This window comes from Castor canadensis, chromosome 16 (assembly GCF_047511655.1).
Source record: "Castor canadensis chromosome 16, mCasCan1.hap1v2, whole genome shotgun sequence".
Classification (NCBI taxonomy): Eukaryota; Metazoa; Chordata; class Mammalia; order Rodentia; family Castoridae; genus Castor; species Castor canadensis.
The window spans coordinates 22745966-22818054 of NC_133401.1; the positions used below are offsets into that span (position 1 = coordinate 22745966).

The window sequence follows — 72089 nt, forward strand, 5'->3', positions numbered from 1 at the left end:
GACAACTACAGACAGAATATTAAGGACCAGACACTGGGGGAGGGCATCAATTTTCCTGGTAGAGCCCAACGGACATACACACTTCTCCCCAACATGGAACAAATACTGGCTTTTAAAAAATATCTCTTTTAAATATTACCATTTTTCTCCTTACTTTTGGTTCTCAGTTTCCTGTCTCTTATTTATAAAATATTCTACTGGTGGTTCATTCTAGCTCTTTCTTATGTTATCCTTAACCTTTTTTTTCCCTTGGTACATTCTAACAACAGCCCCCTTAGCAGCAATAATCAAATTATATTCTCACACACTAGTATTTTATTAACCTGAAGCTCTCACATTTCACTTCCCTTCTCCCCATATTCTTCCTTTCTTGCTTCTTCCCTCAACTCTCTTACTTTTACTTGCCTAAGTTTTAATTCCTATGCAAATGCATTTTATTTTTCAACCCCTCCAATATACCGTGTAAGGATGCCTGTTCCCTCATATGCAGGTGATGAGTTGTGTAGATAATGTTGCCAATGGTATATTACTTCCTATAAATACCTCATTTGTCATTGACAAGGGAATTGGTTGTTTTTGAGTTATACCTCCAAGTCAGTGGTGAGAAATGGCACAGCAACCTGTCAGAACATGCAGAATAATTCAACAAACTGACGACAGATGAGCAAATCTTAATGTGGAAGCACAAAAAATATGAAAAAGTGAGGGAATATGACACCTGAACAAGGCCAACAATAGTAGAACAAAGGATCTGAATGGTAGTGAAGGGGATGAAATCTCAAATTATGAGCATAAAAGAATGATGTTAAGAATGATTGAGACTGAAGACATGTATAAACACCTTAATGATATCAAAGAGAACATGAACAAACAGGTCAATGAATATAAAAAGAGGTAAAACATTAAGTACAGAGAACATGTATAGAAGTGCCAAGAAACCTATTTATAGGCAAACCCATCAAAATAACAGCAGATTTCTCAATAGAAAATTTAAAAGTAAGGAGGCTATGGAATGATGCATTTCAAGTGCTGAAAGACAATAACTGAACACAGATTACTCTATCTAACAAAGCTATCATTCATAACTGAAGGAGAAATAACAACCTTCCATGATAAAAAAATCTAAAGAAATTTATGAACACTAAATGAGTGCTGGAAAAGATATTCAAAGAATCCTACATACAGAAAAGGAAAATAAATGTTGCCAAGAAAATGTGGGAACAAAAAAATCTCACCAGATGAATAGATAAGCAAATAAAGTGTGAAAGAATCAAACATCAAAAGAGCAACAAAACAGCATAAATTACTAGATACCATTGAATATTAACACTGAATATTAATGGTCTCAATTCTCTAATCAAAAGACAAAAAAATGACAAGTTGGATTGAAAAGCAACACCCAACCTTATGTTGCCTACATGAAATACATCTCACTGACAAACACAAATATTGGCTTAAGGATGAAGGGGTGGAAAAAGATTTTCCAAATAAATGGACCCAGAAATAAACCAGGAGTATCTATACTTCTATCTGATAAGGTAGACCACCAAAGTTACACACAAGAGACAACATTAATAAGGGGAAAAATCCACTGAGAGGAAATCATAATTGTTTACATGTATGTGTCCAATGTTGATGCACCCAATGTCATTAAAGGTACACTACTAGTCTTAAAACCAGAGATATACACCAACATAATAATAGTTGGTGACTTTAGTATCCCACTGTCACTAATAAATAAGACATCCAGACAGAAATAAAAAAAATAACACTACAGAACAGATGGACAGCATATAAATAAAATCAAGGACAAAAAACCCATATAATCATCTCAATTGATACAGGAAAAGCCTTTGACAAAAGTCAAGATTCTTTTATAATAAAAAACTTAAAGAAACTAGGATTAGAGGGAAATCACCTCAATGTAATAAAGGGTAAATATTTCAACTTTGTGGCCAACATCATAATAATGGGGAAAATCTGAAGTCCTTTCTTCTAAACTGAGGAATGAGACAATGATATGCACTTTCCTCATCTTATTCAATAGAGTACTTGAATTACCAGCCAGAGCAGTAATGCAAGAGAAAGAAATGAGGGGTCCAAATATTGAAGGAAAATGTCAAATTATCCCTATGTGCAGATGATATGATTCTAATGCCTCTATGAAAAACTCATAGAACTGATAAACATTTTCAACACAATGGCAGGATATAAAACCAACATACAAAAATCAGTAGCATTTCTATATACCAACAATAAAAAGACTGAGAAAGAAAATTTTTAAAAAAGCAATTCTCAATAGCCTCAAAAAATAATATACCTACATATAAACAATCCAGGTAAAAGAACTCCACAATGAAAACTACAAAACCTTGAAGAAAGAAATTGAAGACAGCAGAAGATGGAAATACCTTGATGTTCATGGATTAGCAGATTACTATTATGAGTATGGGTATACAACCAAAGACAATCTACATTTTCAATGAAATGCTCATCAAAATTCCAATGTCATTCTTCACAGAAATGTAAAAGTCATTCCTAAAAATTTATATGGAGCATAAAATACCCAAAATAGCAAAAATAATTCTGAGTAAAAAGAACAAATCTAGAAGCATCACAATATCAGACCTCTGTAGTATACAGAGCTATAGTAATCAAAATAGTATGTTAGTGGCACAAAAGCAGAAAATGAAGACAAATGGAAGAGAATAGAAGACCAAGAAATAAAACCACACAGCTACATTCACCAACCAGCTGATTTTTGACAAAGGAGCCAAACATTTACTGAAGAAAAGGAAGCCTCTTCAACAAATAGTGAAGAAACTGGTTTTATACATGTAGAAATCTGAAACTAGAACCCTATCTCTCACCATGTACAAAAGTCAAATCCAAGTGGATCAAACATCTTAATGTAAGACCTGAAGTGTTGAAATGACTACAGAAAAAAACAGGGAAAACACTGGAAGATACAGGGATACTTATTTTTCTAAATAGGACTCCAATTTCCCCAAAATAAGAGCATGAATTGACTAATGGAATGGCATCAAATAATAAAGTTTATGCACATCCAAAAAAACAATTAACAGAATCAGGAGATAATACACAGAATGGTAAGGGAAAAAAACCCTTCACCAGTTACTCAACATAAGAAGGATTAATATTCTGAATATACAAAGATCTAGAAAAGGAACAAATAATCCTATTAATAAACAGGTAAACTGAACAGACAGTTCTCATAAAAAGAAGTACAAATGACTAATAAATATGTGAAGCAATGCTTTCCATTCTTAACCATAAAGGAAATGCAAACCAAAACTACACTGAGATTCCATCTCATGGTAGTCAGATTGGCAGTCATCAAACTAACAGCAACAAATGCTGACAAGGATGAGGGGGGCCCTCATGCAATATTGGTGGGAGTGTAATCTGCATGCAGTCGCTATAGAAATCAGTATAGACATTTCTCAAGAAAGGTTTACCAGACCTACCTTATGATCCAGCTAACAAGATTGGGCATATAGACAAAGGAGTGTAAATCAATATGCAAGAGAAATGCCTGCACACCCATTTATAGTCCAGATCTCTTCAAAATAGCCATACTGTGGAATCAGCCAAGATATCTAACATCTGGTGAATGGGTAAAGAAAATATTATATATACACATACCTACATGTATGCATGTATCTCTATATATCCATATATGCATACATATACATTTATGCTATGGAATATTACTCAGCCATAAAGAAAAATTAAATTATGTTATTTTCAGGAAAATAGGTTGAACTGGAGATCATGTTGTATAAATTAGCTGAGCTCAAAAAGCCAAATACCACATGTTCTTATTCACTTGTGGAAACTAGATCTAAAATGATGGATGACTATGATAATGATAATAATAATGGAACATGAATGTGAAAGGGGAGTACTCTTGGGGGGATCAATAGGTGGGAGAGGAGGAAAGGAAAGGTTACTGAAGGGTGAATAACATTGACATATACACTACAGACAGGTATATATATGTATATATATGTATGTGTTTGTATGAATATATAAATGCATATATGTATATATAAGTGAAAGATAATTATATATATGCACACAGAGATGATAGATGATAGATAGATAGATAGATAGACAGATAGATAGATAGATAGATAGATAGACAGATAGATAGATAATGCATGCACAAAGGCAGCACAATGAAACTCGCCAGACACTGCTTGAAAAAGGTGGGAAGGAAGCCAGTTGCTGGTGGCTCTCACCTATAACCCTGGCTATGTAGAAATCTGAGATAGAGAGAGTCACAGTCCCAGGCCAGCCCCATGAAAATTGCAGCAAGACTCCACCTCAACCAATAGTTGGACATGGTGGTATGTGCCTGACATGACACATTATGTGGGAGGCTGAGATCAGAAGGTTCATGCTTCCAGGCCAGCCCAGGCAAAAAGTTTATGGGACTCGACTTCAATGGAAAACAGCTCAGCTGGGTGGCACATACCCATCCTTCCAGCTATAGTGGGAAGTGAAAAAGAGCAGGCTTTTTTCACTCCCCACTGGGTCCATGCTGGCCTAGGTCAAAAATGAGATCCTATTTCCCCAGTCACCAGAACCATGGTGAGAATAAGGCTGAGATTAATTGATAGTGAGAAATTGGTGCTAGTTTTGGTCCAGTTAGAGTCACTTTAGAAATAAGTGAAATATTTCTGGTTCTTAGATGTAAACTGGGACTAGGCCTAATTTAATAACTAGTACTAATGATGTCATGGATGATGTCAGTAGGTTTTGTTTATATGTAAGTGACCATTGTCCTGAATCAAGTGCATTAAGTATAATAATTATAGATAATATTATAGATGCAATTGCATATTGTATAAGGAAATATTTAGTAACAGCTTCTGTGGATAGTGGGCATCTTTTATTGAAAAGGTAAGTAGTAATATCTGACACACTCATTGCTGACCCTACTGACATGAGTGGTCAGCAAGAGCTAAGTATGCCATTTATGGTGCCTGATAAATTTGTTAAGATAATTTTAAAGGTAAGGGGGTTAATAAGTGTGGGAAGAGTAAAAGCCAACATTTTTAGGATATGGGCCTGCTAGCTTATTTGGCTGACCTTATTATAGAATTTGGTGGGTAAAGATAGCATGGAGATTTTTTTATTCTTTTTTTTTCTGGCCAAGAGATTCTTTATTGCTGGGTGGGAGAGGGAGAGAGCCAAGAGAGCCAAGAGAGAGTGAGAGAGAGAGAGGGGCAGGGGCTTAAATACCCCTCAGTGAGACTCAGCATTATCTGATTGGTTAGGATGAGATTTTTTTATTCTTAAGATTAGTTTCAAGTCCTATAATTCTAGAAATAAGAAGATTGAAATCTCTATTCTATACTATCAATGTAACTACCTTATCATCATATTTCTGTTTATATGGAAATTTCTGAAATGATAATAGGCAGAGAGATAATATACATAAAGTCAAAGATAAGAAGTGCTTTTTGATAGTGCATGTGTAAATTAATCATAGAAAAATACAGCAGTTAGTCAAAGAGCTCTGATAGTGAGTTGGATGTGTATTATTCCAGTGCTTGAGAATTATGGAATTCCTATTCCTAGGAATATGGTAGTAGTTAGCGTTTTTATTATAATGTTTATGTACTCTGCTGTAAAATTAGTGCAAATGCACTGGCAACAAATTCAATGCTAAATTCTAATGAGTTCAGATACAGCTTCCCTATGGTGAAATGTGGCTTGGTTAGTTTTTGCTAGTGTTGAGATAAATTACTTGAGAGCTGGAGGTTGTGATGGTGTATTAAGTCACAAGGACTCTTGAGTAAAGGTAAGTGTGGAGAGGGTCAGGATCCATTTAGTAATAGAATGACTAGAAGAACACCAGCTAGGATTCCTTCATAAGAAATCCTTCATAAGTTTGTGCTGCAGTTCAACATGCCTCAACTGAAGCATATTTGGAATTGCATGCTCATCCTGATCAAAGGATAGAGTAAATGCATAGGCTGGATGAATGCCTATATTTACATTGATAAGGGTTTGAAGTATGGGCAAGGGAACTCATATACTTAATGCTAGAGTTAAGTTTCAGGGAGATGCAATAGTAAACAGAAGGAGGTTCTTCAATGAATAATTTTTATGCCAACAATAAGATGAAGTAGTCTATAAGGAAAAATAATGTTTGGGACTTCTTGAAGCTGTATATATACCAATAAATTTCAGTCAATTAGAATTAAGTATGCTACAGCAAGGAGAATTGAGATTATTAGTGTAAGATATTAACTGCAAATATAGTTGTTAAGAAGATGAATTGAATCTCTGAAAATAAAGTTTTAAGCCTTATGCAAATTTCCAGGCAGTTCTTAGGAATCACATATGAAATTAATATTATATATTATAAATTGTTATTAGATTGTAGGTACTTTATGAAGTTGGCCTCATTTTTCTTGTTCTTTCGTGGTGGGAGAAATTATAAAGAGACAGATACTGACATTGGTTTCTGTGGTCTGAGCTCAGATCACATAGTACTTTAATAATAGAACTAAATATGAATAGCAGTTATACGGTTAGGTTCTTGTGTTCCAACATTGAGACAGTTAACCACACTGTTAATGTGGACTCTAAAACAGGAGCATGCTCATATATACCCAGGGTAATTTGGTCAGTGATTCAAGTCTTTGTGTCAATTAATGATCCTATTACTTCAACCAGATAATGAGAACCTGCTTCTTGTATAAATATCATTAAATATTTATTAGTATGGATTAGGAATATTTTCACCATTTTTTTGCATTCCTACCTCCTCACAGATGGAATGAAAGTAAGAGACAGATAAACCCTCTTTGAGTCTTTCACCCAAATATCTATTTTTTAAGGAACAAATGATCATGCAACTTTTGCCCAGTCAGAATAACATGTTCATTGAACATGTCACTGGTAAGTAGTGCCTTTAGTGCTGGAAATGGTAGATATGATGGTTTTATTTGCTGAGTACCTTTTACTTTTTCAAATCTTTTTGGTTTGTATTCTTGTGTTCTATATGCTTAGTTTAAAATTTACTTGATTGAATGTTTGGTCTGATATGAACTTCAAGGAGAAAATAGTTCTTGTTACTAATATTAACATTATCACTTATATAGAATTAGTAGATTCATCCAGTTTTATGAAACTCATATTGTTGAGTGTGATCACTTTCTTTCACTATTCTTGTGCCAACCATGGGTATAAATGAATTTACTCTATTTAAATTTGTATTCTAATCCAAAGAACTGTTCCTCTTTAAATAGACAAATTTGAAATATGAGTTATGTTTCTTAAGGAAAATTTAAGGTAGCACTAAAGTTCCAGTTTGGATGACCAGTTATCATGAGATATGGTTGGCTAAATGCCACCTCACTCTTTTGCTACATAGATGGGTTCATTTTAAAATTATGTTCAGGTACCTTGTCTCATTTTGGGATATTTAACAAAGTACTCTTTGTTAAGTTTATTTTAGATAATTCATTATGTAAAGGGTAAAAAGTTAAATCTTTGTTTTATTGTATGTTTCAGTTCTTCTTTCATCTTTCCACTGCAGTACTACCTCTGTTGCAGGAAAATGAAGTGTGGGTGGCAACAGCTGCATCCATTACCAGGCTGGATGGCAAAGAATCAATGGAACTGTTTAAGAAAGGATGAACCATGAAGCAAACTGTAAATCAAGACCAATAACAATTCCTTATTCCTCAATTATGATTTACAAGTGTTTAGAACATTTATGAACATTGTATGACTAAGGGAATTTGAGGTTTATCTACCATTTTATCGTATGTTTTATATTTACTGTGACTTTTCTCTATTTTTTCTTTAGTGTAATAAGGTCTTTATTGCTCTTTTTAACTTCAAAGGTTTTGACATTTTCAATCTATTGACATTATTTTACAGGTTAATTTAAATTTTTTAAAAAATTAATTTTTGACATGCATAATTGATTAAAACTATATCAAGAACAATGACAATCTTATTCTGAATAATTCAGGGATTTTGGAACTTTTAATTTTGATTTTTCTTTTCCTGTATCCATGTTTCATTTTAATAGCACTGTAGTTCTAACAGCATTAAATCTTCTAGATAAACTGCTTCTGTCATTGTTAATATTATGTTCTCATCAAATTCCTGTACAACTTTACCCCATAAATTTGTCATTTTCCCTACTTACCCTTGCTCTTAGCATCCCATTCCTGCCCTAAGTGCTCAGTTTTCTTGCTCCTGCAATATTTCCTCTAGTAGATGCTCCTGTTACACATGTGAGTCTTCACTTCCTCAGCCTTTATTTGAATCATGGATTAGCCTAATACAGTATTCTGGGATGATGACTCCTATTCATTTATTCTTTAAAATTGATCTATTGTGTTAGGGCTTCTTGCCACTAGTGAGAAATCAGATTTACTGTATTTGTAGATAATCTATTTTCCTGAGGTCCCTTTCATGGTGTTTCTTTTGACTTTAATGTTCTATAGTTTCATTATACGTGACTAGGAGCAAAATTTTTAAATCACATCATTTCAGAACTCATTATTCTGGTCTTTTATTAATCCTGGAGAGTCTACTATCATTTGGAATATTATTTTCTTTGCTTTCTTCAAAGTATAGATATCATTATATGTATTTATCCTGCTGGGAATTGAACTCAGGGCCTTGTCCTTGCTAGGCAAGTGCTCACTCACCTGAACCTTGTTTCCAGACTATTTGACTTTTTAAATCTTTCTTTTGTTAACTTCATCTGCCTTCTCCAATTGACTAAACCTTCATTTGTATTTAATTTTTGTGTTATGCAGTTGAAATTTCAATAGTAATGACTAATCAAATTATTAAATTCATTGCTGCTTCTTTTTCATGGCTCTCTGTTCTTTCCTTATAATGTTATTCTTCTTTTATCTCTTTAACCATTTTAAAGATAATCACATCAAAGCCTTTTCTGACAGGTTCTCACTATGTAGCCTATGCTGGCCTTGAACTCTCTATGTAGCCCAAATTAGCTTCAAACTTCAAACCCTGCTTTCTCAGCCTACCTGGGATGAGAGGTAACACAAATAAAGCATCAGTAGACTAACTGGATAAATTATAGAACATATTGTTTGTTTAAAATGTGAAAAAATCATAGTCTTCTCTGAATAAAGTGAAATAAAATGGTAATAGAAATACTACCATATTAAATATTGTGTAATTGTGAATAGAAAGGAAAAGCGTCATTTGTGAATCAGTTTCGGAAAATTGTGCTGAGCCTGGAGTATGGCAGTATGCCTTATATGAAATAGAAGTATGAAATAGATGATTGGTGCTTGTGTTCCTCCAGTCTGCCTTTCAGCAGCATTTTTATGTAAGCATTCTCTTTTCCAGAGACCCAAATGCTTCTTCTGTAATTGACAACCTTTCAGGAATTACAGGGCAATGATGAGACAGACACTACTGAAAGAAGAAATATGAGGGGAGCTGGGAGGTAGCTCAGTGGTACAGCGCTTGCCTAGCACGCGCGAGGCCCTGGGTTCAATCCCAGCACCAAAAAAGAGAAGACAAAAAAAAGAAGAAATATGAGGGAAGCCTATAATACCCAGTAGGTTTTAATAGCAGGCAAACTTGGGTGTATAATTACCTCTGTGAAACTGAATTTCCTCATACACAAAATGTGAAAAGGGTGTACCTTGAATAAGATAATGGGTACAAAGCATCCAAAATATATTAGTTGTTTCAATTATTAGTGGCAGAGACAAGGACAGTGTACATGAAATAGGGCAGAGTCAGGAAGACGCTGTCATGATGTGCTGAGCTCTGCTTTAGACTCTTAATTCCACAGAATGAAGAAATGGAGTTTGGGCAGCCTGAACAAGGTGAGTTTTCAGTTCAGCATAGCAATCGGGTGGCAGAAAGTATCAAGGGGCTGCTTATGGAAAGACTCTCATGAGAGAACATGTGGAGTCCGAAATAAGTTCATGAGTGGACACAAGGGAGATTAAAATGATTTGCATGAAAGATATGGTGACTAGTGCTGGGATCACATCCCAGAGGTCACAAAATTGAGATACAGGAATGGAACATATGTGAGTCTACTCATCAAACAGGTTTAATCTCCCGATGACCTTCAAAAATCATGCATTCCAAGTTACTTTTGTTTTGTGCAATGTACTTGTCTTTCTGAATCTATTTCAGTTTCCTTTTCTCTTTTTCCAAGATCACACTGCCATCTTCACCTTTATTGCACACTCCTTACTTCAAATTGCAATAAAAGGATTGGGTTAAAAAGCAAATGGAACTCATCTTGCAAACTCTTCTACAAACTGTGGTTTCATTGTAACTCAGATTTGTAACAACCTGGAAAGGAAAGGAAAATGAAGTGTGGGTGGTGACAGCTGCATCCATTACCAAGCTGGTTGGTGGAGAGAACCAATGAAACTGCTTGAGAAAGGATGAACCATGAAACAAACAGTAAATCAAGACTTATTCCTTATTCCTCAATCATGATCTGCAAATGTTTAGAATACTCCCATGTAGTAATTTATGTAATTATTAGGAGCAGCCTATGAGGTTTTTCAGTAGAATGTAGCACTTACTTTACATATGAGAGAGCAGAAATGAAAAGAAGGGCCTACCCAGAGTTACACAGCAAGAAAATGGGAGAGATTAGTGGAAACCCAGGCCATTATTTCACCAGTCAAACATCTCTCTGTGTTAACTTTGCCAACTCCCCAGTCCCCTTGCCTTGCTCCATTGATAGATTAGAGCAATCTGGATTAGGAATTCAATACAGGAGAACTACCCTGGAGACTATTTTCATAAACCAGACCTCAGACATAGAGGGACTCACAGCCCCATGTCTTCAATCTCTCCCATGACTATTATGACATTGTTTCTCACACTTCCTTAGGGTCCCTTTTCTTTCAGCCATTCCTCAAGCAATGGCTTTTCCTGCTATTTGGCCATTGTCTCTGTTCTTGTCTTTCTCCTCATGGCTTGTATAGGTGATACCATTCTCCTCTAAAACTTTTATCTTCAATTCTGAATTCACATCTCTACCCTCATCAGTCTCTCAATAGCAAGATTGCTTTCAGGTTCATCTCTTGACTCACTAGATCCCACTTCCCTTGTCTCAGGGGAGAGATAAAGGATTGACCTTAGGTCTTCACTGTCCTAAATTTAAATTTTGCATCTTCAGTGAATTCTTTGCCTCAGTATTTAAAATGCTCAAATTTCTCCCATGAAAAAATTAAAACTGACATGCTCCTCGCCAAATTTTCTTTAAGCACTTGATCCTCTGCAACTGCAGCCTGTTTCTCTTTCTTCCATCTCATGTAAGACTTTTGTTTTGTGGACTTTGTTTCCATGTGCCACCTCCTATCCACTCTTATCTACCCATTCCAATCTGGCCTCTGTCTGCATCAACATGCCATATTGGCTTTAGCTCTTACTAGGTGCCTCAGTGACCTTGTTATCTCTAAATCCAGTGACATATTCTGCACTCAGCTTATGAGACTTTTTAATACTGCATAATGCCCTCTTTTGGGTCATCAAAGACCAGGCCATGGCAGATGACCACCCGAATTTCCAAGGGACCTCTCTTTCCATTTACTAACATTCACCATTGAAAGTAAGTATTGAGCTGTCCTGAAGGTGCAGGATGAGTAGATGAGCAAAGGGACAGAGAAATAAACCACTTCAACAGAGGAGAAGAAATCTTTTGGAGCTCTCTGCCTCCTCCCTAGGCACATGCATACAGTACACATGCACACATGTTCTTAAATCTGTGCACTTTTTCATATTCCAAGGGGCTAGTGATCTTAAAAGAGCAGGATGCTGCATTGACTTTGCTGGAAATGCTATGGCTCCTTCCCCATGTGGGACTAATTTTGAGTGGATGGGAAGAAACAATGTCAGATGCCCGGGGAGTAAATGCAAGGCTGGTATCCTTGTCCAATTGGCCTTCCACAATTTTTCTTTCCTCCCCAAGTGGTGGAAAATGAAATCAGTCCTGACCCCTGAAGAGCTCTCTGCTTAGGAGGGCAACTGGGCCAGACAGCATCTAAGGTCCTTTCCAGATTATAGATCCTTTGGATTCACTACTAGTCCTCTTGGCACAACCTCTGCTCACTTTGTACCCATTTCTAAGCACACATTTGTCTGACTGGATAAAGTCACACATCCACAGATGGAAGAACAGATGGAGAGATGAATGACAGGGCTGCAGTCACTTCATGTGCCTCCTTTCATTTCAAGTCATGTTTGTTGAGTTGTCTCTCCAGTCTCTCCAAGACATGACAATGTGGGGGCTGAGGATGGTTGGCACTTTGTTTTTTCTGGGTGAGACTGGGCTTCAGCATGTGTCTTCCAGTGGTGACTGCAAAAGGAATGAAGATTAATGGCTACAGAGACAGCTGAACTGTTGATGAAGTAATACAGTCCAGTGACAGAATCATCTGCAATGGCATCAGATTCAGCAGAATGGCTCTCTTCCCTGGCCTCCTATGGATTCTCAAGAATAGTGGGGATGGAGCCCTGGAGAGAGCTCAAGGTAGAATCTCCTATATGCATTCTGCATTTCACATTGATCCTGATGAATGATGACACAGAGGGCAGAGAAGTCTTCTCTAATCATCACTTGAGGCTCTGGCAATGAAATAGATCATGAAAATGGATATGGCACACTTGAATCAGGAGTCAATGGAAAACAACAAATCCTGCTTCCAAAATAGATGTATCTCTCTCCTTTTCTGCTGTTTAAGGATCAGATCAGAAGGTGAGGATGATCTCCATGGTAGAATGTAACTGCCATTCTTTTTCTTACCTGGCTTTCTACAGGCAGAAGACAAGTTGGGCAAGAAGGTCTAAATGGACACTTGGAAGGGGTCCAAGGAAGGGGACAGAGGCCATGGATGCCAACCCAACAGATAGGAGGCAGCCTGCAGGAACACCTCCCAACCCTTTACATGTTCCTAGCTCCAGCCACTTGGAGGATATGAGGCTTTTTTTCTCACACTTGGAAACACAGACAACTGACAGCTCCTTTGGAGCTGGGAAGGGAAAGCCAGGTAATGTCTTCCCAGTGAAGATAATACTGATGCATGACTGTTTCCTTGAGCCAAGTTGTGGATCTACATGAGGACTCTCCAAGTGGAAGATGAAGTAGCAGCATAGGATTGTCTTCTGTCTAGAGTTCCTCATCTATATTTAAGTCCTGATGCTGACACCTGGGGTCAGGGGCAGCTGGTCAGAAAGCTTTTCTCTGACATCTGGTCAAGTCCCAGGCTGTGAGCCTGGCCACTCCTGGACTGAGGGTCAGTGGCTTGATCCAATTGCACTGGCACAGGAACTGAAAGATCCAGGAAGGAAAGAGAGTCAGAAGAGGCAGAGATAGGGAAGAGAGAGACAGGCCGCTTAAGGGAAGTTGCTAATACCCGTCATGTGGTAACAATGACAATCTACACTGAAGCACAGAGTGGTGTGTTCCTCTCTAGAGGGAAGCCCCAGAAGGATGGTTTTCAGATGTCTAAGCCCATGAGCGATATGAGTTTTTCTAGTTTGCAGAACAGCTTCTGTTCTACACACTGACCATTATGGTCCAGGGATCCAAGGCTCTCCTTACTGTACTTGCCCACATAGGACATTTCCAATAGCTTGCTCACAGTGTTGAACTCATTCATGTGCATCTGAGATTGCTCAGCCAGGTAGGCACTCATGTCCTGGTCACAGATTGCCAACATCTCTCCAATATCTGTGTAATATCAATCCAGTTCTTACACATGGGAATGTCCATGGTATAGAGAAGCTTATTAGAGGGTGAGTCTTTTCCCAGACACTGCTTTGACATGGAGAAGGAGTCCATAAAGGTCTGAACCCTCACGGGAAAGCAGGTGTCCATAATTCTGTTCTTATGGATGTCAACCACAAAGTGTCATTTCTTGACTGTGTTCATCCAAAACTGTGGAGGCGTTGTTGCTCTTCCAGGTGTGCCGACCATGCGCAGCATGAATACCATACTTATCAGCCTGCACATCCAGTAAGTCAAACACTTGATATTAGCAGGTTAGAGCCTGAGAGAGCTGTGCTGAAGACAGTCATAAGGAGGTTATCCACAAATGTTTGCGGTGTGCCCTTTCTGGACAGTAATCTTTTCAGATAGAGCTCACACAGTATTTTTGTTCCCCTAGTTGGTCTGCTCCTGGTTCCTATATCATGATTGTTCACTAGATACTATGGTTTGACTGTCAAGGCAGTGGGTGATCGTGGGTGTTTAGGAGTGAAAGTTGTTGAGGCTACCTATGTACAGAATTAGGTTTCATATTTACTTTCTGAGGACCTACAGTATAGTTGCTCACTGTGATATAGGCCATTATCTGCTTGTTACAAAAGCTGCCCCACTGCCATGTGGCACCTGGAAGGGGCCAAGGTGTTCAGTCTCTTCCAATCATTCTCATTCTCTGTGGTGATGTCTTCAATCTTATAGGATCAACTGTGCCCTACTTCCTAGTCATCATTTCAGGTGCATGGCTTTGTCCTTGGGCTGGTGGGAGGCAGGGCACATTCTATTTCTTTCTTTCTTTCTTTTTTTAGGTCATAGGTTTTTATTCAAAGAACAGAGAGTATTTTCTGATCAATAAGTCAAGGGTTTATTTGCTGAAAGAATTATAATTGCATGAGACCTAGTGATATCATAGTATCTAGCTGTTATGTTCCCTATTGGTTTGTTGCTCTAGCTTTATAAATTTTTTTCCCTGTAGATTTGCCCCAGTTAACTCTAAAGGATATGACACATGACTCTTCTTTTATAGAAGAATGTGCTAAGCATGACAGAGTTATACCGTAGTAACTAACCCTCTTACTATATTTCAGTTAATCCCATTTCCCTCTTAGCAGACAATTTGTCTTCCATTCACTAAGCTCCCATACCTTCTATTTCTATTTTCTACTATCCCATACAGCCAGGGCACATTCTAAAAGATGGCATCTAGGATCTTCTCTTTTAACTGAAGGAGAAGTCACAGATCTTCACTGGGATCTCAGAGATGTTGGCATTGTCTTGTGGTGACACAGCTCAGGGTCAGGTCTTGTACTCTATCTGCTGTCAGGTGAACTTATCCTTGCTCAGGGATTAGATGGTGTTGATCTGCTGTTTCATGACACAACAGGGAGAAAAGGTACTTCTTGGCACCATCCTTGAGGAAATTGTAGAGGAAAAAAGTGAACCAATGGGTCAGCATCTTCTCAGCCACTGACTGGCCTGTGCAGCAGCTGGAGGTGGTTCTTGTTGATGAGGTTGGCCAGGAACTGCTTGAGCACATCAGTATTATACTCCAGCTTGCACCTTAGCACTGTTGTGATGAGTGAAGCCATATGGCCATAGTTGCATATGGAGAAGTTTGAAGCTCTGCTGGTATGTGAGCATGTGGGAGAAGGACAGCAGTAACACATTGGTGTTGATGACCTTCAGGCCTTTCTTCACACATGCCTGTGAGTATCTTAGGACTTTGAACACTCAGACACAGAGTGGTCTCCAGTTCTGGGGAATGGCACCTCTGTGTTGCAGACTTTATAGTCCAGGAAGGGAATCTCAGCTCCAACCAGCTCACCTGTCAATTCATGGATTTCCTTCTGCAACTTGGTGAATGCTTCCTTGCCTTCCAGGGACATGCAGAACTCCAGGTTGTCCATGTGCACCTGCAGCTGCTTCAGCATGAGGTCGTTTTAGTGGGACTTGCATTTGTAGGCCATGAGCACAGCCACAATGAAGATGTTGATGGAGCTACCAGCAGTATGATGTTGATGATGGTAGACAGACTGAGTGAGCTGTCTGGGGCAGTGCATCTTATACCTCGGGAGTACACTAGGCCACCGATATGAGCCATCACTTTGTGCCTGCCAGTGAGGTTGGGGGTGTCTCACAGAACAGTTGCACATTTGACACAGTCATGGTGCATGGCTTCTCCCAAAGAAGCACAGTGTAGTTCAGCTTCACATTATCCCCAGTCACAGGTGGTATCAGGTGACTGTTGGGATAATGGAGGTGGCTGATCTTCACAACAGGATTCCTGGGACCGAAGGCCTCAAACACAGGGCTGAGATAGTAGGTAAAGTTGGTCTTGTTGAAGATTAGCAGGAATTGGACATTGTCCAGGATGAAGCCAAACTTCTCAGGCCTCTTGGTGAGGTTTAACTGATGGGTGGTTACCAGAGCAAGGGCTGGAACTTAGCAGGTCATGACAGTAATATTCAAACCCTCACAGATGTTAATGTTTTCCTTCTTTCCATGCAGGGCACAATCTGAGGGTTCTGCATGAGGTCCAGGTGAACACCCAGATGGAGAAGAGCATTTTCCCACTGACAATACTCCACTCTGCCTCAATGGCACTGTGCTGGAGTCTTCCACACACTCGAAGACCAGGCCCTGACAGATCCTGTGCCTGTCCACCTGCACTATCACCTTCATCTGTAGTACCTCATCTGAGGATGTGGTGTTGCAGAGGGAGTAGGATGGAGATCACCTGTGGAAGAGACAGGGATGCATCCCAAACATCACCACAAGACTAATGCTTGGTTGGGTCCTGGGATGATCAGTTGGGTGTCCTCAAATATGGACCCCAGCTGGATTCAGGCATGAAAATGTAAGAGTCTACATAGGAAAGGATGATGCTTAAGACTCATGGAAGTGGGTGGGTCTGGGCAGGTTCACAAGGCCCAAAAGCTCATTCTAGAATCTTTAGTCATAGTGGTCTCCCAGAAGTCACTTTTCTTATTCTTGTGCAAATAGACACATGGTGCATGTCGAAGGCTGCATGGAATGTGACAGACCAATGACAGCACATAATAGTGGCCACATCCTCCTGTCAACAACCCCAGGGTCACAGCTAGGGCATGACAGGGTCATTGGTCCTGTGACTCCCAGCTGCCCAGTGTGACCCTTTCTGGTCTTGGTGGGCACCCAAGGCTTGGTGGGAAATGGCCCAATAAGCTCAGAGTGTGGAGGGCAGAGGAAGATGTGAAGGTGGTGGTGATGGTCTAGGCATGGGACAGGGAACTGCCAGTGTGGACCCAGGCCCAGGGTTGAAGTGCATGTGTGCACATGTGTCCATCACCTCTGAAGGACCCTCCAGCCACAGTTTGGCCAATTATCTGACTTGCTGTTTCTGGGCCTGCTCTCTGTGACAGGCTCAGGAAAACCATGGCAACAAAGAAATTAAACATGAGCACAGATGGAGGAACACAGGCACCTGGTGTCCCGAAGGCCACATGGAGGCCAGTCCTCTGGGATTTTTCTTCCTGGCTATATGAGGCTGTCTTGGGAGAGAGTCATCAGGAAGATTCAAGTGGGCCTCTGGACCTCCAGACCCAGCATGCCAAGCCAGCACATGGTTTTCTGAACTGACTTGATGGCAGCTTTGTGGTAGTTGGCTCCCCAGTCCTAGGCTGTTGAAATTAATGCGTGGTTCCCAGGACGCTGTCCATTGCTTCCTCCTGGTTCTTAGGTGAGTCTATGATCCAAACTGTGGAGACTGCCTAGATGCTACTTATCACAGATGCCAGGAAATGGAGACACAGAGAAGTTAAGGGAGATGCTCAGATCACACAGCAGGAGTGGCAGAGTCAGAGCTGGAATTTGGAGGTCCTTGCTGCCTGCATGCTCTCTTCCAGGGTCAGGCCCATGGTGGGTGGGCCAGAATGATCTGGGCAGGAAGGCTATTGTGTGTGTGACCATCTGGCTGGGGACTTTCTGCCAGCACAGCAGGATCATCCTGCCCTTTGCTTAGACAGGTGCTGGCCTCTCCTAACTTCTCCACTCTTGGCTTTTAAAGGGAGACTGTGGAGAGTGGATTATGAGAAGCCTTTGAGAACTGGATATAAGCAAGGCGAGATGCAGCTCAACAGTTATTCCTAAAATGTTTTTCTGTAGGCTAAGATTGGCACAGTCCCAGTCATGGAAGAGGGAGATGCAGAACAGCTGCTTCTCCTAAGTTGTTTACATTCAGAGAAGCAGGAAGGCAGGTTTCTCCTGTTACAATGTCTTGCTTCTCCTGGAGAACTGCTGCTCCACCCTGTTTACCACTGGGTATAAAAGACTCACTGGAGGAGGATGCGAGACATTTTGCTTTTGGGGCTTTCTGCTTGGGGGCTTTTGCTTTTGAGGCTTTTGGGTTTTGGGCTTTTGGCTTTTGGATGAAGGGAGGCTTTTTGATGTGGGAGGCTTTGGAAGGGAAAAGGATTGTTGAAGGAGAATTGCTAAAGGGGAATTGTTAAACAGGGTTTGATAGAAAGTCAGCACCAAGAACTTTAACATTGGCTTTAGAAAAGCTAATGTTAAAGAAAAGCTAAAGAGAACATGAGACAGTGCAAGTCTGAGCACAGAGGCTTTAAGAAAGCTAAAGAGAGAGCATGGGACAGTGCAAGGCTAAGGAAAGAGACTTTAAAGAACAGAAAAGAGTTTAAAAGCAAGGTTTTAAGAAAAGACTTTAGAAGCAAAGTTTAAAGGAAAGACTTTAGAAGCAAGGTTTTAAAGAACTTCAAAGGAGTAAGGCCTTAAAAAATAAAGATAGAGAAAAGAAGAATAAAATGAAGAGAATAATAGAGAAAAGAAGCAATGAGGGTTGTGCATCTCCACCTAAGTGCCCAACACACCTGATCCTACTTTCTGTCTGACTATCCTGTGTCTTTTCTGAATCTCCAGTCACCCCCAGTTAGCCCCAGTTAGGCTTGGTAGTAACCAGGCCTGAGAGAAAGCTTGCTCCAACAAAGGAGTGAGAAAAAAGCTTGCACCAGGGGACACCTGGGGGAAATTAGGATGGGCCCAAATCTGCCTTGTTGGAGCCTGGCGCCCACAGAGCACAGCATGTTGGGAAGTTTGGCAATGGAGTGGGTTGCAGGCCTCTGGGGGCTGGGTTGCCAGGAGCAGCTTACCAAGTGTCCCTCTGGCTCCTTCAGATCCTCTATCCCAGACATGCCCCTCTTGGGGAGAAGTTTTTTTGTTTTTTTTTTTTTTTGGTGCTGGGATCGAACCCAGGGCCTCACGCATGCTAGGCAAGCACTGTACCACCGAGCTACATCCCAGTCCCCAGACATGCCCCTCTTTCTGGAGGCCTTCTGCCACACCAGGAACAGCTGTGTGAGAACATTCTGGCAGGTTCTGAGGCACAGCAGTGAGTGACAGGGGCCTCTGTCCTGGAGTCCCTCATAAACATCTACCAAGGAGAGGGGACCAATATGTGATGGCAATGCCCACTAGTGCACAGGCCTGAGCCAGGCCTCTGCACACCCATGCTTCACTTGCTGTCACTTCTGTGATAGGAACTTAAATATTTACAGAGGAAGAAATGAGGTATAGGAAGTGTAGGTGACTTGCCCAAGATCACGCAGCTTTTCAGTGGCAGAACCGGGATTTGAACCTGGTCCATGTGACTCCAAAGCCCACTTTCCCACCAAATCTCAGTGACTTCTGCATAGGAAGCAAGTAAGTAGTGAGCTTGGCCCTCAAAGAACACCTAGTTTGGTGAATGTATCAGTGATCACCACTATGCTAATGCTATGTAACAAGCATCCCCCCAGATCTCAGTTGCTTAAAATGACAAGCACTTGATCTTCTTGCCTACAGGCAGTTGGGTCACTGGTTGCAGGTTAGTGGGTTTCACCCAAAGATTTATTTTGGCTTTCACCAGTCCCTGTAACTGGTACCAGTGACTGGTTTTTTTTGTGTGTGTGTCATTCCTGTACCAGTGGCCTGTTCTCCTGGGTGGGCAGAAATGTGGTATTTCTGAAGGGTTCATCTTGGAACTGGTGCACTGTCCTGCTGCACATATCCCAAAGCAAAGCTACATGGCCATGCCGTACATCTCAGGGTGGGGAAATTCACATCATAGGCTCTGAAAAGCCCCATGGCAAGATCAGGGTGTTACACTCTCTCACAGGGAGGCAGGAAGAGCCAGGACAATAACCCAGGGGTCATAGACCTATGAGAATAACACTGTTCTGCACTTCGTCAGGTCCAAGAATCCAGGGGATTGAATATTCTCCAGGGAATAACACAGCCAGGATTTTGGAATGGGAAATAAAAAGTCAACCTGAGGAAAGGCCCCCAAGAAACTAGAAACTAGACTCATCTTCTTCTATTCCTCTTGATAGTCCTCACAGTCTCATGTTACTATGTTGCACAGAAAGATCCTAGGACAAAAGATAAAAAGAGACAAAAAAATGATTAAATATTGTTCTCTCATTTGGACACAGGAGTCAATCATAAGACTGTCTGTTTTCTGGCCAAAATTTGGTTCTGATGAAGACTGGGTTTGGCAGGTACTCACAGAATATGTAACTGATAAAAGCCCAGTAAGCCGGGAAGAAATAGATTATGCCCTTTGCTGGCAGAGGGAACATAAAACTTTGTTCCTGCTTAAAGTGCCTAAGACCAAAAACCCTAAATCAGAGGAGAAAAAAAGCAAATGGGAGCCCCTTGATTGCCTTCCTTCCCCTTATGGACCCAAGGGCCCTGACCCTGAACCTTCTCCTACCAGGAGGCCAGGGAGCCCACAGGAAAATTCACTGAGGGAGGGAAAAGAGATAGAAAATGAGGGCTCTCCGTTACCAGGCACTTCCTTTTCCAGAGAAGGGAATTGGAGCAATGTAAACAGGATATCCAAAATCTTTCCTTCCCCCACAGTGAAAATCAATCCCAGACCCTGTACCCTCTCTGAGAGGTTCCCTTAGGGGGTGGGGGAATTGGGTTTATTAAAACCTCTCTCACTAACTTGGAGGTGTGAAATTTAAAAAGAGAATTGTGTTGGCAATAATGGCACCGATAGGTTTCAGTTCTTACTGCACCCTTAAGCTCCTGTTTTCCAGGGTCACGGTCCTGCCTCCCAGGGTCACAGTCCAGCCTCAAGTCTAGCTTGAACCCTCCTTCTGCCCCGACCTCCAATCAGCATGAACCATAAGATCCTAACCAATCAGAGCATGCTGAGTCCCACTGAGGGGTATTTAAGCCCCTGCCCCTCTCTCCCTCTTTCTCTTGGCTCTCTGCTCTCTCCTTCTCCCATCTGGCAATAAAGAATCTCTTGGCCAGATCACTCCTCTCCACGTGGTCACATTTTGGGGCCCATATTTCCTTATATTTGGTGCCATGACTCGGGGCGGGTTTCCCCACTAATCCTGGTGGGACCCCAATTCTGACTCACCCCACGACCACCCTGAGGATGTGACTGGCCAGGACTCATCCTTCCAATCGCCCTCACTTGCATCCAACACTGGACATTCTTTGGTGAGTCCACCTACCCTTCTTGGGCTCCCTTTACGGTCTCTCCCTTTGGTGTCTCTGGGTTTTAGAACACTTCCCATGCTTTGGGCTATCTCTGGGCGGCTCAGACGGTAGACGGGTCCCCTTCTCCGCAGGGTTTGGATTTTACAGGGTCTGGGACCCTACAAAACCTAGGCCTAGGTAATCCAAGCCGCCGGCCTCTGGCCTGCAGACCACCTGAACTCAGCGATGGCCGAGTCACGTGCGCTTTGTGTTTTTTTTCTCGGATATTTGTACTGTGCAAGGACGCTTCACAGTACATAATATCCTCCTCTCCCATTCCGGGACCGGGTCCCTCATAATGGGTGCCTCTACGTCTTCTCTGCCATCTGACTCCCCACTGAGATGCCTCCTCAAAATTTAGACACCTTGGGTTTGACCCCAGATATAAAACCAAAAATTTGATCTGCTTTTGCACTCAAATCTGGCCCACTTATCCTTTAGACAACCAAAGTCACTGGCCCCTTTTCGGGTCTTTAAATCCCAACCTTTTATGGGACATATAACTACTGTGAGCAATCGGGATGATGGGGAGAGATTCCATTATGTCCAAGCCTTTTCATACCTCTGTCTAAATCCAGCTCTCTGACTTCATATCCTCTCTCTGTACTTTCTGTTCCCCTGCGCAGATTCTATCAGCCTGTAAACCAGTTTCTAAATCAGCCAATTCCTCTCCAAACCTCCTCCTTCCCCATGTAAGCAGACTTCTTGCACTGCTTACCATAGCTATCTCCTCCTATCTTCCTGAAAAACTTTCCCCATCATGGAGTTAAGCAAGCCACTCCTTGCCAATTCTGACCTCGAGGTGATTCCAGCTCTGAGAGAGCTCATGCTTTATTCAGTGACTGGAGAGTGGAGGTTTCATTTTGTTGAAAGCCGGCCAGTACCAATCAATGGGAGCAACCTAGAGACACAGGTGATGGCTAATCCCTTAAGCGTGTATCATGCCTCCAGGCTCTGCCTTCCCCTCCCTTCCCTAAGATGTCAGCTCACCTTTCTGCCTCCTCCATGGTTTCACCACATGTCCTCTGTCTCTGTCTGCCTTCCCCTCCCTGGGCTTACTGGGACCCTGCCGCCCATGAAAAACTTGTAGCATGGAAGCTTAGGACTTAAGTTATTCCAACTAGTTTGCCAGGCCTCTTGGTCTAAATTAACTTTAAATCAGCCACTTTACAAAAGCACTTGCAAAAACCTGCAGCTGCCACGCTCATGCTGTAACTCCGCCCCCACAAGAGGAGGAGGAAAGCAAACAGGTGCACCTGTGCACAGGATGCCGGCTCCTGGACACAGCAAAAATGCCTGCCATAGCTAGGAAAATCCATAGAGAGGATCCAGCAAATCCTGGACCGCCAGCCACACGTGGTGATGCCTGCAGCCTGCCACCACTTCCCCTAGAATAAATGCACACAGAGTACACAGGAAGGGGGGAGGGGCGACAGGCCGCAGGATCAGGCCTAGGCAGTCAGGGTCATTTGTCCCAGGTGTGTGTGGAGGGAGTGGCACCTTACACAAGTCCTGCTCCTAGCCCCACCTCACACCTCAGGGCATCAGACCCAGCCCTTGTAAGCCAATTGTTAGCTCAAGGTTATAGTTCCAGAAATAACTAAATAGACATTACTGTGGTCTCTAAACTTCTCATTTAGAATTTTCTATACCTTTGGCCTCAGCATAAATTTTTCCCTCCAAGTATTAACACTAGTTGTCCCGTATGGTACTGTTATTGGCCTGAAATGCCCCTGAATGCCCTTCTCTAACTTTACAAATGATTTATTTCTTTGTTAAAAAGATAGCCTTTATTAAAGAGGCTGCCTGCTGTTAGCTAAAAGACAGGATCCTAGCGTTTTGTTCTTTCTAGATGGGACCTGCACCTTCCAGTCTTTGGCTGGTAGATGTTGGAAGCTTTGTACTGAGGCCTGGCCTCAGTATGCCTTGGGTGACCAAGAGAAGTGGCCTTCACAGGATTCCTTAAATTATAATACCATACTCCAGTTAGACCTTTTCTATAAAAGTAAAAAAGTAAACTGAGGTCCCCTATACAAATTTCTACCTTCTAAGCCACCCCAGTACTCAGAACCTCTTAATGGGTGCTTCCCTCTCCAACATGCAGTGGTAGGAAGAGGGCAAGTCTTAAGTCCCCTTCCAGTTATCAGATCTAGGGGAAATTTAAAAAACATCTAAACAGCTGTACTCATGCCCAGACAAATACATTCAAGCCTTTAACTCTGTGAGCCAAACCTTTCAACTGACATGAAAGGATATTTTGCTTCTACTAGACCAGACTCTTATCTCATTAGAAAAGCAATGAGTTCTGGCCCAGGCCACTCAGGTTGGAAATGATTTTATGGCTCAAGCAGTACAGTGCAGCTTTACAAGCATAAAGTCCTGAGTTCAAGCCCAGTACAGCCAAAGTAAAAAATAATAATAATAGTATTTGCAGCTGTGGAAGTAGCTCAATGGGAGAATGTCTGCCCAGCATGTGCAAAGCCCTGGGTTCAATTCCCCAGCATTACTTAAAAAAAAATGGTAAAGAAGATAAGTGGCATTAGTGTCACTTCAGCCATCTCATAGTAGAAAAACGTAGTTTAACCTAGACCAGATCCCTCATTCTTCAAGTGAGGAAACTGAGGCCCAGAACAGTTCAGAGACTTGCTCTCCAGAGTGTCAGGTGTCAATGTAAAATAACAACTTTACTTTACAGCAACAACCTATCAGAAAGCATACCATGGTGGACTCAGAGTCACAGGTGAGAGAGGTTCTCCTCAAAGATAAATTTCTAACAGTCAGCCCCAGATATTCGTAAAAACTCAGACTGTGGCTGAAGGGAAAATGTCATTGGACCAAGTAACACAGCAGCCATGTCTGTATTTATAGCTATGTCTGTATGTCCGGGACCTTACTAACAGGAGAGAAAAAGATAAGAGACACCATGGCCTCATTGCTGCTCTCAGAGGGCCCCACCTGACTGGGGCCTGTATCCTGAACTTGCTACCGTGGTGGACAGGAGGGGCACTTCTGCAGAGAATGCTTAAGGGGAGACAGCCCCACCCCCAACCGGGACCCTGCCCTCTGCAAGGGTAACCACTGGAGGTCTAAGTGCCCCCATCACCTGATGGAAGGCGAGATGCCACCTTCTATGGATTGATGGGTCCAAGCCTCCTGTCCACATTCCACTTCTTGGAATCAGTGTTGAGGAGCCATAATGGCAGAAAAACAAAAGGCCATTTTCCTCCTAGACGTGGAGTCTGTTTCTGTTTTACCTTTTTCTCCTGGTCCCCGGTCCAATGACAAAAGTTATCGGGGCAAATCTGGATAGCCCCTAGAGCTCTAGTTTACCTGGCCTCTGGCCTGCTCTTGGGGAGATCTGCTCTTCTGTCACTCTTTCCTCATAGTACCTGAAACTCCAGTGTCCCTGCTGGGACAGGATTTACTATCTCAATTAAAAGCTCAAATTCTCCTCCCCCCAGGCAGCTATTTCTGCTACCCTCTCCTTCAGGAACAAAGAAGATTCCACAGTGTGGACTGATGAGATGAGTGTAGGGCGAGCCAGAACAGCCCTTCCTATTCAAATAAAACTCAAAAATCCCTCACAGTTTCCACACCTAAAACAATATCCCCTCAAGCCTGAGGGACGATGAGGCCTTACGCCTATCATAAATTCCTTAAAACAACAAGGGCTACTAATTAGTTGCTCCAGCCCCTATAATAAATTTAAAATTCTTATAAAAGTTAATTTTAAAATACAAGTTACAAAGTAAACAACTGGAAAGGATATAGATAGGTAACAAATGCATTTTTTGAAAAGTTAAAGGAAAAATAAGTGTCTTTGGATAAGAAAGGATTTTGTAAAAAAAAGGGTTTATCCTAAAGATTGTTTCCAATAGGAGGGATAAGGACAAACCATCAAAGGGTTTAGTATGCTGTAAGTTTAAAAGTGTATAATAAAAACTTCAATGTGTGATAAAGTTAAAGTTAAATATAATCTAAGAGTTGCCTAAAAGATTTTTAGGGTCATGTCAAATTAAATCAAATCCTCTGTCTATGAAATAACAAGGTTATCTTAATATTGTTCTGCTCTGAGTAACATCTACAAAAAAACATTACAGAGAAGGATTTTATCAAAGAAATTATTTGTGTTTTCTGCTGATCTTGTCAAGCTTTAAGTACTACTAAATCAGAGTTCAATTACATATTTGCTTATGTGTCTTAAATGACCACCTTGTAACAGTGTTATGTTATACTTTATCTAAATATGGTACAAACATTTAAAAGGTTAAAAGTCTCAATTTATATAAAATAATGAGCTAAAGCTCTCTTTTATCTAAGAGTGTTACATTTAAATCCTGACAGCCTCTGCCTCCCACAGGTCACCTACCTAGGTGTGGCCTTAAAGGGACAGACTCATTCCTTGAGTCTTAAATCCATCAACCCAATCTTTCATTTCCCAACCCCCATACCATAAGACAGCTTACAGCTTTCCTGGCAGTTATAGGATTTTGCAGAATTTAGATCCCTAGGTATGCAGTCACTGAACAGACACCTTTTATGCTCCTCCTAATATTCCTATTTGGGTCTTAAATAATGTATGGTCACCCCTTTCTCTTAGAAAAACTTGCCTCCAACAGACTTTGCTCCTCTGGCTGGCTACCTGCCTTCTCAGGAAACTTCTCAGAGAGCATGCAAACCAGATCCTGCCCCACCCTATAACAATTTCTGTTAAACCAGAGCATCTTGTTCTCCAAAAAGGATATTCTACCCTCTCCATTGGGACTTCGATGGACCAGCCCTCATCTGGTCATTCTCATGACACCCACTGCTGTCAAGCTCAGTGGGTCCCCCAATGGCGGCACCTCTCAAGAAACAATTAGAGAAATGGAGAAGGGAACTGGAGGACTCTTGAAATTGTCTAGGGAAGAACATTTCACAGTGTTTCTCCTGGACAATGCCCATCCTAATGCCTGTGTTCTTGCTCTCCTGTTCTTAAGCTTCCTCCCTGTATCATACTACATGTCTGCTATTGCTAATCAAAAATTTAACCAGTTGTACCTTCAGGGATACCAACCTCTCCAAAATGCCAGGATAGTTGGCTGATACCCACCATGCAGAGGTCGGAGGATTGGCCCAAGACTCTTTATGACCTGTGGCTACAAGGGACCTTCATCAACTTCAGGGAAGAGGAAATCTTCATTTTTGGAGCCTGGGTATATGCCATCATGAGGCTCAGCACCCCAACATTGTTTGCCAACTAACACTCCCTTCCCCTACGCTGCCCCTTGCCAGCTTGAAGAAGCCAGTGCGAACACAACGCCCCCCCTTCCTTAACAAACAAAAAAGGGAGGAATGTTGGCAATAATGGCACCGATAGGTTTCAGTTCTTACTACACCCTTAAGCTCCTGTTTTCCAGGGTCACGGTCCTGCCTCCCAGGGTCACAGTCCAGCCTCAAGTCTAGCTTGAACCCTCCTTCTGCCCCAACCTCCAATCAGCATGAACCATAAGATCCTAACCAATCAGAACATGCTGAGTCCCACTGAGGGGTATTTAAGCCCCTGCCCCTCTCTCCCTCTTTCTCTTGGCTCTCTGCTCTCCCCCTCTCCCATCTGGCAATAAAGAATCTCTTGGCCAGATCACTCCTCTCCACGTGGTCACATTTTGGGGCCCATATTTCCTTACAAATTGAGGTCTCTGCTAGAAGATCCACATGGGTGGCAGATCAACTTGACCAATTCCTTGGCCCACAGATTTACATGGACTGAACTATTGTCCATTTTAAGCATCTTGTTCTCTGGGGAGAAAGGAATGATAAGAAGGGCAGCCATGATGGCTTGGGAATGCAGCTTCCTCTGGGTCCTGATATCCTCATAGATGTAAAGTTTCCCAGTCAGAAGCCCCAATGGCATAACAATGATGCTGTTCATCAGAGTTACATGAGAGTTCTCAGAGATTTAACTACAAAGGGAATCCAGGAAGCAGTTTCCTGATCTCATAACACAGACAGGGCCTTTGATGTTCAACAAGGCAAAGAGGAAGGCTCCACTGAATTCTCAAATAGATTAAAAGAGCAGGTGCGAAAATACTCAGGACTAGATGTGGGGGACTGCCTAGGTCAGGGCACGTTTAAACTTCATTTTGTAACAAATAACAGGCCTGACATAACAAAAGAAAGTTGCAAAAATTTAAAAAATTGGAAAGATAAAAATATGAAAGAACTATTAAGGGAAGCCCAAAGGTTTATGTAAGGAGAAATGAAGAAAAACAAAAGCAAAAGGCCAAGATGATGCTGTCCACCATAGAGCAAATGAGTCAAAATGCAGTGGCCCATGGGCCCAGGGATGATGAGCTCCCTAAGGAGGACACCAGAAAGGGCCAAGAAAGGGCAATACCCCGAGGGACAACCAATGGAGAAATAAATGTTACAAAGTGGTAAGGAGCGGCATTTCAAGAGAGAACGCCTAAGTTAGAAAAAGGAGGCGTCGTTTGATGAAGACTAAGTGTGTCGTGGACTATTTTACTTTAAGGAGTCCTACCAAGAACCCTTGACAAATCTACAGGTAGGATCTGAGCTAAATGAAATAAACTTTTTAATTGATTCTGAAGTGTCTCTCTCATCTTTAGCATTCCATCCCCCTTGCATGCAGTTGTCATCTGATAGCTTATTAGTTTCTGGATTGAAAGGAGAGGGCTCCCATGTCCCTCTATTCAGAAAAGCCCCTGTAAGGAATAAAGATAGACAGACAAAAGTAGTCTTTCTTTCTCTTTGTCCCTCAAGCAGGAACCAATCTCTTGGGCTGAGACTTAATGTCAGAATTGGAGATAGGATTAAACACACATCAAAAACAGATTCAGATATCTCTCAACCTATTGTCTCTAAGGAAGAACAACAAACTCTTCCAGAGGTCTGGACTAGGGACAGAAACTGAGGAGGACTAAAAGTTCCTCCAATTCACATTGAACTAAAAAGTAAAGGAGAAGCTGTCAGGAGGAGACAGTATCCACTCCCCAAGAGGAAAGGCTGGGATTGCAAGCTATCATTGAGGGTCTACTCAGGGAAGGCCTTCTTGAGTCCTGCACATCCCCTTACAACACCCCAATCTTCCCAGTTAAGAAGCCTGATGGCTTTTATAGATTAGTCCATTATCTAAGAGCCATCAACCGAATTGTGCAAAGTGGACACACCTGGTGGTCCCAAATCCTTATACCCTCCTCAGCAAGATGCCACATGATCATAAATGGTTTAGTGTAGTAGAATTAAATGATGCCTTTTGGTCCTGTCCCTTAGCTGAGGAGAGTAGAGATTCCTTTGCCTTTGAAAGGGTGGAACCCTAAATGGCAAGAAAACGACAACACCGATGGACAGTTCTGTCTCACTGATTCTCAGAACCCCCTAACCTGTTTGGACGAAGCCTTGAAGAAGTGTTGAAGAATTTTAACCACCCCCCCCACACGGATTAAGTTACTTCAATATGTAGATTATTTGTCAATCTCAGGGGACAAAAAGAAAGAATTAACAGAGACAACTACTGCCTTGCTTAATTTTCTGGGTCAACAGGGACTGAGAGTGTCAAAGTCCAAACTACAGTTTGTAGAGAAAGAAGTTAAATACTTGGGACATCTTACTAGTGAAGGAAAATGGAGACTAAGCTGATAGTGGATTTCTGGAATAATTAGTAACCTTCTTCCAACTATCAAAAGGGAGCTAAGAAAATCTTGGGTCCTATTGGGTACTGTAGATTATGGATAGATCATATGCCCTTAAAACAAAGGGCCACCTGACCCTTTTCTTTGGAAATCAGAGAAATTATAGTCCCTAGACTCCCTAAAGCAGGCCCTTATCACTGCTCCAATGCTAGCTCTACCCTCTTTAGAAAAGCCATTTCACCTATTTGTAACTGTGGATAAGGGAATAGCCTAGGACCATGGAGGACAAAGACAGCCAGTTGCCTACCTCTCCAAGATCTTAGATCCAGTCTCAAGGGAGTGGCCAGAATGTATTCAATCAGTTGTAGCCTCTGCTGTGAGCAGAAAATTGACCTGTAGGGGAACCCCGATTGTAAGCATACCTCATCAAGTGAGAATGACCCTTAACCAGAAGGTAGGGAGATGGTTAACTGACTCAAAGATTTTAAAATATGAGGCCACTCTGCTGGAAGGGATGATCTGATACTCACCTCAGATGATTGCATAAACCCAGCTAACTTCCTAGTGGGAGAATACTCCTCAAGTCCTATTGAACAAGCTGTCTAGAACCGATAGAATACCAGGCCAAGGTGAGACAAGACTTATGAGAAGACTCCCTTTAAGACCAGTGATAAGTTCTTTGTGGCTGGTTCTTCCCAGGTAATTGAAGGAAAGAGACACAATGGATACTCAGTGATAGATGGAACTCACTTAACTGTAATTGAATCAGTCCAACTACCTAGTAACTGGTCAGCTTAAACTTGTGAATTATTTGTACTTAATCAGGCCCTAAAACTTTTAAAGAAAAGGGAAGGAACTATCTACTCAGAATCCAAATATGCATTTGGAGTAGTACACGTTTGGAAAAATTTGGACTGAATGAGGTTTTTTTTTTTTCAAAATTTTTCTTTTTTTTTAAATTTTATTATTCATATGTGCACACAAGGCTTGGGTCATTTCTCCCCCCTGCCTCCACCCCCTCCCTTACCACCCACTCCGCCCCCTCCCTCTCACCCCTACCCCCTCAATACCCAGCAGAAACTCTTTTGCCCTTATTTCTAATTTTGTTGTAGAGAGAGTATAAGCAATAATAGGAAGGAACAAGGGTTTTTGCTGGTTGAGATAAGGATAGCTATACAGGGAGTTGACTCACATTAATTTCCTGTGCGTGGGTGTTACCTTCTAGGTTAATTCTTTTTGATCTCACCTTTTCTCTAGTTCCTGGTCCCCTTTTCCTATTGGCCTCAGTTACTTTTAAGGTATCTGCTTTAGTTTCTCTGCGTTAAGGGCAACAAATGCTAGCTAATTTTTTAGGTGTCTTACCTATCCTCACCCCTCCCTTGTGTGCTCTCGCTTTTATTATGTGCTCAAAGTCCAATCCCATTGTTGTATTTGCCCTTGATCTAATGTCCACATATGAGGGAGAACATAAAATTTTTGGTCTTTTGGGCCAGGCTACTGAATGAGGTTTAATTAACAGTAAAGGAAAAGATATTGCTCACAAGGAACTTTTCACTCAAATACTAGAAAACTTAATGAAACCTGAAGAAATAGCAGTAGTTCATATATCAGGGCATCCAAAAGGGCATAATATAGAGTCCCAAGGAAATAGAATGGCAGATGAGACTGCCCTGCAGTCCGAGGCACCCATTTTCCATCTTCCCCTGGTCATATACCCCCTTGCATTACCCCAAAGTTTTGTCTTCAAGAGGAGAAGTGATTATCAGAACTAGGAGCCTCCAAAACTCCTGAGGGAAAATGGATTTTTACCTGATGGTAGAGAAATGCTCACCAAACCAATAATGAGAGAAATAATGTCTCATCTACATAAAGGAAGTCATTGGGGACCTCAGGCTATGTGTGATGTAATCTTAAGAAAATATGGCTGTATAGTAATATACACCATAGCTAAACAAATAACTAAGAGTTGCCTGACCTGTAGAAAAGACAATAAGCAAGCTTCAAGAAAACAGCTCCTAAGAGGAAGGAGTCCAGGATTAAGAACATTTCAATGTGTTCAGGTTGATTATACTGAAATGCCCAAGGTAGGGCAACTTAAATATCTCCTGGTTACAGTAGATCCTTTGACTAATTGGGTGGAGGCTATTCCATTGCCCAGTGCCACTGCCCATAATGTAGCCAAGGGATTATTAGAATCCATAATTCCAAGATTTGGATTAATAGAAAATTTAGACTCAGACAATGGGAGCCATTTCACAGCCACCATCACTAAAGATCTTACTCAAGCCTAATTATGTCTAGGGAGTATCACACTTCTTGGCAACCTCAATCCTCTGAAAGGGTAGAAAGAATGAACCAAATCCTAAAGAGACAAATAACCAAACTAATACTAGAGACCAAACTTCCTATTTGGCATGGACAAAATGCTTTCCTATAGCACTCCTCGAATTAGAATGGCCCGTAGGAAAGACATTGGCCTGTTTCCATATAAGATGTTATATGGGTTACCCTATTTAGGAATGTCCTCAGATCTCCTCACTATGGAGACAAAGGGCTAGTTTCTTAAAAACTATGTACTGGGTATCTCCTCATCTTTAATTTCTCTTAGGCTACAAGGCCTTTTGGCCCTACTCCTATTCCCAGCTCACTCTTACAGACCTGAAGAATACATCCTGATAAAAACGTGGAAGGAGAGCAAACTCAAGCCCATGTGGGAAGGACACTGTAAGGTTTGACTTACAACTGAGACACCTCTCTTAACAGCAGAATGAGGCTGGACCCATTCTACGAGAGCCAAGAATTCTCCTGATCCCTCACCATGGAGAGTGATGGATAGCCACTCCAAACATGTACCCTATGAGACTGATTATAAAAAGGCTATGAGAGCCTGCCTGGTAATCTTAGGTGCTATCTCCTATGCACCTCCTGGGATCCTTAAGGATTTTTCTAAAATACCTGCGATAAGGATTGAGAATTTAGCTCAGTGGTAGAATGCTTGCCTGTCCCTTGTGAAGCCCTGGATTCAGTCCCCAGCACCTCCAAAAAAATATTCCTAAGACAAAGAATTCTGTAATTGTGGCTACTTCTAATGAGTATATCCTTTTGCTTCACTTCTGACTGATGACATGAATTGACTCCCACCATTCCAACACTTCCTGAACTAAATGAAATATAATCTGATATATATGATATGTGATAGTTGTAACTATTTTTAACCTCAGTGCTATGGCAACTAGTATTTTAATGTAAACACTTACACCTTACGATGACCTAAGAAACATATCTAGGTGCACTCCATCCAAAAAACTCCTCTTTAAAACAGACATCAATACAGTACTGTAGAAGCAACTGGACTATCTCTCTTGAGTTCCATCTTACAGAATAGATCAGGGTCTTTCTAAAACAACAGAGATAATGTCACCTTTGAGTACTTTCATAAAGTCATTTCTACAGATAATTGGATATATTTCCAATTTAGTATCTTGCCTGTTAGTGTAGAATGTGCCATTTAGTAACCGATAAAAATGTATTGGGAACACAATGTTTGCCTTTGTAAATTATCTCCAAACCTAAAAGTAGACATTAAACAGGGATTCTTTTGGTCCACTGTGGTATCACATACAAGAATTTCAAATTTGATGTCCTTGGATGAACAATAACTATGATGAAGTTATTTATCTGAAGTAGGGAAAGGTTTACATAAAGAAGTCTCCATTTATTTCCTATTCCAATATAGTAAATTGTCACTTGTAGTCACTAAAGTTTGAGTAAGTAGAAGCTGTTTGCCTGATTAAAATAGTAACTGTAATGTGAAAATTATATTAATGATAATGGTAATATTAGTCAATGTAGTTTCAGTTAGTGATTCTGATAACTATATGCTAGGCACTAAACTAAAGGCTGTGTAAATAATTGCACAAACACCCTTCAAGAGTGTTAATTCTCTTTTCCACACCAGGGAACATATTCAGTGATAAGTCATGTTGTCAAGTTCACACACCTAGCAAATGGAAAGGATAGGAATTGAAAACAATTTTGTGTGACTCTAAGGCCTTCTCCTTACTACCCACATAGGACTTATCTTCATTAAAGTTTAACCAATTAAATATATTTTCATTTCCTTTGCCATGTCAAATAAAAAGTACAACATTAACATAAATTCAGTAGGAGAAAGGAACAAAACACGACAGCATCCATTAACAGCAAGTAATAGTCACTGAGGGATAACCTAACCTCAATATTCTTCAACAAAAGCAATGTAAAGCAGAATCATCCAAGAGACTCCTTTATTCCTATTTATGCTTATCAAATCATTCTCAGTAAAAATATATAAGAAGCAGAAGTAAAAATACTATAAAATTACAAATTTTACAGTGAACCAAAAATTAAACTAATTTATAAATATCAAACATAAGTCAACATCTTAAGGGAATATGCACTCTATTACATACCTTACTTTGTGCTGCTTACAACAAATAATTTCTTTTCTAAATAACTGATGGTTTATGTTGATATTTTCACTGTGTCCCAATGAGTTAATCTTCTTCTCACCAATTAAAAACTTCTGACTTGACAGATTGTTACCTGTAGAATGGGACTTAGGTGTTTTATTTAAGTGAAAGGACAATACCTTTTATGAGCATCATGTGCCTGTATACTTGCACACTTGGATATGAGGAATAGTGACATACAGTATTTGTTTTCCTTTACAGCAAGTAAAAGTGGCATGAGGTGATCCTGTAAAACAAAAAATCTCCATTTATACTTCACATAAATATTTCTCAACTGAATGAAAAACTTATGAAAGACCCTATGAACATAAGACACACAGAGTCAGTGATCAGCAGTCTCTTCCATCTCACCCACTGTATTTCATGTACTGATCCTTCTTTTTGAAATGACCTTCTCCTGCCTAGAGTTGTCATAATAACCCCATTTCTCTACAAAACTCACTTCATTCACTGCTTCCACCAGTCTTTGCTTCTATCAATGCAAAGATGCAAAAAATTGTATCTGTGATTGTTCCCATCTAAACCAAGAGCTTTTGATGGCCAGCACTGTCTTTATCTAAGCAGCCCCAAGTCCAAATAGTAAATATTTCTAGTATGTTATTGAATAAATGAGCTAAATTACCATGTCTAGATCAGGGTCTGTATTCTAAAGAATATTTACTTTTCTACATGTACTGTGCCCCAACAGAATGATTCAATGATCATTTGTTTGAGAAATATGACAAAGCTATGCACTATATTAAAGAAATTTTGTTTAATTTCTATTTTGCAATGTTTTGTGACAAACAGTAGCGTTTGAATTAGAGTTTCAAGAATACTGCCTTGAGAGCTTTCTGAAGACACAGTTATTTCCTATAAGTCATGGCGAAAGCTTGATTTCTTTACTGTCTTCTATGTATGATGTCAGGATTCTAGCTAACAATACCAGACTGCTGCTCCAACAGGGTGTCTAAAGAAATAGACTCTAAAGTAAATGAGATGGGCTTCAATGAGATGACTATGGCTTATTACTACATAATCTACAGGGATTTTCCTACTATAAGATAAAAGATTCTTACCTTCACTGTTATAAAACTCAATATAAAATTTTATTCTCAATTATGATGATAATCCTGTGACCCTCATGCACATCTACTGTTTATTTGTTGAAACCATGATTCACTATGTAGACCAAGCTGGCCTGGAATTCACAAAAATCTTGTTTCAGACTCCCAGGTGCTGGAGTACAGACATTTGCAACCATGACAAACTTATCTTACTATATTCCCTCAACTACCTAATTTCCAAATTGGTCTGCATTTATCTAATTAATATCTCATTCCATTCTCCTTCTTTAGCATTACTGCAAATGCTGACAACAGCATCCACATTTCCATTTATCATAAAATGTTTCTGGGGTGAATTCAAGTATGATATATTTGATATATTGTAAGAAGTTTTGTAAATGTTGTAATGTACTCCCACCCAGCACAATAAAAAATTTAAAAAAGAAAATCAACCATGTTTTGCCAAAAAAAAGTTTGTTTTATTTTTTAAAAGGTTATTTCCATGTACCTCCACCCAGCACAATAAAAAGATAGTTATTACAAAAAAAATTCATTTCCAAGGCAATTTTCATTTTCTGTGTGGTTTCACACAAGCTAGAAAAAATCTTTTGTGAAAAAATACTTGAAAAAAGGAATTACCCTTAACAAATTCAGTATTTTCATGTATATTTGTCATGAATGCATAGACGAAAACCTAACTCTCTCATACTTATTCAATGTATCAGTACTTACAGTGACATGTTCAACAATTAAGTTATTTAAAAATATTTTTATTCAGGAAATGCTTGAGCTCCTAAGCATTAAAAATTAAACCAAAACTTGATACAGTTAAAACGTGTATTTTAAATGCTTTGAAATTAACGTTGGATAATCCATACCTGGGTTTGTTCTTCAATATCTGCACCATATGCAAGCAGTCTGTTATCCATTGATGTGTTCCCATTACAGATAGCGTAATGGAGAGCTGTATAGCCAATGGTGTCCTTAATGTTCGGATCAGCACCATGTTTTAGAAGAAATGTTGCACATTCCTCTTGCTCTCACTGCACAGCCTGAGGTTATTGTACCAAGAAATCCACTGTCATTTCATTGAACTCACATTAAACTTTCCACAGGTTTCATCAGCAACTTATATTCAATGAGATAAAGTCATTGTTTTTTCTTAGTATTTAAATCAAATCCAATTCTTCTGAAATTGATAATTACAATCTACCTTAAGCAAAGATGTGCAGTTTTCTCTGTCATAGGTGTCAATCTCACACTTATTCCCCACAAGGATAGTTGCCACTTCTAGATGCCCATGGGCACAGGCAAAATGCAGAGCAGTTCTGTACACATGAGGGAGATTTCATGAAATTGTAAATAACCATTCCACAATATACAATTTTTCATGCAATTGTAACCATTAAATGACATTTAATTCCTCAACCTTCTAAAGAGTATACATATATATATATGTTTGTATATATGTATATATATATATATTTCTGAAGGAATGTCAATACTTATTAACAGTTGTTACAATATTAAAGGAAAACTAGGCTATTTTATCAAATTTTGTTCATGCATATGGTGCTGTGGATAGAAAAAATGACCTCTTGTATTCTAGGCAAGTGTTCTAACATTGAGCTACATAGCAAGCCCAAAGAAGCCTTTTAAATAGAAGAGCATAATCTTTGGATTTAATTCACCTAGGGTTTGGTTCCTACTCTGATCTCTCTTAACTTCTTGCTATCTCTTAGTCCGTCTATGCCTCAATTTCCTCATCCATAAGATGTGGATCAAAATAATAATCTCACAGAGATTGCCTAGCAAGCATGAGGCTCTGAGTTCAAACCCAAGTAGCAAAACTTAAAAGAATAGTAATCACACAGGACACAGCTTTGATACTTCAGTAAGAAACTGCAAAGAATTTAAAGCAATTCCTTGTACATAACAGCTCAATACACATTAGATAGAATTACTATAACTACTACTTTAAAAACACAATATTTCAAGTAAGTGAAATATTAAATATTAATTTAATATTAATAAATAAGGATATTAATTATCCTTATTTTCTAGCTGTTTTAAGTATTAGGAATTTCAAAGAATAAATTATGATTTTTTATTGAAAAATTGTGTCCTCTTTACCTAGGCTACCTTCAAACTCAGGATCCTCCCCGCTCATCTTCCAAGTAGCTGAGATTACAGGCATGCAGCACTGAGCCTAGCTTATGATACTCTTTTTCTCCTATTTTACATCTTTGATATTGGAATGCCACTTGTAATTCATGATGTATTACAACTATAGTTAGCAGCACTTCAAACTTTTTTTATTTTTCTATTCTTTTTTATTTGACAGTGCTGGGTTTGAATTCAGGGTCTCATGCTTGCTAGGCAAGTGCTCTACCACCTGAGCCACTCCACTCTGTCAGCCCCTAACTTTTTTCCCTTAATACATAAAATAAAGGGTCATTACATAATCCATGGTGGCTCCCATTAATTGAACTATAACAAATACATCAGGTCTTTTGTATTCTTTGTCATGTCATTGACATTTAAATAAATTTTAGGACTTAAGAGTTGTCTTCCGTATTATGCTTATGTCTGCACTTCAACAAAATTATAGATATGGGCAGAACAGGTTCTACGTGGAAGTGGGGTGGGGAGAGGGTGGGAGAGGGGGCAGGGGGGAGAAATGACCCAAATAATGTGAATAAAATGAATAAAAATTAAAAAAAATACCTTGAACATAAAAAAAGTACTATGAGTAAAGAGGATTGTATAGCAGCAACAAGAAAAGTATAAACAGAGCAATACTGGCTTGGTTTTCAAGAAAATTAAGCCAAAGGAAATTCAGGATTCAAATAAGTATGGATATTTTACAAAATATTCAGATTTACAGAATGTTTGAAAGCCAAATATTCCTAGTAGATAATATCAGTCTTTGCTTCTGTTATAAATATTAAAGGAACACTTAAAGCTTATCTTTATAATTTCCTAACTTCGTAAATGCTTTGGTTTGAAGGGGGTGGAAAAGTTTCCATTAAATTAAGTCTTATTCTTTCAATTTAAGATCTCTAACCTTGTTCTAATAGACAAAGAAATATGAGTTTTTTAAAGGATGGAAAGGTCCTGAGAGATAATAGAATATATGTGCTTCACACTCAGTGTCCACATTACATTTGCTGAAAAAATGTATTGAGAAAAAATGGGTAGATGTTTTAGGGGAGTTCCACACATTTAAAGAAATGTTTTATAAAATAAAGCAATATTTTCACAGTTGTAGACATGTGTATTTGCTTTTTTCCTAAGGATGCAGCTAAGATAAAATGGTTATTTTATAATTATTTGTATAAACATAACAAAGCAATATACAGTAAAGACATGGGTGCAATAAAATTTATACATAATAAAGTCTACATGCATAGGTAAAAAGATTATCTGTACTTCTGAAGAAGATAAAAATTGGCAGAATACACAGATACACACACAAAATTATTAGAAAGTGAGAAGTTTTTATCTGTGCAAAAGACATAATCTTGCTTTTCCTAAGGATTTTTAAATTAAAAATAAAAATTTACTGGAACTTCTGCACATGTATATTGTAGAAAGTACAGGTAAGAAAAATAAAGAGAAGTGCATGGAGAACTATTCCCAAACATAGGCATATGCTAAGTTAAAAAACAAGAATCAAAAATGTAAAAATCCTGAATTAATACTGAGTATGTGTTCTGGTATCAATGAAACGAAGTTAGAAACAAATAAAAAAGCAATGATAAGCCCAAAATATTGGAAATAAATAAGACTAAAATGATAAAAACAGGAAAAGAAAATTTGTAATTCAAATGCCTGAACATAACATATTTTATCACAGTTTGTGCATATTTTTGGACAAATCAGACTACTTGTATGTTTATACAATTATGTTCACATTTTGTCATTTGATGTAACAAAGTACATCTTTCCAAGGTGGTGGTAGGGGGAGGAAGAGGAGGAGGAGGAGGAGGGGGAGGAATTGCTGGTAAAAGGAAGAGGAGGAGGTGGTTATAAGAGGTGGAGAAGGTGGTAGGAGGAGAAAGAGGTGGTGATGGTGGGAGCAGGAGGTGGTAGTAGTAAGAGGAGGAAGAGGAGGAGTTGGTAGAAGGAGGTGGTGGTGGTAGGAGGAAGAAGAGGTGAGGAGTTGGTAGGAGGAGGAAGTGATAGAAGAAGTAGGGGAAGGATGAAGACGAGAAGTTTCTTTGCAGCTTTCTTCAATAAACAGCACATATACATAGGTATATACTGAAGGAAAAAGGATACTGAACTTTATTCAAAGTTTAGGTGTGAAGTGGATACATCGGAGAACTATTTCTCTCACTCACTTTTCAATGTATGTAACAATGGCTTTCTTGAGCGTGTGCTTAATTTTGCTAATTAAATCTCTTATGAATTGTCAAAGGGGATTTACCAAGAGATGGGGAAAGAGTTGAAGCTGCTCATAAAGATGGCCTGGGCTCTGGACCCCACACAGATGTGCAGGTGACAGGTACTGAGGAGCCAACGTTCTCCCTACCCACCCAGAGGAAGGGTCACTTGTCAGACCATGGCCCAGTCCCTCTCCCTCTCCCCTGGGTGACAGGTACTGAGGAGCCCAGTACCCTCTCCTCTGTTGCCCCCATACCCTCAGGAAGGGTCACTTCTCAGGCGTTTCTCTCCCCATCCCCTCACTGGTAACCCCCTGTTACCTGTACTGCTTGTCCCTGGCATCCACGGCCCATCTTCCACTGCTGAGGAGAGCCTTCACTTCCTCCACATCGCCTCTGCTCGCAGCCCTGTGGATCTTGGCGTCAGACTTGGGCTTGGAGTCGAAGCTGCGCTGATCAGCGCCTCTACTGCCAGGTCCCTTGGAGGCCAGAACCCTACTGTCACAGAAACCCGGGGGCATCTTTTCCTGGGCCTCTAAGCCAAAGATATTTTTCATGACGCTTGCCAGAGGCCTTGGGCCCGTTCCCTGCCCCTGGGCCTTTCCTTTCTTTGAAAGCAATTGCTAGCGCAGCTGCGTAACCACGTCCCAACAGGAAAGCTCCGAGATCGAGCTTGCCTGTCAACTGCAGATACAGTTGGCAGAATTGTCATTAGCTGTGACATTTGCTTGCGCATGCATATGGGTGGTGCAAGCTCCTCAGGGTCAAGACCCTGGATTCAATGGTGTTTAGTATGCATGCACAAAAGTGGTGCTTGCTCCACCATTGGGTAGCCAACAGGGGATATGCTTGTACTGATTGGCTGCCATGCTGATGGCTCAGTGTTTGGCGGGCAAGTAGGGGGCTGGAGGAAGCAGCTGCTGTCTGGCTCAGCGAACCCTCTAGTGAATGGCTGGTATAGTCCCCTCCTCCATGCAGCGGACGAGGTGGGTGGGAGACTGTGCCTGGAAGGGGTCTATTGCCTGTTGCGAAGGCTGCAACAGACTGCAGCACTGCTGTGGCCAGGACTCACGGTGTTGAAGGCTCTTGCAATCATAAATTCTCAGTGAGGGGCAGGTGGGGGTTGATGCAGCCTAAATTCCCAGGAAGGGAAAACTGCTGCGGACGGCTGGAGGAGGTTGCAATATGGAGGATTTCCAGGATCAGCAAGTACCTTGCAATTGTAAACTCCCAGCAAAGGTGGGGTTGGGGGTGGGAGCGGAAGACAGGGTTAGAATGAGCTGGAAACCTTCAGTCATAAATTCACAGTGAGGCTCAATGGAGGGATGGTTTGGGGCGGGTAGAAGGGAAGGAGACCAGGATCTGCAGTGAACTGTCCTCCATGATTTCCTAGTGAGGGGCAGTGGGTGCAAGAAGGAAGGTCCACCTTTGAGGTTTACTTAGGACTGTCCTGAAGAGCAGGGCTCCTGACTTCTGTTTTCTTAAATTTATTTTTAATTTTCATTTATCTATTGTTAGGACCCCCGAGAGACAGAGAGCCACACGTGAATGCAATCAACAAAGCAGAGTTTATTGGGCTGGCTAGCCAGGGTCGAGCTCCCACACGGACACGCAGGACCGGTTAGGAAAACACGACCCTGAGCCTCTTTAGGGGAGATCTTATATAGACCACTACCTGCCGTTACAGCAAAAGCCCGCGCGGCACATAGCCAATGATTTTGTAACACCACATACATTTTCAGCCTATCCATTTAAGGGTACGTGTACTTCTTAGCCTATAGAGTAAAAGGTCAGCAGTTGTGTGCATATTTTCGTTATCAACATTGAGCAAGCAGGCAGAGCACATCTTGCACGTACATCCCGTCATCTTTCATAATCTGCTCACATTCCTCACATTCTATATGCCCTAGCCGAGCCCTGCTGCACTGCTTATCTTATCTACACGGGGCATTTGGTACTGGTTTCTCCAACAAGGGGGTTGGGGCCCGCTGAACAAAGGGGTTGGGGCCTGCTGAGACATCCTATTCCTTTCACTATATGTGTTTTTTCTTAACTTGGTCAATAGTTGTCTCATCGACACAGATGAATGACTGAAAAGAATGCTTGTGACAGAGCTTGCTTACTTTAAAAAAAATTTGTATCTTTTTCTTTTTTCTTTTCTACCTTGTTTTTGACCATACTGCAGTTTGAGTTCAGGGCTTCGTGTTTGCAAATCACACACTTGACCCCTTGAGCCACACCTCTAGTCCATTTTACTCAGGTTATTTTGAACAGTATTTGCCTGAGCTGGCATCGAACCTTGATACTCCCAAGTGGCTTCGACTACAGGATTTTCTCTTGGTGCCTGCTTCCTGCTGATTTTTGTCTCACATGCATTCCTTCCATGACCACTGTCTAGGGATTTAGAAGAAACCTGGGGAATGAAGCCGCCATGTGGAATTCATAACTCAGTAGTTGCACAAGACGAACACAACATGGCGCTTGGTGACAGTAACATTGGCATTAGGAAGAAATTCAGGGGAGAAAGACCTGGTAGCAGATGATCTGCAAAACTCAGAGGCTTGTTAACTGCACTAGAGAGCACAGGTCTAGTAGCGTGCAGGCATAGCTTCCTCCACCACCATATGACTCTGGCCTTGGCCTCATCCCACCCCACACCTGCCTTTGCTGGAATCAGCAGACACCCTGGGCAGGAAAGCCGCCAGCCATGCCGTCACTGCCCAGCGTGCCCCAGTGGACACATCATGCCTAGCAGGAGTGAGAAGGAAGAGGATGCCTTCAGGGAAGCAGCAGAGATGAAGGAGTTCAACATCCTTCTTGTTGGGAACCAAGAGTCACAGTCTGACAAGGTCGCTGTGGCTTAGCAGCATTCCAACAAGGTCGGAATCTGCAGGTGCACCATGCCTCTATCATGGTGGGAAGGAACACCAAATGGTTTCCCTTGACTAAAAATAAGTTTGTACTTGATCACGGACACTGGCAGTAAGAATGCAAGGTGGAAGTACAGGTAGAAAGGTTGTAACTAAGGCAGAGTGTTTTGATATTTAAGTCTCTTCCTCTTTTGTATTAAAGCTGGCTGAGAAAAATAAAATTTTGCCGGTTGGTCATCAGCCTGCTGGCCCTCTGGATATGTGTCGTCTTGTTCATTCCTTCCCTGAGCACTTTTGGGTTAAGGACCTCTGTGATCCTGGCACCTTCTTCTGAAGCAGTCAGGGAATCTGGGCTGCTTTGGTGAGACTGACCAGCTGGTGTCCCAGATCAGGGGCGACACACCACAGCTAGACCTTCAGGTGATCTGACCTGCTGAAAAGGCCCAGCTCCCTGCAGTGCTGCCTCTCCTGCAGTCCCCTTGAAAGAAGGATGTGCCTCAGGCACCTCAAGGGTCTCTGTGATACCTCTTTGTATGCAAGTAAGGCTGCACCCTAGTGTGTGGAGAAGCTCCCTCAGGCCCAGCAAGCTGCCAGGACCATTCAGGCTGGGGTGACTCTGGGTCCAAGTTCACTGCAGTAAGTGCTCAAAGGGACCAGCAAGGAAGTCCCTACACCAACTTCAGCAGTAGCTGGTCCTCCCCACGATGGAGTTGTCACCCACAACTTAGACAAGTAAAACATAGTGATAGAGAAAAAGGCTTCCTATTCACCAGAGAGTCCTGTAGTGTCTTCAAAGTCTCTTCCTGTACTCTCCATCATCAACATGCAAAGCTCTGAACCCCTCCAAGGACCCTTTCTTTGTGCTTCTATTTAAGCTCCAGGACCCTCAGACTCATTCTCAACACTAAAAGAAAAAAACAAACCATTGCTCTGATTCTGCCTTGGTTGCAGTCTCAACCATTATGCCTGCGGTCAATCTGGGCCAGTGGGTGGCGGCAGTGGACCTGATAGGCTCCAAGCTCTGACCTGGACACCTGGAGGATGAAGAGGATGCCACTACTCAGACCCCTGCTCCCATCAATCCTGAGCAGAAGCTGCTGTCTCCATTTAGGTGCAATGGCCCACACTGCAGGGAGATGTTTGAGCAGAGACATCAAGAAATTGTCCACCCTGGCAAAGTTGTGGGAGAAATGCACCTGCCAGGGTGCTGGCATGCCACATGAGGAGTTGCCCAACCACCTGAAGCAAGGACATGAGACAAAGTGGCAGAACTACAGGCTTGTGCCTGTAATCTTACCTACTCAGGAGGTAGGGATCAGAAAGATCATGGTTCAAAGCCAACCCTAGGCAAAGAGTTATGAGACCCTAACTCCAAAAAAACCTGCCCCAAAGAAGGACTGGCAACATGGCAAAGTGTTAAGATTGAGCACTTGGCTAGCATTGTGAGGTCCTTAGTTCAAGCTTCTGTGCTCCCCCCCTAAAAAAATGAAACTGGGCTGGGCACACTATGGCAGCTACTTGCACAGACTTGTCCCTGGAGGTGTGGTGTGCTTGGATTGTTTAAAGATTGGGCTGGGAGCAACAGTTAGAATTCCTGAGGTCTAACAGTACTTGAAAAGAAACAGTAAGCATACATATGCTCATCATTTACTTGTGGAGGAGTTCCTGAACATGGTGTTACAATTGCTTTGCAAAGAAACTCTGGGCTGAAGAGGAATGTCAAAGTCTGTGCGTTAGTAGATTGGCACAGACCCCTTTTACTATTAGGGAAAATGCCACTCACAAAGAAACCTCACGAGTAAAGTCTCACATCCAAGAGCAAAGTTTAATGGCAGGCCGGAACTGCCAGGTTGGCCAGGGAAAGATGGTGCAGCACAGATTCTGGGCCAGGCATGGCTTTTCTATAAGGGAGCAGTTAAGGAAATTAATGCATGTGTGGGAGTCTCTGGTAGGGGTGGGGTCGTCTTAGAGCATGGGAATTTCTGTTAAGGGCAGGGCTGTCCTTGGGAGTTTCTTAGGTGAGGTCTGAGGATAAAATGGCCACCAATTTACAAATGGCAACATTATTGTTTTATCATTCCCCCATTTTTTCTTTAATAACAATGAGGGTAGGGGCTGAGGATCGGGAATTAGGGCAAAGCGTCAGTCTCTTAGCTGGTTCCTGCTGGCAGGAGGCACTGTATGGGGCAAGATCCTCAGATTCCTATAGTGTCCTGGTAGGTTGATATCCCTGGAGGTACAACTGGTTAAACTTTTGATTAGCAATTACAGACATGCAGTATGATACAAGGGAGGAAGCTGAAGAATAGGAGAGGAAGAAACATAGGCATTAGGATGGGCATTAGCCAGGAGAACCACTGTGAAATGTTATTCTGTAGAGGATTCCAAGAGTCTTCCAACTCCCTTCCCAGTTTTTCTAACTGTTCCTTGAGAGGTGTCACCACCGGGGGATCCCATTGAGCTTGACAGCAGTGGGTGTTGTGAGAATGACCAGATGAGGGCTGGTCCACTGAAGTCCCATTGGAGGGGGTAGAAGATCCTTTAGGAGAACAAGATCCCCTTGTTTAACAGAAATTGTTATAGGGTGGGCAGGATCTGGTCTGCATGCTCTCTGAGAAGTTCCCTGAGAAGGTTAAGGTAAGGCAGGTAGTTAGCCAGAGGAGGAGAGTCTGTTGGAGGCAAGTTTTCTAAGAGAAATGGGTGGCCATACATTATTTAAGACCCAAATAGGACTATTAGGAGGAGCATAAAAGGTATCTGCTAAGGCACTGCATACCTAGGAATCTAAATTCTGCAAAATCCTGTAACTCCCAAGAAAGCTCTAAGCTGCCTTATGGTATGCAGGGGAGGGAAACAGAAGATTGGGTTGATGCACTGGTGACTCAAGGAGTGAGTCTGTCCCTTTAAGGCTACACCTAGGTAGGTGACCTGTGGGAGGCAAGGGCTGTCAGGATTTAGGTTAAATGTAACACTCTTGGATAAAAGAGAGCTCTGACTCAGTTTGTATATAACTTTGTAAATGTTTGTACCATATTTAGATAAAGTATAGATGCCACACAGTTATAAAGTGGTCATTTATGACACATGAGCAAATACATAAATGAACTCTGATTTAGTAATACTTAAAGCTTGACAAGATCAACAGAAAACACAAGTAATTTTTTTTGATAAAATCTTTCCCTATAACAGTTTTCTACAGATGTTACTCAGAGCAGAATAATATTAAGATAACCTTGTTATTTTATAGACATAGAGAATTTGATTTTAGTTTGACATGACCCTAAAAATCTTTTAGGCAACTCTTAGATTATACTCAACTTTAACTTTATTAAACACTGAAGCTTTTTATTATACACTTTTAAAACTTACTCAGACCTTTATATAACATACTAAACCCTTTGCTGTCTTGTCCTTATCCTTATTTGAAACAGTCTTTAGGATAAACCCTTCTTTACAAAATCCTTTCTCATCCAAAAACATCCCTTTTTCCTTTAATTTTTCAAAAATACATTCATTACCTATTTATATCCTTTCCAGTTGTTTACTTTGTAACCTATATTTTAAAATTAACTTTATAAGAATTTTAAATTTATTATAGGGGCTGGAGCAACTAATTAGTAGCCCCTGTTTTTTTAAGGAATTTATGAGGCATAAGGCCTCATCGTTCCTCAGGCTTGAGGGGATATTGTTTTGGGTGTGGAAACTGTAAGGGATTTTTGAATTTTATTTGAATGCGGAGGGCCGTCCAGTCTCACCCTACACTGTGGAGTCTATTTATTCCTGAAGGAGAGGGTAGCAGAAATAGCTGCCTGGGGGGAGGAGAATTTGAGCTTTTAGTTGAGATAGTAAATCCTGTCCCAGTAGGGACACTGGAGTTTTAGGTACTATGAGGAAAGAGTGACAGAAGAGGAGGTATCCCCATGAGCAGGCCAGAGGCTGGGTAAAATAGTGCTCTAGGGGCTGGCCAGATATGCCCCGAACAATAACCTTGTCATTGGACGGGGGACTGGGAGAGGAAAGGTAAGGCAGAGAACTGGGCTCCACTGTCTAGGAGGAAAATGACCTTTGCTTCTCTATTGTCATGGCTACTCTGAGGCTCCTCAGCATGGATGCGTGGAGTGTGGACAGGAGGCTGAGACTCATCAATCCACAGAGGGTGGCACCTCGCCTTCCATCTGGAGGCAGGGGCACTTAGACCTCCAGTGGTTATCTTTGCAGTCCCGGTTGGGGGTGGGGCTGTCTCCCGGGCTGCCCTCCCTTTTTGCATTCCCTGTGGAAGTGGCCCCTCCTGTCCACAATGGTAGCAAACTTGAGATGTAGGCCCCAGTCGGGTTGGGCCTTCTCTGAGAGCTGCACTGAGGTTATGGAGTTTTTTGTCCTTTTCTCTCCTTTTAGTAATATCCCAGTTATAGTATATGGACATGGCCAGCTGTATTAATTGGTTCAATGATTTTTCTCCTGCAGCCACAGACTTTTGGAGTTTTGTATGACTATCTGGGGCTGACTGACTTAAAAATTTATCTTTGAGGAGAACCTTTTCCACCTGTGACTCTGGGTCCCCTGTGGTATGCTTTCTGATAGCACCAAGATGCCCCAGAAAGGAAAGGGGATTTTCTTCAGGGCGCTGCTGTAAAGCAAAGACGTTATCTTACATTGACACCTGACACTCTGGAGAGCAGGGCCTCAGTTTCCTCACTTGAAGAATGAGGGAGCTGGTCTAGGTTAAACTACTTTCTTCCACTATAGATGGCTGAAGTGACATTAATGCTACTTATCTTTCCTACCATTGTTTTTTGATTTAGCAATGCTAAAGCCAGGGCCTTGCACATGCTGGGCAGACACTCTCTCACTGTTCTTATCCCCAAATATTTTTTTCTCTTTCCTTTGACTGTACTGGGCTTGAACTCAGGACTTTATGCCTGCAAAGCAGCACTCTACTACTTGAGCCATATCATCGGCCTCTTTTGGTGTGGATCTGTCAAGGGGACTGCCTGTGCCCCTGTTAGGCACATTTATTCCCTCATTTCCAGGTGCCACTAGTATTGGGGCTCATTGTAAATGGTAATCATTCCTAACCTGAGTGGCCTGGGCCAGAACCCATTGCTTTTCTAATGAGAAGAGTGTCTGGTCTAATAGAAGCATAATATCTTTTTGTGCCAATTTAAAGGTTTGGGTCAGAGATGAAGGGGTGAATGTATCTGTCTGGGCATCAGTATAGCTTTCCAGATGATTTTTAATTTCCCTTAGATCTGATAGCTGGAAGGGGACACAGACTCGCCCTCTTCCTATCATTACCTGTTGAAGGGGGAAGCACCCATGAGGAGGTTCTGAATATTAGGGTGGCTTAGAAGGTAGAAATTTGTATAGGGGACCTCAGTTCATTTTTTTCCCTTTTATAGAATAGGTCTAACTGGAGTATGGTATTGTAATTTAAGGAACCCTGTGGAGGCCACTTCTCTTGGTCACCCAAGGCATACTGAGGCCAGGCCTCAGTACAAAGCTTTTAACATCTACCAGCCAGAAGACTGGAAGGTGCAGGTCCCATCTAGAAAGAACAAAACACTGGATCCTGCTAACAGCAGGCAGCCTCTTTAATAAAGGTTACTTTTTTAACACAGGAATAAATCATCTGTAAAGTTAGAGAAGGGCATTTAGAGGGCATCCCGGGCCAATAACAGTACCATATGGGACAACTAGTATTAATATTTGGAGGGAAAAATTTATGTTGAGGCCAAAAGTGTAGAAAGTTTTAAATGAGAAGTTTAGAGACCACAGTAATGTGGTATTTCTGGGACTATAACCTTGAGCTAACAATTGGCTTACAAGGGCTGGGTCCAGTGCCCCGAGGTGTGAGGTGGGTCTAGGAGCAGGGTGCACGCAAGGGACCGACCCCCTCCACACACACCTGGGACAAGTGAGCCTGACTGTCTAGGCCTGATCCTGCAGCCTGTTGCCCCTCCCCACTTCCTGTGTACTCTGTGTGCATTTATTCTAGGGGAAGTGGTGGTGGGCTGCAGCCACCGCCATGTGTGGTTGGCAGCCTAGGATGTGTGTTGGGTTGGCCTATGGATTCTCTTAGCTATGGCAGGCATTCCCACTGTGCACAAGGGTGCCTATTTGCTGTCCCTCCTCCCCTTGTCGGGGCAGAGTTAGGGCGTTAGCATGGCAGCAGCTTTGTAAGCGCTTTTTGTAAAGCAGCTGATTTAAAGTTACTTTACACTGAGAGGGCTGGCAAACTAGTTGGAGTAACTTAAGTCATAAGGCACCATGCTACAAGTTTTTCATGGGAGGCAGGGTTCCAGTAAGCCCAGGGAGGGGAAGGCAGACAGAGACAAAGGACATGTGGTGAAACCATGGAGGAAACAGAAAGATGTCTTGACATCTTAGGTAAGGGAGGGGAAGGCAGAGCCTGGAGGCATGACACTCGCCTGAGGGATTAGCCATCACCTGTGCCTCTAGGTTGCTCCCATTGACTGCTACTGGACACTTTCAGCAACATGAAACCTCCACTCTCTGGTCACTGTCTCAGAAAAAAAGGGGCATTAGTCAGGGGGGAAAAGAGAAACAGTCGTCAGATGCCATAATCAAACAGGACTCCCCCAATGTAGCATGAGGCACCTGAATAAATCCCAGGCTTGGTCTTGGCCCACAGGGAGGGAGCATGAACTCCCCCCAGAGCCGGAATCGCCATGAGGCCAGAGTTGGCAAGGAGTGGCTAGTGTAGCACCATGATGGGAAAGTCCCTTAGGAAGAGAGGAAGAGACAGGCAGCGTGAGTAGTACAAGGAAGTCTGCTTACATGGGGAAGGAGGAGGTTCAGGAGAGGATTTGGTTTAGAAGCTGGTTTAGAGGCTAATAGAACCTTCACAGGGGAACATGAAGTATGGAGGGAGGGTTTGGTGTGGAGATAGGGAAAGGATTGGGCTTAGGGTATATCCTTCCATTTACCAGCACACTCACAAAAATTGTAAAAATCCTTTAAAATATTGGGATCAAAAGTGCCATTAAGTGGCCATTTGGAGGCATTGTCTAATGGTTATTGGGATCAGGCCTGATTACAGAGAAAAAAAAAGCTTCTGTGGCTTAAGATCAGGTGTTAGGTGTAGGGGCCCAAGGTTGGCCAGGAGACATCCCAATGGGGAGTCTGAAGGAATCTGGAATGGTCCAACTCCCATGGTGAGGCCTGACCTGAGGAGAGATATGGCGGGCATCACCGAAATGTCAGGTCCTCAGGAGAGAGAGATGTGGAGTATCCAGAGGGAACATTTTCACCATGGGGGTCCATAGTCCCTAGTGGGGAACCAGGTTCCCAGGGACAGGAGTGAGCCGAGACCTAGCACTAGGATTTCAAGAAAATGAGAGAGAGATCACAGCTCTCTCACCGAGAGAGGCCCTTCAGGGAAGATTGGCCAGTGGTGGATGGCAATTGGAGGCATGCTGGGGCATAGGGAATTCCCTGTGAGCTCCAAGGAGTGGCATTTCAGAGGATTGGAGGTTCCAGTAAAGCAGTTCGGATCCTGGAGGAAGGGAATGGGAGTTTGAAGACACACAGAGAGAGAGAGAGAGTGAGAGGGCAGGATGGGAGGTGAAGGCCAGGAGAGCAAGGTCAGTGCCAGGAGTGCACCCGATCTGAGTCATGACACCAAAATGTTAGGAAAAGCACCGCTCGCAAAGAAAGTTCACGAAAAAAGTCTCATGTCCAAGAACAAAGTTTAATGGCAGGCCTGAACTGCCAGACTGGCCGGGGAAAGATGGAGCAGCACAGATTCTGGGCCAGGCGTGGCTTTTATACAAGGGGGAGGTTAAGGAAGCTAGCGCATGCTTGGGAGTCTCTGGTAGGGGTGGGGCTGCCTTAGAGTTTCTTAAGTGAGTCTGAAGATAAAATGGCTGCCACTTTACAAATGGCGACATTACTGTTCTATTATTTACTACTTGGTGGCTGCTGGAGGTCAGAGATGGGCGCTGGAGGGACTTGAAGAATTTCCAAAGTAGGGAGCTTGAATTCGAAGGTGGATTTTGAAATGACTTGAATTTGTCTCTTGTGGTGGAAGATCAGGTTTACTCTAAGTGGGAGGCTGTGAGGTTCCTGGAGGAGCTTACTCACCCTGGGTGAGTTTGCTCTAAGCTTCTTTTTCACCAAGAAGAGCCCTGTCTCCTTTCCTACCACTTGGACTCTGGAGGACACTCTGGTAGAGAGTGACATGTGGGGAGAGTTTTTTGCTTTTTCTGTACTTTACTCTTTCCAGAACTCCTCCTCCTGCTAGGCCACTCTTGGCCACGCAATCAACTTTCTCACAAATGGCCATAAACAATCTCCTGTCCTCCTAATGTGCTGGATGCTTCTCTGTGATGTCCTCTGGAGCTGAGAGCTGAGCCTGTGCAACTTTTCAGGCACCTGCTCTTTGTGAGTGACTGAAAACTATTTTACACTGTGACTGACTCTCCAGGTGGACAAATGACTGGCTTTACCTCTGTGAGACTTGAGTGCACTTTAGTAAGGTGCCCTCTGCCCCAATCTTAAAGTAGCTGAACCAAATGTTTAAAGAATCAATGGCTTGTTCATCCTTCAGAAGTAGGTATTGACCATACATTTTGAAACAGGGTGTCAAACTGTGCTTTTCCCAATTTATAGCATTTCTAAAACTAAAATGTCCACTGAAGAAATTTGGTTTTGTTTTTGAAAAGATACATTATAGAAAACATCATTCAGAAGGAAAGGGAAAAGAAGATGGATGCACAACTTACTCAGATCTTGGTGTGCAATTCCAGAATGGAAGAACTGCAGCTGAGAAATGCAGTAAAGAAAATGGCATGCATGCTGCAGACTACAGAAGACACTTGTGCTGAGGAGGCATTCTGTGATGGGGACAAGCTGACAGGCCTTCATGAGTTGCCCAGAAATATCCACAGGGGTTCTGCCTGGTCCACAGACCTGCTCACCTGAACCACAGTGATTCAGGTGAACTCTGGATTCTATCTCCTGACCTTTGGAGGAAGTCAACCAGTGTCATTTTCAGTACCACAGGTTCTACTTTTTTGGGATACTGAAGACTGTTGGGGGAATATTTTGATAGATGAGAAGCCATGAGACACTCGGAGGAGTGGAGAACTCAGATTTTATTTTATGCCAGTGGGCTCAGACATGTACTGTGTCTGAGCACTAAACAAAGGATTCACAGGAAGGGCATCAGGTTACAAGGAATGTAACTAGCCCATCAATTATGGGCTAGTAGTGAGTTAGAGAACTAAGGTTATTTAGATAAGAACAGCAGGAGAATCCTGCTTTGGAAAATTTATTTACAAGTGGAGACAAAAGAAGGCAGGAATGAGTGTTTATCTCTGCATGGTGCCCTTTGCCTCGATGCTGAACTTTTTGCATGGCTTTAATGGGCTTTACATGCTTTACAGCCCTGTATGAGGTTACAACTTTTAATTGGCAGCTTATCATGTTTTATGACTGTTTCAAGGCTATTTTCCTCTTCACGACTATGGTCACATCCTAGTTCTCTGGAGAGGAGGGTTCGTGCCTTCTCCTCTTTTCTCTATTTTTAATTTTCATTTATGTATTTTTGTTTTTTTCCAATTCAGGTCAACAGTTCTTTCTCTGACTCATGGAATGGAATGAAAAGAATGCTTGTACCAGAGCTTCCTTACTTGCTTTTAAAAAATATTGTATCTTTTTTTTCCTTTTCCCCCTTATTTTTGGTAATACTGCAATGTTATACATATATATAATATTTTTAAATGTGGAGGGGGGTTCTGCAGTCCTTGCCAGAGGCCAACCTTGGACATCTTCCTGTTTTGTGTGTGGGGGGTTGGTTTGTAGGGCCTTTTTTGATGTGGAAATAATTGACTTTCAGAAGGACAGGAGGGAATCAGTGAGTCCATCTGTACCTAGCTCACTATGAACTCTGTCTCTCTTTCTCCTCTCTCTCTCTCAGGGCTTCCTGCCCCACATCAGTCACTGAGACCTAATTTTTTTTGTAGCACTGGTGTTGTGTTTGCAAAGTAGGCTCTCTACCTCTTAAGCAACACCTCTAAGTCCATTTTGTGGTGGTTATTTTAGGCATGGGAGTCTGGACAACTATTTGAAAGAAACTGTCAAAATAAGACCATCCCCCACATCAGCACCTCCTTTATGACTCAGGAATTCACTTCCTGAGTCAACATTTTTATTGTCCTTTTACAAAGGTTTTTCAGAAATATCACTCTGTACTTAGTATAAGGAAAGGCCATTTGAAGGATTGGGATAAATTTCTTGAGCAAATAAGAAATGACTGTACAAAATTTTTCAGTGAAAGTAACAGAAACTTTTATTAGGAAAGGAATACACTTTCAATAGACCTAAATCAGGTTGTCATTAGAGTTAGAAGAAAAAGACTTTTTTAATTTTGGCAGTAAATGTGTTTGAACTCAGGGCATCACCCTTGCTAGGCAGGCAATCTACCACTTCAGCCAAGTCCCCAGCAACTCTATATTCTTGACACAGGTGTAGAATCTTCTCATTTCTATTTAGGAACCCTTGGAGAGTTTTGACGACTAGGTAATTTGTTTTCTGCTGTAATTGAGTATTTCAAACACATCTAACAAATGGTAAGTTTAATAATCTGAGACCAATTATTCAGAATAAACACCAACCTGTTCCTAGTACATGACATCCATTTCACAGGTGCTGTGAGAACAGAGGAAGATGCAGACAGACCCAGGATTACACAGTGCAATTTATTGAAGGACATTGCTTTGTGGAGGTTGTGATGGTACTGGGGATTGAACTCACGACCATGGGCTATTCTACTCCTGGAGCCAGAGTCCCCAGTCCTTTTGCTTTTAATTTGATTTTCAGAGAGCTTGAAATTTTGCTCAGGCCAGCACTGAACCCAGATCCTCCTAACTTTACTTGCCAAGTAGCTGAGATTACAGGAATGAGTCACCTGGGAGCCAGCAAGACCGGCTGGATTCCCTCAATTTGGGTCAGAAAGATGGGATATTTATGGGAAACGGCAAAAGTGACTTCCTCCTAGCTGAAACATGCCAGGTTTACATTAAGGTAATATGGAAGAGTAAGGCATTGCCCTGATGCCAAGGAAGAAGGCAGCAGTGGAGTCAGGCTGAATCCATACATTAGTCTTAATATTTTGGGGCACCCACTGGCAATAGAATATGTTGGAGACCAGGCATGAACCCTGGACTAGGAAATCATGGAGCTTGCAGAGCCTTTCCAGAATAGGAGCTTGCAAAGCCTCTCCTATATTTTTCCCAGTACCTGGTGTCTTGACCTTTGTTCCCATATCTCTTTGAAGAAAAAACCTGCTGTGTCCACATACCAGCCTCCTGATGCAAAACTAGATAAAATACCAGAACTGTTAGGAGACTCCCTGATGCCAGATTAATCACTACCTTAGATAAGGTGTCCTATGTGCCTTAAGGATTCCAGAACTGATGTGTCCTAATTGAGCTTCTATAGCCTTAGGAAAATTAGCCCACCAGACCTCATTACTTTTACCTGAGATCAAAGAATTGTTGAAGCTTGATTTTTACCTGAGTCTTTTCCTTGTTCTGACCTATAAAATAAACACTCTGGCTCAAGTAGGTGCTCAAGTTTCCCACCAGGAACCTGTAGCCCTCCTGATCCCACTTTTCTGTTTTATGTCTGTGGGTGTCTTATTTCTCATTCCCCACTGCTCTTAGGTTCACACAGCACACCTACACAGGTAGTGGGCAAGAATAATGTAAGCTAAAATGGTCTTGCCACTTGTATAAATATTTACACACAGTGCATACTTGTGAATTTCAGCAGTATGACAGGAGTCCTGACATAACTTCCTTTTTCCCCTGTAAATGAAAAAGATTCACCATGCATAACTGCTTCCCTTCCCATTTTTAGAAATACATGTTTAAAGTAATCTTCTATTAGGACAATGCAAAGTTAGACCCTGAAAATATCTGAGAAAAACTATTCTTTCTTCATTCCATTCCCCCCTCTTTGGATGCAATATGTGTAAACAGGTTTTGCAAATTGCTTTTTTTTGAACAGTGCAGGTGTTTGAACTCATGGCCTTAGCACTTGCTAGGCAGGTATTCTACCTCTTGAGCCACATTCCCAGCCCTTTTTTGTGTTAGTTGTTTTTCAGATAGGACCTCTTATTTTTGCCCAGGGTGGCTTTGACCAAGATCCTCTTATCTACAACAGTCTTCTGTGTTGCAATACAGTTTCAGCAACATTTTGCCCAGGGCCAGCCTTACAACAGTGACCTCCTACCTATGCTCCCATGCAGTTGAGTCTACAAGCCTGTGCCATTGCCTTGCCAACATGCATTGCTCTTGAAGTTCATTATCTCTTTCAGCCTTGCCCATACGACTTAAATTGTGCTCCCTCACATTTCATCAGTGGCTCTTTTTTCTCACAAGCTTGATCCCTGCTGTCTGCCTCTTGAGTTTTGTTGTCTTCTAGCTTACACATGGCTTACAGCCACTCCTTTCCCCACCAGATTCTGATGATGCTCCCATTCCCCAGCATGCTCTTCTGCAGTCATACAGTATCCACCCTAGTAGCCCTTTCCTCTCCTTGCCCATCTAAATAAGTTTTACCTCTTCCTACTTTTCTTAGAAATTGCTCTATACACTCATTTATTTTCACTTGTTTCTATTTCATCACACACACTAGATTTTTCTTGTGTGGAGGAAAAGATTGTAAAAAACATCTCCCAGGATGACTGAAATAGCAAATGCACTTTTGCCTGTGTGATGAGATACAACTGATCAGTCATTCCAATGCAGAATCTACAGAACCAATACTCATTAAATCTCCAAAAGTATCCCACAACCCACTACTGTGGTACTAACAGCTATACAAAGTAAAGATCCTAAGACTGGAGTAAAATGCAAGAGCTGCCTCACAAAGATGAAAATCACTACTGTGGCTCACCCCAAAATTCCAAATAGTGTTTCAAGGCATCTCTCTAACCTGTAGCCAACCAAAGGTTGTGAACCAAAGCCTGCAAAAATGCAACCAGTCCACAGCCCAACCTGGTGATCAAGGCTGGGTCCCGACAAGTTACAAATCAATGAAGACTACTTCAAAATAAAGAAAAAGCATCTCCGGTGGGAGAGAGGGTACAGCTGGAAGGACTAGGGCAGAACCTTACCAAGAGAGACTGACCCTGAAGCAAAGGTTCAGATGGCCACTGTCTCCCATGAGGAAGGTCTGTGCTGATCGACCACCTCTTTTCTGGACCACAGAAAGAGGATTCCCATCTTGAGCCACATTACAGCACAAACCAGCTGGCAAGGGTCTTTCTACTCTCCCCAGCTAGGAATTGAGGGTAGGTGAAGGAAATCTCCAATTTATTCTGGGCCCATGGAAGGTTTGTGTGCACAGGCTTCCACATCTTGGGGTCAAGTTAGATCCTAGGGTGATTGATAGCCTGTAGTGGGGATGTGTTACAGCTCTTCTCTGGGTTTGGAGCATATGACATCTTCCTGCCTATTCCAGCTGACAGTCTCTCCCCTCCCTGCTGTGGGCTAATGGCTGACAATGTTCCTGTCAGCTTCTGATGCTCTTGCCAATAGGGGAGGCCTTAGTCAGCTGCTGATGGCCCTGATGCTGCCCTGCCCATGGTTCCAGCGATTATGGGAATTGCTTTCAGCCCTGCCACTGCTGTTGCCTCTACCTCCACTGAATCTTTTCTCTGTTACCAGTTCACTGCTGAACTAATGAGAATTCAAAGTAGGAAAACCACTTGAGAGAAGTTATTTGGACCTAATGTTGCAAAACCAGGGGGCAGCATAGCACTCTCCCATCTGCTCACAAGTAAGCAAGCAGCCTTCCTTCTTGAATAGCCAGAGTAGAGCCAGAAAGGGGGAGGCGGTCACCTGGAGAAGAAAGTGTCTTCCCCTGTGGCCTGGAATTGGATACAAGGTGTTCTACAGTTCACTGAGGTTTGTAGAGACAAAAGTGCAGTGCAAGCTGCTTGCTGGGGTGGTACTTTCTGCAGCTGGAGTCATTCTTTGGAGTCAAAGCAGCTGGTTCTGACATGAGGAAAATATGGCTGCCTGGCTAGCAGCCCTTGGTTCAAAAAAGGTATGGCCCTCTGAAAGGGCCTAACAGCTGCCAACCCTCCCCAACCCCCAACATCTCAACACATTTAAAGAAAAAGAATAATAAACTCTCTAAGAGGTGCTTACAATTAAGACTAATAATTAACGGTGTATTTCAGAGTGTTTTAACAATTCTTAACTCCTGCCCCAGAGCCCCAGAGGTGTCAGTCCCTACCATCTGTTACAGATGAGCCAGGAATTTCATTTCTAAGTGTACATCCAAAGGAAATAAAATCACTAGAATATCTGCACTCATGCTCACTGTGGCATTATTCAAAATACCAAGAAAAGGGAATGACCTAATTGTCTGTAGACAGATGAATTAAAAATGTCATACACACATAAATGCTAATGCCATTCCTTGTTTTTTTCAAAAAAAGCCACAATGCTACCATTTGTGATGATGTGTGTCTAGAAGGATGTGTCTTAAGGACATTTCACATAGCCTAACAAAGAAAATTATCTTATTTCATTTTCATACAAAATCTAGGAAAAGTTTTAGGAAAGTCAAACTTACAGAAGCAGAGAATGACATGGTCCATTCCCAGGTTGTGGGAAATAGGGAGCTGTTGGTCAAAGGGAACAAACATGCAGTTGTAAGATAAGTTCTGGAGACCTAATGTACAGCAATGATGAGTCAAACTAGTAATGATGCATAATGTAACTGAAATCTGGAAACAGCTGGGGATATAGCTCAGAGATGGAACCCCAGGCCTTACCCTTCTTAACCAATGCTCTATCCTCACCCCTCATAAGATAACTGTGAAGTGACAGACATGCTAATTAACCTGATTGTGGAGTTCATGCAGAATGCACACACACATCAAATCACTAAGTGCATACTGAATTTGAACTTTCATTTGTCAACTTTGCCACAATGAATGTGAAAAACTACCTCCTGTGTTAAAAAAAATTATATTGAAGTTTGTCCTAAATACCAAATTTTCATAGGACAGAAATATTTTAAAAGTCATCGATTTGATTGCATTAAATTTCAAAATCTCTCAGTTTCAAAGGCTAAATGGTACAGCTGGGTCTTTGCAGTTTGGCTTTTTTTTTTAACCAAACTCACAGATTGGGACGTCTTTTCACATTAACATTTTAGCACCAAGTATGTATCACTCGTTTGTTAATGCAACTGGAAAAAATGGTCCTTGCCCTGTATCATACTGACATGGATCTGAAAGATATTTGAAAATAGTGCAAGGTTTTAAAATACTCTATCCCAAACAAAAAACATACACTGAAAGACTCTAAAGTCTTAACACATTGTAAGTACCTGATACAAAATCCACACCAAGCAACACCAAAACTTAAATATGACCACAATCAACATATGTTGCCTATGATTGGAAAAAGTAGACAACACATTCCTGTTATTCAAAATGTGGCATGAACAGCAAATGCCAGGTTTAATATGGCAAGTTATCTTATTAAAAGTACACTCAGAGACCTTAACATAGAACAGATGAGAACAGTTTGTTCCCTGAAACTTACTCATACAGTTAGGGGAACATAATCCAAAAGAGAGGCAGAATCTTGAGTTCAGTTGGGGCAATGCTGCCATCTAGTCTACAAATCATTGGGATGACTTTGTTACTTCTGTGTCGGAAGACCTTCAAAAAACAAACATAAATGACTGCAGGATAGCAGAAGAATTCTGAGTCAACAAAAAGCCTGTTAACTTGAACTTCAGTCTGAACAAAGAACACTGATCTAGCTTTCCCTTCTCTCCACTGAATATAAACCCTTAAAATAATATAAAAAGCACCAACAAACTGTGAAATGTAGTAAGAAACAACATGGTAGCAGAGTGTCGTAGTGTCTCTCCCCCCAAAAAAATGATGGCTGGCGGTTCCCAACCTGGTAACATGGGCAGATAGGCAATGGAATTGAACTGGATCCCTCTGACAACACGAAGTGATCCTCAATGCCCAGGCATGATGTGAGGGTGACAGATGTGGAGCCCTGAGGCCAAAGACCAGGCAATGAAAACACACTTCTCCCTACCAGGCCTGAGACTCCTTTGATTGGATTGTTTTCTTCATGGATACCAACCAATCAGAATGCAAAAGATGGGTGGCCCTCTACAAAAAGTATTTCCACCTGCAGCATGTGTTTCTTTTAGAGTATTTTTCATGGGTTTTTGGGTTTTTTTCTGCCTCTAAGCTTTGACTCAGAAATTCTGTCCACCAGGGAATAGGACCCACTGACAATAAGAGTCTAGGACTTGACTTTGAATAGGATCAGGTTCAGTCTGTACCTTAGGAGGCCTACTTGGGGCTGACTTGTGGCAGGAAACAGAACATACCCATTGTCCACCTGGGCTTGCTATCTCTGAAAACTCCCAACCAATGCTGATAAAGTGATCCTGAACAGCATAGGTGAGATACAAATGGTTTACATTGATGACTCCAGTGGGCTTAGGGTGGATGAAATTCTAGATTATGCAGCAACTACACAGTACAGGCCTGTACATGTTTGAGTGCTTCATTATTTGAAGAGGCACTGGAGAAGTTTCCCTGTAAACCTCCTGGGCCAGCAGTAGCCCTGGATGCTTCCATCCGCCATGAGCTCCCTAGGGAGCAGCTGGATGCTGCATGTGAGGAAGCTTCTTCCACATAAGACGCCCATGTGCATGTCCCTCTGTCAGGTGCCCATTTGTGCATCCCACCCCATGTCAGGTGCCTCTGTGCCCATCTCCACCCCATGTCAGACGCTCTTGTGAATGTCCCCACCCTATGTCAGATGCACATGTGCACCTCCCCATTTGATGTCAGATGCACTAGTCATGTCCCTACTGGACATCACTCACCATGTGCACATTGCTGTCACATGCCTGTGCACTGTGTTGTTCTGTATCGCATGCCAGCATCTCATTACTACTCAATGTCATATGTCCATGTGCAGGTTGCACACAGGCTATGCTGGGGCAAGGTCATGTGACACGGGAACATCTGGGCTACATTGGGACCTGCCCTGGGCTGGTCACCCTGACAGTTGATATCAGCCTCTCTGGGCTAAGCTGCCTCCTGGCAGGTGGCAATCAGCTTCTTTCTGCACATGCACTGGACATTTCTCAGGAAGCAGTTGATGCTGTGACCAGGCCACTCTGACTGGTTTCCTCTAATTTAAAGCTCCACTCCACTTCCCCCAGGCCTGAGAATAGTGACTGAAAAGCAGAATCTGTTCATACTAGGGAGCACTCACAAAGTTCTTTCAAAGAATGGAAGTTCACACCACATTGTCAACATGTACCTGAGACAGGGACAAGCCTTATGCAGACTTAGCATCACATAGTCCCGACAAGAAGACTTTTTAATTTTTGCTTTAATGAAAGGGTACTACTGATTGCTTTCTTCCTCTAGAAAATCAATTTCACTCTGCAGCACATCTCAGCAAGTTGAGTCATATGACTGCTTTTCAAAAACAGCATGTTTCTGATATTATTTATCATGAAACTAACACAAGACTGTTAGAATTTGTAAAACAAGAGCCTACTTGTTTCCTCTACTTACCTCGTAGTGATGCTCTCCAGTCCAGACCAGACACTATACCCTCTTCTTGTTTGAAACAAGCAGCTTTGTGTCCTTGAACACCTGCCATACATGAATTTCTGGAGTAAAGGAATTCTAGGTGATTGATGTAGCTGTAATTTTGAAAGCAAAGCAAGAGCTATGTTTCCAGGAATTGCTTAAAACATTCATGCATGGGATTACTTGTGAGCGTAGGTGTCCCTCATCACAAGCTTGAAGCCATGTATGTCCTCTTCAGAGTTGAACCCATTATCAGGTACCGTGGGTATGGAGCATCACAGGTTTTTACTACATACTGGGCCTTCTGATATACACATTACAACTCACTTTTTATAGTGGACACACTGAAAATTTTGACATGAAAACAGGTTGAGGAAGAGAGAATTAAATACCTTGTTTTGTGAAATAGTCATTGCAAAGTTTCTTTAAATCACAGCCTTTATCCAAACTTTTGAAAATGGTCATGCTATTTTTTCATCACACAAGCCTATTACAACACTGATTGTATAAAGAAAATGGCAGAATCATGATGGGGTGGCGGTTGCCTCCATGCAGATAGGAGGCTGCAGAGATTTGTGGCCCATTTCTTGTCAGCTGCTGAGTATTCTACACCCACAAACAAGCACCCACTAGGGGGCAACAGCACACCACATAGGCCTGTGTTTAGGCGCTTGGACTGTTCTTTCACTGCCCACCCCACTTATGTGTCCTTGGTGAGTACCCAGCCTTCTCCCCTTTGCCTGGACCTATCCTCTTGGCTTCACAAAAGTGGGGATCTTTGCCATTAAGCCTCAAAAACCCCACTTGTCTTCACTCATTGTCTTCTTTTCCACACTTTTTCCCCTACTTCCAAATCAAGATTTTGTTTGTTTGTTTTTGTTTTTATTGTCCAACCAATCAGCCCAGCATCATGCCAGGTACACGGTACTAATCATAAGTACAAAAGAATAAGAGACAGATCCTGCTAGCTCATCTCCAACCAGTGACTCATGCTTGTAATCCTAGCTACTTAGGAGGCAGAGATCAGAAGGATCGCAATTCGAATCCAGCATGAGAAAATGGTTCAAGAGACACAATCTTGGAAAAAACCATCACATGAAAAGGGTGGTCCAGTGGCTCCATGCATAGGCCCTGAGTTCAAATGCCAGTACCTCAAAAAGAAAAAAAAAATACTTGGAAGATGACACAGATTATGTTTCCCATAGTACTTTTCCTGAGACATTATTGCCATCTAGAGACAGATTCAGTGCCATGGAGAAATGCTCTAGAAAAGAGATGTTTTTCATAGCAATATTTAGCACCAACTCAGGGGCAATACCAGAGATTTCCAGGAACTTCCCCCAAACTAATCTCTTGACTTTCAAACTCTCAGAACTCACAGATATGTGGTTCTGAGAATAGAAAACAACCAAAAGTGTAAGGTGGTCTAAGACAGCTGGAATAAGCCTCCTGCTTCAAGTATAGAACACTCATCCCAGAGCAGGGAAGTGGGGCAGCATTGGAGGGGGGTGAAGCAACCTGAGAAGATGATGCCAGAACACAGAAGCAACCTTGCCTCACTTGCTTCCTCCTGGTCCTGGTCCCACTGAGGACCTGCAGCTCTAGGAATGAGCCATGGCTTCACTTGGGCCACTGCCCCACAGGGTCTCCATTTGGCAAGTAAGGGAAGGACTTGAAACTATTGTAGTGTTTCAGTACCAACACTCTAATGAAAAAGATAACTGATTTTTTAAACTAAAGTATGAAGTATGTTCAACCAGGAAGTCTGGGTTCAAGTAGAACTTAAGGCGGGAGGTTCCAATCTGAACCTCTGCACATCAGTCATGAGCAAGTAAATTTGCTCCTTGGGGATCATTTGGTTTAACGCACTGAAAAAGTGGTCTACTAGCTTTGGCATAATGGGAAAAATGACAATGCATTCCTTTCTTTTTATAATAAGACAACAAACTCTAATGGGATACTAGGTATACAGCAATGCCGGACCCAGGACCGCAAAACAACCTGTGCACACTCCTGCTCTCTGCCTTTCCACCCTGAAGATTATGATTATCACGGTTATTGGAATGGAAGGTAGCACAGGAAATGTAACACTGCTTTTCTTATAGTAAGATTCCCCCACCCTCAGCCAGACACACAATTACCCCCCAGCCCCCACACACCCACACATGCACTCAGAAGAGGCAATCTGGTTTTGTCACAATGTGTGGGAACTGGATTGCTTCCTGTCACTTCTGGGTTTGGACTGGATGGAGAGCCAGACCAGGACTTCCTAAAACCTATCTCCACTGGTGGCACAGATGGCCTGAATATACCAGTTTCTCTGATGAAGAAAATGCAAGCAGATTTATCCATGATCCTTGCTGCATTCACAGACCTGGGAGGATCCTGTTTATTTACAAACACCAGTAACATTGCCTCTGTGAGCTCATCCGCTAACATTCTGCTTAATTCTTCCAGGCCTCATCGGCTTGCTCTCTGTCATTGCTATCAACCACAGAAATCAGACCTTGGGTATTTTGGAAATAATGTCACCACAAAGGTCTGATTCTGTTCTAGCCAGCAATTTTCAGACTAGGACGTTGATATTTTTATATTTTATAGTCTTCACATTGGAACCTGTTGCCCTACTGAACACTAATATGGACATTGTTGTAGGCACTGCCTATAGGATTTCAGCTCAAATCTGAGCATTCTTTCTGAAAGCCTGAAAGCCTAGTCATCATCCACGAAGGCCAGAGTGCTCTTTTCATCCCAGTCTGAAACACCATTTGTATATCTTTCATTAGGGACCTAACATTAAGCTTAACCTTTATGTTACCTAGTGTCACTGGTCTTGGAGTCACAGCTTCATATTAAAAATCCCAAATGATTAAACAGTAACCCATTTTGACCTAGAGCTGTTTAATTTCAGCTAAAAATAAACAAAACAGCAAATACACTTACTGGCTGAAGCACTTGAACTTGTGCTTTGACACATCGTGGGATACCCCAGGCTCTCTGTTGACCTCATTTACATTCCACCCACAATTCAAGCACCTAGGTGCATGGTAGTTTTTGCATGCAAAAGTAACAGTGGTTATCTCTAAGATAGAATTAGGATAGACTTTATTTTCTTCTTTGTATTCTTTTTGTACTTCCTAAATTTTTCTGAAGAGTATGTGCCAATTTAATTATCAGGAAAACTATAAAACTAGCCTTTACCAAAAATAATACATCATTTGTTTTAAGCTATTTATTATACCTTTGATCCTGGTGGCACAGTAGCCATTGTCCTATTTCCAGCTAACAGATGTATGGCCAAAAGGTATGCCCCACCCCTTACGCCAACACTATGGTACTTACAACCAATCACCATGATGGCCACTTCAAAGAGCTCCTCAATGTGTGTGGATGGAGCAATGGACTCAAAGGGCACCCTGGAGAGACTGATTATGGTGGAATACAATGAGGAAATTTATACAGAGTTCCTGCTGGGACCACCTTCCCCTTCCCTAAAGAGACCCATTTGAGTCTCCCAAAAAAGAAAAGTCCAGGACCTGATGGATTCTCAGCTGAATTCTACCAGACCTTCAAAGAAGAACTAATATCAACACTCCATAAATTATTCCATGAAATAGAAAGGGAAGGAACATTGCCTAACTCATTATATGAAGCAAGCATTACACTCGTCCCAAAACCAGACAAGAAAACATCAAGAACTACAGGCCAATCTCCTCAATGAACATTGATGTAAAAATTCTCAATAAAATAATGGCAAACTGAATATAACAACATATCAGAAAGATAATTCACCATGACCAAGTCAGCTTCATCCCAGGGATGCAGGGATGGTTCAATATATGTGAATCAATAAATATAATAGAGCACATTAATAGAAGTAAAGACAAAACAACTTCATCATCTTAATAAATGAAGAAAAAGCCTTTGATAAGATTCAACACCACTTTGCGATAAAAGCTCTAAGAAAACTAGGAACAGAAGGAATGTACCTCAACATTATAAAGGCTATACATGACAAACCTAAAAAAATATTCACCAACCCTGGCCATAAAGGAAATGCAAATCAAAACCACACTGAGATTCTACCTCACTCTTGTTAGGATAATTAGCATCAAGAACACCACCAACAACAAATGTTGGTGAGTATGCAGGGGAAAAGGAACCCTCATATATTGCTGGAGGGGAATGTAAGTTAGTATAACCAGTTTGGAAAACAATATCAAGGCCTCTTGAAAAACTAAACATAGAGCTGCCATCTAATCCACCAATACCACTCCTAGGGATATACCTGAAGGAATGCGATTCAGGTTATTACAAAGGCACCTGCACATCCATGTTTATTGTAGCAATATTCACAATAGCCAAGCTATGGAAACAACCAAGATGCCCTACTATCAATGAATGGATTAAGAAAATGTGGTATTTATACACAATGGAATATTACTCAGCTGTAAAGAAGAATGAAATTTTGTCACTCACAAGTAAATGGATGGAACTAGAGAACATCAACTTAAGCAAAGTTAGCCAGGCTCAGAAGGCCAAAAATCCCATGTTCTCCATCATATGCAGACTATAGACCTAAAGCAAATGCAGTAATATTATTGGACATGGGTCACACACTAAGGGGAGAATGCATGCAGGAGGAATAGGAAAAAGGAAGGAAACCTAAAACTTGAATGTGGTTGATGTGCTCAACATATAGGAGTGAATATTGTAATCCTACACTGGCAGAGGCCACTGTGGGAAGGGGACCAGGAAGTAGCGAAGAGGTCTGACAGAGATGAACCTCTGTGGGTTGCAATACACAAGTGCATGGAAGTAACTCTAGGAATTTCTTTGTATAGCTATCTTAGCCTCAAAGTAGCAAAAATGCTGTCTTTTGTTGTCTCTTATGTTTCTCTTCAACAAAATTGGAGAACAAGAGGGTGGAACAGGTTCTTCCTGGAAGCAGGGAGGTGGAGGGAGGGCAGGAGGAGGGGAAGATGGCCCAAAAAATTTATACAAATGTAAGTAATTGTAAAAACAATAAAAAGAAAGAAAAAGAGCAAAAATATATGTGAGCATATTTACATATCATTAATTATTTTAAAACAACTTTAAAGGGGGTGCAAAATATATCATACTATCAAATTGTATAATATAAAATCTTTTAAAACTTGCTTCACATTTATTTCATATTGTATAGTACTACACAGTCACATTCCATTGTGCAGAAGCATAAAAGTGTATTTTGGGAGTGCAGTACTGAGGTTTGAACTCAGCCTTGCACTTGGTATTCTGCCATTTGAGTCATGCCCCCAGCCCTTTTTGCTTTAGGTTCTTTTACAATAAAGTCTAGCATTTCTGCCAAGACTGGCCTGGATTGCAATCTTCCTATTTATGCCTTCCATGTAGCTGAGACCACAAGCATGTGCCACCTGCTCAGCCTTTTATTGGTTGAGTTGGGGTCTTGCTAACTTTTTGCGTGGACTGGCTTCAAACCATGATCCTCTTGATCTCTTCCTCCCAAGTATCTGGGATTACAATTGTGAACCACCATGCTCAGCCATATAAGTGTATTATACAATCATCTGATATCGTTGCCTAAACACAATGAACTGAGTACACTGAGTGCTGGAAGGAACCTTCTGGTTTCATCTGGCCAAGTGCCTTTCCTTTCCAGTTTACATTAATCAATCCCTCTAGGAAGGTCTATTCTCCACAGAGCAGTTCACTAAGAAACATCACAGTGGTGGGTGGAAAGAACACCAGAGCAGAAATCTGGAAAATGAGATCCAAGACCCATATATGCCAATAACTTGCTGTGAATCTGGACACTTCAGTTACTTCTCAGTTCTCCTGTTAGACAATCAGAAAGGCAGACAAAGAGGATCCTTTCTTCTCATTCAAGCACTAACATAAAGCATCAAAATTTCTCTACTCCTCTCTCTCTCTCTATCCCCACTTCCATTCTCTTCCCCCTTTTTCTGTTGTTTTTAGAGGTAGTGTCTTTTTTTACCCTTATTATCTTTATTCTTGTGCTATGTGGGGATACATTGTGGCATTTACAAAATTCTTACAATATGTCATACTTGAAATAACCAACTTCATCATTCTCCTCTATCCCCCCTCCTGCCATTCTTGAAATAGTTTCATTGAGTATCATTTTTCCATTTATACACATGTGTACACAATATTTGCAGTATAGTCACCCTCTTACACATCTTCCCTTCCCCTTTCACCCCTCCCACTGGAACCAACTTCCCCCAGACAGGACCTGTTCCACCATCCTGTTCTCTGATTTTGTTTAAAATAGTTACACAGAGAGTTTCCTTGTGAACCCATATTGGTTCATTTCCTCTCTCTTCTTTCTACTTTAGTCCCCTTCTTATGATGAATTCAACAGATTTAAAAGTTCTACATTCATTCTTGTATGGGAAGCACATCGACCATATTCACCTTCTTATCTTCCTTCTTTTACCCTCCTCTTTCGTATGTGATCCACAACCCCTTAGCATGACCTGTTTTTCATAATATTACTGTATTTGTGTTAGGTCCGTATTTCACATATGAAAGAAAAGAGGCCAAATTTGACCTTCTGAACCTGCTAACTGCACTTAAGATGATATTCTCTAGTTCCATCCATTTATCTGTAAGTAAAAAAACATTATTCTTTGTGACTGAATAAAAGTCCATTGTATATAAATACCAAATTTTCTTAATCCATTAATCAGTAGTGGAGTTTCTTGGCTGTCTCCATAGTTTAGCTATTGTGAATAATGCTGCAATAACCATGGGTGTTCAGGTGCCTTTATTTGTAACCTGACTTACATTCCTTCAGGTATATCCTAGAAGAGGTATTGCTGGATAATATGGCAGTTGTATTTTTAGTTTTTAGAGGCGCCTCCATACTGTTTTCCACAGTGGTTGTACTAACTCACATTCCCACCAGCTCTGTAGGAGGGTTCCCTTTTCCCCACATCCTCACCCAGCCATTCTAACAGGTGTGAGGTGGACTCTTAATGTGGTTTTGATTTCCATTTCCTTCATGGCCAGGGATGTTGAGCATTTCCTTATGTGCTTTTTTCTTTTGACCATTTGGACTTTTTCCTTTGAAAAAAACTATGTTCAGTTCATTTGCCCATTTCTTCATTGGATCATTGATTTTTGTGCAGTTTAGTTTTTTGTGTTCCCTGTATATTCTGGTTATTTATCCCTTGTCAGAGGTACAGCTGGCAAAATTTTTCTCCCAGTCTATGGGCAGCCTCTTTAATTTAGTGACCATTTCTTTTGTTGTGCAGAAGCTTTTTAATTTCATGTAGTCTCATTTGTCAATCCTTTCTCTTAGTTGCTTAGCCATTTGAGTTCCATTTAGGAAGTCATTACCTGTGTCTATTAATGCCAATGTATTTCCTGCACCAACTTCAAAATTTCAGGTCTTATATTAAGGTCCTTAATCTACTTTGAATTGATACTTATACAGGGTGAAAGACATGGATCTAGTTTCAGTTTTCTGTAGGCAGATATTCAGTTTTCCCAGCAACATTTGTTGAATGGACAATTTCTATTGTGTGTTTTTGGCATCTTTGTCAAAAATCAGGTACGTATAGATGCATAAATTCACATCTGTGTCTTCTATTCTGTTCCACTGGTCTTCATATCTGTTTTTGTGCCAGTACCATGCTGTTTTATTGCTATGGCTCTGCAGTATATTTTGAAGTTAGATGTGATACCTCCAGCATTGCTCATTTTTGCTCAGTATTGCCTTAGCTATTTGCTGCCTTGTGTGCTTGCAAATGAAGTTTATGTTTGATTTTTCAGTCTTGTTGTGAATGTAATTTGAATTTTGATGGGGATTGCAAGGAACATGTAGATTGTTTTGGGTAATATAGCCATTTTCAGAATATTTATTCTACCAATCCATGAGCATGGGAGATCTTTACATCTTTTGTATTCTTCTTTGACTTCTTTCTTTAGAAGTCTTTCACATCCATTGCTAAATTTATTCCTAGGTACTTTTTAAAGAATATTAGAAATAGAATGATTTTCCTATATTCTTTCTCAATCTGTTCATTGTTGGTAGATAGGCTACAGACTTTTGTAAATTGCTTTTGTTCCTGCAAGTTTGCTGAAACTATTTATAGTGTCTAGGAGTTTTTTGCATCTTTTAGGTATAAGATAATGTTGTCTGTAAATAGGGATAGTTTGACTGCTTCCTTTCCAATTTGAATTCCTTTTATTTCTTCTTCCTGTATTATTGCTCTGGCTAGGAATTCCAAGATTATGTTGAATAAGAGTGGAAAGAGTAGCACCCTTGAGAGACAGGGTCTTGATACATAGTCCAGACTGACCTTGAACTCACTGTGTAGCCCATCCTGTCCTCAATCTTGCAATCCTCCTGTCTCTACCTCCTGAGTGCTGGGATAGCAGACATGGGCCACAATGCTCAGCACTCTCCTCTTAATGATACTCCAGGTTCAAGCTATGTCACAGACAAAGGATATTGTATAGTTGCTTTCTGATGCACCTGCATAAGAGACTCAACATAGGCATGTGTCCTCTTCATGGGAAAGTAGCTACATTATATTTCCCAGCTGCCTTCTATCTGCATAGGTTCCTGGGACTAGTGCTTACCAATGGAATGTGAGATGAAATGTATGTCAAGTCCAGTTGAGATATGCTGTCTCTTTCTCCAGACATACCTCCCTGGTAATGTTTGTTTAACCTTGAGGCTACTACTGAAGACAGTGTACCTACAGTATAGAAGAAGCCTGGGCCCCTGAAGGACTATATGAACCCTCCCCTCCCTAATCAACATAAACTGTAATGTGATGTAAATGAGGATGAAACCTCTCATTAAGCCACTGAAACAGCACTCATCTTCTCTACTAAATGCAGAACTCCTGCTATGTCGGCCATAAATCATATGTAGCACAGTCCTGTTGATAATGCCATTCGAGCTTTGGTGAGGTGAGTGTGGGAGAGGTGAGTTTTATTGCTTTTTTGAAAAACAAAACAGAACTGGCATTACAGCTCAGTGGTAGAATGCATGAGACTGTGGGTTTGATCCCCAGCACTGCAAAGTAAATGAATAACCAAGCAAATGTACAACAATTTTATAGCTATAAAACTTATAACCATTTCTCATTCATTCACGTTAATAAGATTTGCTATTGATATGTCTAATGTTCCTTCCATTGTCTCCCATTCCCTTCACTAGATTTTCTTTTTAAAATCTTCCCAAAAGGGCTGAGAAAATCCCTCATATCAAGGTACAACAAACAGAGAGGAGGGTAAAGGGACAACCTCTGTCTACATGGCACTTGCATCTTAACAGAGGTGAAACCTTGGGAAAAACTTCTAGCAGTAGAATGAAAAGAAACCACAACTGAGATGGAGATATTTGGGGAGGCAAAGAAGCCTTTTCAATGATGCAGAATTCAAGTACCATATAAAAAGCCACCTACTCTCCATCTCCTCCTAAGGAGGTTCCTGAAATCATCTTTCAAAGCAGTTCTACTATGAGGCAGAACTTATCACCCAGGGAAAACTGCCTTGTAATTTTTCCTCACTCATATTCAGCAACATTTCTGTTTTCACAGCACTTTGAAGAAACAGTTATCTAACCTGTCCTTGACATTTTTTCTTAACTATCTCCACTCCCACTCCTTTTCAGAGATCTCATTCTGTGACAGGCCTTGGTGGAGGCAAAAGATGGGCTCCCATCACCTTTCTTATCTCCTTCTGGCCTCATCCCTCCTTTCTGGGTTCCTTCCCAATGGCCACCACAGTACCTGAGCCTACCCTTGAGGCCACAATATGCTCTTATCCTTACACTCTTTACATCTTAAGAATCCACACAGTAGGTACACAAACACACCATGGTGCCAGCAGACTGGCCCTCAACCCATTATGCCTGACTCTCCTGTTAATGAGCTGGTGTACTGGTCATCCTTTAGGCTTGTTACCAACTTCACTCTGAAGCTTTCCATGAAAACCCTGTAACTACAACCAATAACTGACCCCTCTATGTGCCCACAGCATTCTTGTACATACTGCCCTGTGTGGTAATTTCCTGTTTTCATTTCCTCAACTACATCAGGTCCTGCTTTATCCTGAAGGCAGATGTCACCTGTTGTTTATTTTAGAAGCCCTCGTAGTAGGTTAAATAGTGTCACCCTCTCAAAATCCATGTCCTTTCTAGAAACTGAAAATGTGAGTGATTTCATTTGGATATGTGAATATTGTTAGTTGAGGCCGTACTGAAGCAGAGGGATCCTTCAAAATCTGGTACAACTGTGTTCCTTATAAGAAAAGAAGATATGAATACAGAGTCAGCACCATGTCATAGGTACAGGTACAGAGTCAGAGCAGTGTGTCTTCAGACCAAGGAATGCCAAGGAATTACCTGCAACACCAGAAACTAAGGAAAAGGCATATCACACATTCACCCTAAGGCTTGATGATACCTTGATTTCAGGATTATTGTGGTATGAAGCCCTGGTTTACAGTCATTTGTTTTGGCAGTCCTGTGAAACAAAGATACTCACACAAGGTCTAGAGCACAGAACCTTTTCAGAAAGGATTCAAAGCATTTTTAAACTGAATTTAAGAATTTTAACTAGTAGCTATTCTCTTTCTCATTTTAAGGAGGATCTAGAACAATATAAAACAAGACTTCTACATTATTTTATTTATCTCTGAACACTGATATTCCATGGCTGCCTAAGTCCCTTTACTACGTTAACAGGTGGAATTCTAAATGTTTAAAAGCACCGAAAGTCATTATTATGACTTCCCACCCCTCCTTACTTACCTGAAGTTCAGCAGATGAGATACATAAAACAGAACACTCCTGAAGAGAACAGGCTGGGCCTGCTCTGGGTTGTACTATGTTGAATAGCAGCTTTCAGATTTTGCCTATCCTTGAGTTAATTCATTGTATGAAGTAACAGTTGACCTAAGCTACTCCATTTTGAGTATTTGTGCCAAGATTAAATGACTCTATATCATGTTTATACAAGTAAAAAACCACCACCTGCCAGCACACAATAAGGCATGAGATGATAAATAATTTACTTGTGTCAGTAAATAATTACACCTATGAATATATCAAATAATATAAAAAACCCCAGATGAGCAAGCTTATCAATCACACAGGATGTAACCTCCTTACCTGGGACTATAAAAGGTGGAGCACCCCAAAACTGATATAAGGCAAGCACACTGACCCATCACCAGTTACTCTTAATGAGCTTTGTCCAGGAAGATTTCCACAGTGAAGGACCAAAAGACCACTGCCTTTGTCCATGATTCACAGTTCACTTGAAACTGACAGTCCAAACTGCCTGCTACCTGAATCTACATTTGACATTTCTCCATCCTGAACAGCTCCACACCTCCTCTTTGTAAAGCTTCTCGTTTGATCTCTTCAAACTGCAAGGATGGAGCTGCTCAGCTCTCTTCCTTTGCCTTCGGTACACCTCCTCTGAACTCTGCATCCAATTTAGCCCTTTCTTTGCCATTCTCTGTGTATAATCTAAGAGTTAATATTAGTAATTAAGATTGTGATCAAAGAACTGGAGCTTCTCATGGTCATGGCTACCAAGCAAACCCAGTAGTACATGGTGAGGTATAAATCCAACTAAATTGACATAGCTTGTGAATTTATTGTTATTCAATAAATTCTGACATTGTAGAAAGATAGAAACATGTCCATCTCAGGTTTTTACATAGTTAGCTCTCGACAATTTCATTTTTTTAAATTTTAGTACACTAAAATATCACAGCACCATATGATAAAGGATCATATTTTCTGAAACTTTTATCAGAAGCACATCCCATTCCAAGTAGTTCGAAAGAGCTCCTTTCATAATCTTGAAATTATGAAAATCCAGAATTTCAAGTAGGGTCAACATGAATGAAGGAACAGCAAGAATAGCTATTGAGCTTTCTCCCTGAAGGCCTACAGTTATTACTGGAGTGAAAGCTTGGGAAATCTTAATAATCTCACTTGTAGTAATACTATTGAAAATCAAATTAAGATGGACACTTGGAAGTTATCAGACTCATTTGTGTGCAAACTGGCAAGTTTTACCTAATCATCCAATCTGAGCAATCATTCACTTAAACTTTGTTTTACCTGGACTTTCCATCCAATCAGATTAACTAATCCTCTGCTTCATTGTTTTTTCCAGTACTGGGGCTTGAACTTAGTACTGACTTCACCTGGAGCCACTTCACCAGCCTTTTTTGTGAAGGGTTTTTTGAGATAGGGTTTCATGAATTATTTGCCTGGGCTGGCTTCAAACCACAATCCTCCTCATCTTTGCCTTCTGAGTAGCTAGGAATACAGGCATGAGCCACTGGTGCCCAGCTTCTGCTTGGATTTTTTTTTCTGCCACAAACATAGACATTAAAGTCAAACTGATGACAATGTGTTATTAAAAATATTGACTCAGTCTATCAGTTTCCAGATCTGTATGGGGATACAATGGCAGCCATAGAAAATAATTTTTAATTCTCAAAAAAGAAGATTCCAAGATGGCGGCTAGAGGGATGAAGCAGAAAGCGAGCCTCCTATAGTGAAATCTTGGAGAGACGCTGGAGACACACTTTGCAGGCATAATCACTGAGAAGAGGCATAACTTTGACCCCTCCACACCTCCAGCCAGCACAGGGAATCTCCACTTCACGTTAAACAGAGAAACGAGGAGGGCCCCTGGGTC

General features: G+C 41.5%; 1 pseudogene; it reads right to left on the bottom strand.

Moving 5' to 3' along the window:
• Nucleotides 1-13511: 13511 nt before the first annotated feature.
• LOC109676647 (plexin-A4 pseudogene) lies at nucleotides 13512-39437 on the bottom strand (annotated as a pseudogene).
• Between the last annotated feature and the right edge of the window lie 32652 nt (nucleotides 39438-72089).